The 57,762-nt window shown below is 38.2% G+C and overlaps 1 protein-coding gene, 1 long non-coding RNA gene and 1 other non-coding gene across 5 annotated transcripts; 2 read left to right on the forward strand and 1 right to left on the reverse strand.

The window, feature by feature from the left end:
* Positions 1-6,251: 6,251 nt before the first annotated feature.
* Positions 6,252-19,101, reverse strand: ARMCX5 (armadillo repeat containing X-linked 5). Of its 3 annotated transcripts, none has more exons than XM_077146521.1 (4): positions 18,941-19,101; positions 18,777-18,837; positions 14,832-16,766; positions 6,252-13,130 (listed from the first exon to the last, which is right to left on the reverse strand). In XM_077146521.1, exons 3-4 carry the CDS (start codon positions 16,602-16,604, stop codon positions 13,101-13,103), a joined length of 1,803 nt encoding a protein of 600 aa, XP_077002636.1. In that variant the 5' UTR covers positions 16,605-16,766; positions 18,777-18,837; positions 18,941-19,101; the 3' UTR covers positions 6,252-13,100. The 3 variants fall into 3 exon arrangements, with proteins under 3 accessions (XP_077002636.1, XP_077002635.1, XP_077002634.1); XM_077146520.1 differs by lacking the exon at positions 6,252-13,130 and adding an exon at positions 17,111-17,178 and having other exon boundaries at positions 14,427-16,766; XM_077146519.1 differs by lacking the exon at positions 6,252-13,130 and having other exon boundaries at positions 14,427-16,766.
* Positions 19,102-19,295: 194 nt separating this feature from the next.
* Positions 19,296-39,200, forward strand: LOC143671083 (uncharacterized). Its single transcript, XR_013169482.1, has 4 exons — positions 19,296-19,681; positions 36,880-37,187; positions 38,456-38,555; positions 38,866-39,200. It is a non-coding gene; the product is annotated as an uncharacterized LOC143671083 (long non-coding RNA).
* LOC143672293 (U6 spliceosomal RNA) lies at positions 27,294-27,399 on the forward strand. Its single transcript, XR_013169761.1, has one exon. It is a non-coding gene; the product is annotated as a U6 spliceosomal RNA (small nuclear RNA).
* Positions 39,201-57,762: the final 18,562 nt, after the last annotated feature.

Below are 57,762 nucleotides of genomic sequence, written 5' to 3' on the forward strand. Positions count from 1 at the left end.
TGGCCAAACCCAATGATCAATTCTCAATTCTCATCTTAATCTATTGGCAGACTGACCATATAATTTATCATCCAAATAAGGACACTTATGAGAGTGAAAAAGGGTGTGGGTTATAATTATTCCAGTACAACAGGCATACAGTGGGGCTGTCCTGGGAAAATAGGGACATTTGGACACCCTACCCAATAGCATTGTCTGACAGATTTTATCATTCTCTCTTCCTTGAAATATGTTCTTCACTTAGGTTCCAGGATACTACAGCTCCTGATTTTTTTTTGTTCCTATCTTACTGGTTATTCCTTACCATAACTTCTTAGTTTTCTTTTTTATATTTCTGAGTTATTCTCATCTTCTTTATCTTGGCATTGAAATACCCCAGTGCTCAGAATTTGGACTTCTTCCCTTACTACATACAGTATGCCTATCCCTCAGTGTTTTTATCCAGCCTCATGGTTTTAAATACCAACTATACCCTGATGACTCCTACTTTCTATCTTCAGTCTGGACGGCTCCTAAAACACATATATCTAACTTTCTACTTGTATCTCCATCTGCATGTCTAAAAGGCAAGTCAAACTCAATACATGCAATATGAGCTCCTGATCTTTGCCCTAAAACCTGCCCTTTCCAGTCCTATCACAGTAGATGGCACACAGTTATTCAGAATCAGAATAATCTTTTACTCCTCTTTTTACCTTACTTTATACTCAATTCATCCACAACATCTGCTGAATCTACCTTCAAATTATATCTTCCAGGAAGTGGAGAGCAGGGGTCAGAAAGAAAGAGGAGGGAGCTTCAGGACTCACTCTTCCTCCAAAATAGCTAATGGAGAGGCAGCAACTGTGGGAAACAACTGACCTGGGACTCTGGAGGCCAGGGGAACACTGTACAACATCCAGGGAAGATCAAGAGGAAAAAGCTGAGACCCTGCAATAAAGTACTATGAGTAGCTTGCTGTATGGCAGCTGCTGGCACCCATTCCCCTCTCTCAAGGTCACCTATACTACCTGACTTTAAAGCATATTACAAACTTCAGTGGTCAAAATAGTATGATATTGGCATAATGGTAGATATATCGACCAACTGAATTAAACTCAGAGTTCAGAAACAGACCCTCCCATCTATGGCCAATTGATATTTGACAAGGCTGCCAAGTCCACTCAACTGGGACAGAACAGTTTATTCAACAAATGGTGCTGGAAGAATTGGATGTCCATATGAAAAAGAATGAAAGAGGGCCCCTATCTCATACCTTATACATAAATTAACTTGAAATGGATCAAAGACTTAAATATAGGAAGCAGGACCATAAAACTCTTAGAAGAAAATGTAGGGAAGCATCTTCAAGATCCGGTAGTAGGCAGTGGCTTCTTAGACTTTACACCCAAAGCACAAGTAATGAAAAAAGAAATAGATAAATGGGACATCATCAAAATTAAAAACTTTTGTGCATTGAAGTACTTTACAGGAAAGTGAAAAATCAACATTCTCAATAGGAGAAAATATTTGTAATCCACATATCTGATAAAGCCTAACTATCTAGAATATATAAAGAAATCCTACAACTCAACAATAAATAGACAAACAACCCAATTAAAAAATGGGCAATATACTTGAATAGATATTTTTCCAAAGAGGAAATACAAATGGCCAAAAAGCACATGAAAAAATGCTGACCATCACTAGCTATTAGGAAAGTGGAAATCAAAACCACAATGAGATATCATTTCACATCTACTAGAATGGCCATTAATAAACAAACAGAAAATGACAAGTGTTGAAGAGCATGTAAAGAAATAGGAACATTCATTCACTGCTGACAGGGTTAAAAAATGGTACAGCCACTGTGGAAGACAGTCTGTTGGTTCCTCAGGAAGCTAAGAATAGAATTGCTATATGATCCAGCAATCCTGCTGCTAGGTATATACCCACAAGAAATAAAAGCAGGGACTTAGACATTTGCAGACCAATGTACATAGTGGCATTATTCGTAATTGCCAAAAGATGGAAGCAACCCAAGTGTCCGTCAACAATGAATGGATAAACAAAATGTGATGTATATATATATACACACACACACACACACACAGTGGAATATTATTCAGTTGTAGGAAAGAATGAAGTCCTGATGCATGTGACAACAGGGTTGAATCTTGAGGACATTATGTTGAGTGAAATAAACCCAACTCAAAAGGACAAATATTGTATGATCTCACTGATATGCACTAAATAAAATAGGCAAACTCATAGAATCACTATCTAGAATATAAGTTATGAAAGGATAGCATGGGAATACAGATTGGGGAGCTGATGCTTAATTTGTGCCGAATTCCTATTTAGGTCAATTGTAAATGTTTGAAAATGGATGTGGAGATGGTAGCACATTATTGTGAGTGTAATTAACACTGCTGAACTAGGTTTGTGAATGTGGTTGAAGGGACGTTTTGGGTCATGTATGTTACTAGAAGGTAAGGTAGAAGATAAACATGGGATTGTATAACACAGTGAACCCTGTTATAGACAATGGGCTGTGATTAATAGTTCAAATATAAGAATGTACTTTCATGAATTATAACAAATGTACAACACTAAGGTGTTAATAATAAGTTGGTAAATGGAAAAATACACCAATGTAAACTATGAACTATAGTTAATGGTGATATTTTAATATTCTTTTATCAACTGCAACAAAGGAACTACATTAATGCAAAGTGTCAAGAATGGGGGATATATGGGAGTACTATATTTTTTACATGACATTTCTGTAAAGCTTCTCTAATTAAAAAAAAACTCCCTGGTACATGGTAGTTCCCTGGGTGCACAGGTAGTTCAGTGTTTAGAATGCCTGCTTTTCATGTGGGAGACCCAGGTTTGATTCCCGGACCATGCACCCAAAAATAAAAAATAAAAAAAGAGAAAAAAACCTCACTATTCTAAGTAAAGAAACCAGACACAAAGTACTATATACGCTATGATTCCATTTATATAAAGTGAAAATATAAATAAATCTATAGACACATAATTAGATTAGCAGTTTTCTAGGGCTGGGGAAGGATGAAGGCATCGAGACGTGCCTGATAAGGGGTATGGGATTTTTTTTTTTGGAGTAATGAAATTGTTCTAAAATTGATTGCGGTGATGAATGTACAGCTCTGTGATTATACTAAAGACCACTGACAGTACACTTTGGATGGACTGTATGGTATGTGAATATAACTCAATAAAACTGCTTTAAAAATATATATATAATATTCCAAACTTGATCACTTACCACTTTTTGCACAGATAACACCCCTCCCATCTCCTCCCTGGCACAGTGAGGTGTTGAGCCAGCCTCTGTTCTCAGTGTGGTTACCTGGCTCTGTTCCAAAGGAAGAAGAGTAAACCTAATGTACTGGGATGACTATATGTCTATCAGGTGGCAGATGAAGAACTGAATGACACTAATCTTTGGCTTATTCTTCTAGAATTTGCTCTGTAAACAGAAGCAGCTTGTGGACAGTTAAAAGTGTATAAGAAACAATTACATCAAAGCAGCTCGGGACAAAGGATTATTGGCTTTAAGGCATACAACAAATCACCCCAGAGGGGGGAAAGTCTATTTCAGAGGGAGTAGAGGGAGCATTTGGATTCCTGTAAAAGGGGGTATTCTTAAGGCCATAAGCACAACCACAGGACAAAACACAGGCTCAGAAAAGACAGAGAAGACCCCACACTATGGGGCCGATCTACTTGATAGGAGGGCTAATTTCTGAAGGAGAGCACCATCCAATTTGCAAAGACTGTGAAAGGTGTTTTTTGTATTAGTTTGTTTTTGTTAGTTCTTGGCACTCAAGGAAATCTCTTCATATCACTAGCTGGAGACAAATTTAAGGAACATACAGGTCAGGGACTAAATCCCAGAATTGACACATTAAAATATTAAAATATACAGTATAAAACAAAAGATTATAAGACAAACAGGAAATGATGGCCCATCCAATAGAACAAGATACACCTTTAAAAATCAGCAATGAAGAAGACTAGACTTTGGAATACTGCACAAAGACTTTAAAAAATGATCTTTGATATTCTCAAGGAGATAAAGGAAAACACTGAAAAAGAACTAAAGGAAATCATGAAAACTATGAATGAACAATATAGGAATCTCAATATAGAGATAGAAATTTTAAAAAGGAATCCAAAAGAAATACTTGAAGACCACAATAATTGATACAAAAAATTCCCGAGAGGGTTTCAACAGCAGATTAGAACTGGCAAAAGAAAGAATCAATACACTTGAAGACAAGGCAATTAAAATAACTCAGGCAGAGAAGAAGAAAAAAATGAATGAAAAAAAGTGAACAGAGCCTAAAAGATATGTGGGAGATCATCAAATGCACCAATATGTGGGTCCCAGAAGGAAGAGAAAGAGAGAAAGGGGCAGAGGGAATATTCGAAGAAACAAGGACAGAAAACTTCACAAATTTAATGAAAGACATGAATATACACATTCAAGAATCCCAGTGAACACCAAACAGGATAAATTCAAAGAGAATCACAACAGTCACACTGTAGTCAAAATGTCAAATGTCAAGGACAAGGAGAAAATTCTGAAAGCTCCAAGAGAAAATCAACATGTTATATACAAGGGAGCCCAAATAAGATTAAGTACTGATTTCTAATCAGAAACCATGGAGGCAATAAGGCAGTAGGATGAAATACTTAAAGTGCTTAAAGAAAATAATTGCCAACTGTTGGGGATTGAATCATGTCCCCCATAAAAGCCATGTTCAGGTACCAACCCCTAGTTCTGTGGGTTTGAACCCATTTGTATATAAGACCTTTGAAGATGTTATTAGTTAAGGTGTGCCCAAACTTAATGAGGGTGGGCCTTAAGCCAACATGGGTGAAGTCCTTATAAGTAAAGAAAATTGGATGCAGAAGAAGACACAAGAGAAGTAACAAGCTAGAAGTCTATGGAACCCAGAAGAGAAAGGAGATGATGCCATCATGTGCCTTGCCATGTAATGGAAGAACCAAGGAACTCCAAAGATTGCCCCCAGCTAGAACATACTGACCCTGGGACGAAGCAAGCCTTATGGTTCCTGAAACCACAAGTCAATAAATTCCTGCTGTTAAGCCAACCAATTGCATGGTATTTCTCTTAGCAGCTTAGAAACTAAAATGCCAATCAAGAATTTTATATCCAGTGAGACAGTGTTTCAAAATGAGGGAGAGAATAAGACATTCCCAGATAAATAAAAGTGAAGGAGTTCATCAGCATTAGACCTACCCTACAAGGAATGCTAAAAGGAGTTCTTCAGACTGAAAGGAAAGGAAATTAGACAGTGGATCAAAGTAGCATAAAGAAATAAAGATATCTGATAAAGTTGACCAGAAAAAGAAAATATTTAAAAAGAAAGAAAAAGAAAAGAAAGAAATCAAGAGTGTGAGAAAAAAAAAAACTAACAAATAAACATCCACACAAAAGGAAAAAAAAAAGGTGCACTACCTCTCCAAGTTTCTACTGGTGCTCATCGGAAGCTGGAAATTGCTGCTATTGAAGCCAAAACTGAGGTTAGCATCTGTTCTGGTTTCCCCAGACCAAAACCACAAAAAAAGACAAAGAAAGAAAACCAACCAAAAAAGGGCATAGAGTCCTTATATCATAGTTGATGCCGTTGTGAGGGCCAAAGCCACTGCCATCAAGACAGCTGAAATCAAGGATATCATCAGCCCTGGTCCCTCAAGCATCTGCCAGATCAATAAACATATGTACAACAACAACAACATCAGTAAAAAAAAAGAAAAGTAAAGAAAGTAAGCCAGCCAAAGAATCCTGGAAGATACTGGTGGGAGGCCAGAACTCTTGCTGCTGAAACAGTGAAACTGAGGCTAGTATCTACGCTGTTATCTCAGAGATTCACCAGATCAGAAAACATACAAAAAAGGAAAGAAAACCAATTTCCAAAAAGGTTACTCAATTTTCAAGTCCAGGTAGATGTTGTTTTGAGACCATAAACCATTAAGGTTTATCAGGTCAAAACTGAGGCCAGTATCTGCATTGGCTCCTTAGGGATCCACGAGTCCAAGACACATATACACACAGAAGCAAACTAGCACAGATAGATGAAAAAAGTCTCACTGGCTGTCTAGGTCCAGGTGGACACTGATGGGAAGCCCAAAGCTTCTCCTTTCCAGAGAGTAGACACTAAGGCCAACATTAGTGTTGGTCCAGGGATCCACCAGACCAAGAAACACACCAGACCAAAAAAAAAAAAAAAAACATACATGAAAGGAAAAAAAAAAGAGGAAAAGATACACTGGCTCTATATGTCACAGTGTATCCTGGTGGGAAGCAGAAAACCAATGCTACCCAAGACGCCGAAGCCAAGGCCAGACTCTGCCCTGGGTCTTTAGGGATACCAGGACCAACCTGGACTACATTCCCAAACTTTTAGAGGATAAGGTTTCTTCTGCCCACCCTGGCCCAAGCCAGTTACCCTTGAAATTCAGGTTTCCACAACTGTGACCATTTCCACAGCTTCCCTGACAGAGTTAAGGAATGGGGACTGGTTACGGGTTTGTGCTCACCCTCACTTACAAAAGTTGAATTGGTGCCAGCCTCTCCCTTCAAATCTTACTTCCCTGTTTGTTCCAATATCCAGTCAGGTTCCAGGTTTACTACCTAGTTAACTTCCATCTCCTTTTCAGCTTAATCATTTTTCTAGTGGAGGGAGTGATCTGTAAAGCTTCCTACTCCGTCTTCTGTGTCTGCACTCAAATCAATACCCATTTTTTAAATTACTAACTCCAACTAATTAGCAATCATTGACTATTTGGTATTATGTATTTGGCTAATGTTTTCTCTTTAATGTCTATTTCAATTGCCTCTCAGCCATAGTTTGTCTTCATATTGGAAGAAATATGACATACCTTCATCTGGTGTCTTAGGTTCCTAGGGCTTCCATAAAAAATATCACAAATTAGATGACTTAAAACAACAGAAATTTATTGAATCACACCTCTAGAGGCTAGAGGTTAGAAATCAAGGTGTTGGAAGGGCCACGCTCCCTCTGAAGCCTGCGGGGATGAATCTGTTCCATGTGTCCTTCCTGGTTTCTAGCAGTGGCCAGCAATCCTTCACATGCTTTGACTTCTACCGTAACTCCGGTCTCTGCCTCTGTGTTTACATGGCCTTCTCCCCAGGGTCTGTCTGGGTCTCTTCTCTCTATTTAGTATGACACCAGTCATATTAGATCAAGGGCCCACCTACCCTAGTATAACCCCACCTCAACATGCCTAATTCCATCTGTAATGACCCTTTATCAAAATAAAGTAACATTCTCAGGAACTGGGGATTAGGACTTCAGCATAGATTTGGGTGGAACACAGTTCAGTCTATAACATCTGGCTACTCATGAGTTACCTAAACTCATGGGCTACTTAAACTTTGCGGCTAAGTTCTTAACTTTGTACAGGAATGTAGGTATAATATCATATTGATGACATCCTCCAAGGATATTGGTTTGACACACTCCTTAAGTCCAACTTGTTCTTTTTGAGTTCTGGAGGCAAAATATTCTTCATTTATAAATTTTACTTAAACCCATTTATACTGTTATTGTGAACTGGCCCATCACAAATGGATTCCCTCCATGAAAGGCTCTAAATTCTATAAAAATTAAAATCAATAGACATACCCACTAGGGCTATCAGAGGCTCTGTATTAACTGCAGTTTCTAGCTTCTATCAATTGATGCTTAACATCAGTATGCATCCTCAGGGAGCCAATACCACCTATACATCTGTAACTCTTTGATAAATCTGACCCTAGCCTTCTTACAAGCAAACAATCCCCAGTTGCAGAGGTTCCACTTTCAAATATAGCCAGGCAATCCCAGAGTAGTGTGCCCCTGCCCCATCTCTGCACATTTCACACAGAAACCACAAAAAAGGCACTTTTTCAATCTCATTCACTCTCTCTGCCTTGTGGTCGACCTTCTGATTTTCCTGTGTGGGCCTGCAAGGCATGCTGCCCTTTCCCCAGGAAACTGTGAGTATAATACATCTTTTAAATTCTAATAAAAAGTTTAAAGAAAAAAGAAGGGACTTTGCTGGTATGATTAAGTTAAGGATCTTGAAATAGGAAGATTCTCCTGGATTATCCAGATGGGCACAATGTAACCACAACAGTCCTTATAAGAGGGAGACAAGGAGGTGAAAAACAGAAGTAGGAGTGGGACAACAAAGCATGGGTGGGAGTAATGTGAGGAAGGGACCACAAGCAAAGGAGCATAGGCAAAGGAAAAAGGCAAGGAAACAAACTCTCCTCTTGGAGACCCCAGGAGGAACCAGTCTTGCTGACCGCCTTGATTTTAGCCTAGTGAGATTAACTATGGACTAATGACATCCAGAACTTTAAAGTGATAAGTTCCTGTTGTTTTAAGCAACGAAGTTTGGGGTGATTAGGCATAGCTTAAATAGGTAACTAATACAAGTTGTCACTTGTTTTCAGCAGTAGTGAGGGACACTAGAACGTTAGGGCAGTGAAGATTTTTTTTTTAGTCAAGGTATGGTCCAAGACAATCAGGGTGGAACTTAATCTATATCATGGGAGTCTTCAAGAGAAAAACTTCGGATACAGGAAATCAGAGAAAGTCACGGGGGAGCCAGAAGCCAGAAGACGGGGGAAAATGGCAGAGCTGAGAGAAGAAAAGATCACCATGTGACAGGAGGCAGAGATGTGCAAGCCAAGAAACCTCCAGCATCGTGGCAAGCTAGTACCAGAACTCTACAGACTTGGGAGAGAAAGTATTGCCTTGCTGGCATCTTGATTTTGGACTTCCAACCTTTCAAACCATGAACTAATTCCCGTTGTAAAACCAAACCATTATGTGGTATTTGTCATAGCAGCCTGACAAACTAAGATAGGGGGTTATTTTGAATTTACGAAATAGTGCCAAGGTGAATTTTTAAAGGTTAAAGACATCAATTTTGTTTACTGTTCAGAGAGGAAAAAGAGAACTCACAAGTATTAATTTTTTGAGAATAGTGGCAGATAGAAACAGAGTGGGTGAAAAAAACTCATCAAAGTGGCTACAAGATTATGATTACTATTTTAATATATTCCCTCTTGTTTGAGTATTTTGAGGAGTAGCAACAACCCTTTTTTACACGTAACCTGCTTAGATCCTCTATCCAGAAAAAAAGGTATTTTGTAATTTTTTTTTAATTACTGGAAATTACAAATGGTATTATAAAAGTTTCTTAAGAGATGCTATATCTTTTAGCAGCTTTTTAATAGCAAACTTCAAAAGCATTTCCCAAATATCCATTTCATGGGATTCCTCCCTGCAAGGTTTAATTATGATGGACTATTTCCAACTGACATATAAATATGGTGCTTGTTAGAAAGAGTCTATGACAGTGGTAAAATTACAAAGGCCTCCACTTTCTTTGACTACCACCAGAATCTCGGCTTCATTTATATCTTTTACAATATATCCTCCTACAAAAAAATAAAGGGTCTCACAATCAAATTGAACGGACTATGTAGTTCTTGCTATAATTCCTTAGGGACAAATGCAATCTGTCAAAATTCTAATGGTCTTTTATCATTTGCAGAAATGGAAAAGCAGATCCTCAAATTCATATGGAATTACAAGGGGACACAAACAGTCAAAACAATCTTTAAAAGGAAGAACAAAGTTAGAAGACTCATACTTCATGATTTCAAAACTTACTACAAATACTACAGTAAGAAAATGTGTAGTAGTGGCATAAGTATACACATATAAATCAGTGGAATACAACTGAGAATCCAGAAGTAAATACATACATCTATGGTCAATTAATTTTCAAAAAGGGTGCCAAGACCATTCAATGGGGAAAGACAGTCTCTTCAACAATTGGAAAAGAACGACAAACTTCACCGGCAAAGAATGAAGTAGGACCTCTATTTTACAAAAATGAACTCAAAATGAATAAAACACCTAAATGAAAGAGCTAAAACTATAAAACCCATAGAAGAAAACATAATGGCAAATAATTATGATCTTGGATTTGGCAATGAATTCTTAGATGTGACACCAAAAGCATGTGTAACAAAATAAAAAATTAGATAAATTGGACTTCATCAACAACTCTCCCACAAAGAAAACTACAGGCTCAGATGCTTCCATAGTATATTCTGCAAAACATAAATAAAACCAATCCTACACAAGTTCTTTCAGAAAACAGTGGCGATAACACTTCCCAACTCTGCAGATTTGATCTGGCAGCAAAAAAGAAATAGCAAATTGAAGACAGATTTGAGATTATTCAGTTGGAGGAACATAAAGAGTAAAGAAAAGAATGAAGAAAAGTAAACAGAGTCTGACAGACCTGTGGGCACTGTCTGTCAAGCATACCAACACAATTATTAAGGGAGGCCCAGAAGGAGAAGAGAAAGAGTAAAAAGCAGATAGAATATCTGCAGAAACAATGGCTGAAAATGTCCCAAATTTGATGAAAAACATGAATATACACATCCAAGAAAGTCAATAAACTCCAAGTAGTAATCCAACCCCAACCACGTTATAATCAAACTAGACAAAAAGATAATCTTGAAAGCAGCAGAGACAAATGACTCTTCAGAAACCATGAAGGCCAGAAGATCATGGGATGGCATACTTAAAATGCTAAAGAGAAAAATATCATCAACAAAAAATTTTGTATCTGGCAAAACTATCTTTCAAAATTGAAGGAGAAATTAAACAGATAATCAAAATCAGAGGCAGCCTGTCGTAAGTAGACCTGCCCAACAAGATATGCTAAAGGAGAGTCTTTCTTCCAGGCTGAAATAAAAGGAAACTAGGAAGCAGCTCAACCCCATACAAAGAAATAAAAAACTGTAAAGGTAGCCACATAGGTAAATATAAAAACAAACATTGTTGCAGTTTTGGTTTGTTACTCTTCTTTATTTTCTATATATGATTTAAAAGACAAATGCATAAACAATAATTATAAACCCAGGTAAATGGGCATAAAATGTATAAAGGTACAATTTGTGATAGTAACAATTTAAAGGGGTGGAAAGGACCTGTAGAGGAGCAGAGTTTTAAATACTATTAAAAATATGTTGGTATTAATTCAACCTTGATTGTTATAAAGTTGTAAATTGTAATCCCTGGGATAACCGCTAAAAAATAATAAAAAGGAAAAGGAAAGTAAATAAGAAGAGACTCAAAACAGTACACTAGAGGAACCACCAAATTGTTTTGCACAGTGGCTGCACCATTGTACATTCCCTCCTAGCAATGTACATCCTTGCCTATATTTGTTATTTCTCATTTTTTTCATTATAGCCAATCTAATGGATGTACAGTGGTATCTTATTGTGGTTTTAATTTGCATTTCCCTAATGACTAATGATCTTGAGTACCTTTTCATGGGCTTGTGGCCATTTGTATATCTTTAAATAAATGTCTATTCAAGTCCTTTGCCCATTTTTCAATTGGATTATTCACCTTTTTATTGAATGGTAAGAGTTCTTTTTATATTCTGGATACTAGACCATTACCATATATATTATCTGAAAATGTTTCCCCCTATTCTGTGAGTTGTCATTTCACTTTCTTGATGGTATCATTTGCAGCATGCTGCTATTTTTAAAGGATAACTGAATAAGCCTAAAATGTTTGCTCTGGGAAATACTGAAGGCACAGAATTATTATTCATTAATCTTCAAATCCTGTTATTAATCTAATGGAGCTAACACTTAAGTTCCTGAGGATATTCATGTCATTGATTTATTGTACTCTTGCAGTTATTAGATAGATTCAGCTTTTGGGACAAAGATGCCAGAACAAAACTACTTCAGGTAATAAGCTCAACCAAATTTGATTTGTTGCTTCAATCATAATGTAAATATATCTGAATATTTCTAGTTATTACTGGTCAATGAAAGAGATATTTTATAGTCCCTGTAGGAAAGAAGCTAACTCCATTTTTTCTCACTCTTGACTTTTTCTTTGGAAAACAGCCTTCTCACAGAAGGCTATGTTCTACCTTGCTTCTCTATGCCCTAAATTTGCAAGGGTAGGTTGGACTAGGTCTCCACTTTGTAACTGGGTATGCTAGTATGTCATATTTTGGGATTTATTTTTAGAAAGCTTACTTACAGAAAGATCTGAGTCGGATTCTCCTGTGTCAAATTTATGAATGACTAAAGATATGTTGCTCTCTCATCTGCTTTACTGCTTTTACTTGGTTTATTAAGAACTTGGGTAGGAGAAGAGGATTAATATTTCTCGGGCCCCTCAATCCCCAACACATGTAATATTTTGATATATTTGGGTTTCAAAAAATCACACATTACAAATAAGTAAAGCTAAAGGCCTCTTTGGCCACAATCCTCAATCTCAGTCTCCATCCTAGAGGTAACCAATATTGTCAGTTACCAGAACTTTTCTATACATTACTTACCAATATATAGTCCACTGTGGCTTGAGTGCAGGCCATGAGCAAGATATAATGGGAAAAGTGAAAAGGTGCTGAAGAGTACAAGAAGCTGGAAAGCCTTCCTAGGGTATCTTGTGATACTTTATAGATAAGCACCCATTGAATGTTGTCTTTTAAAATTGAGAATGAAGTAAAGGGTCATTGGGGGTTAACAGTCCAGCTATACTGTAGGAAGATAACTTACTTGCTTTAATTCATGACAGGAAAGATAAAGAATCCACACTGACTTCTATCCTCAGGCAGCAGTAACATTTTAAAACATCTGAATCAGTCATAATACTACATGGGTCTGCTCAAATTATTTTGCCACAAAGAAGAAACAAGAGGGAAGATATATAATGAGGTTTTGACTCAAGCACACCCCTGAAGGAATATAGGCGACAATCCTGCCTTTCACAAGTCTCACCAAAGAAGAGACCATCAACGTCTTGCTTGGACGCAAACACGTACACACACACCCCTCACTCACCCTTCTCTTTAGCTGAGGTTTGAAAATTCCATACCCATGAAATTATTAAGTATCTGCTCCACAGGGCATTTGAGACACAGAATGATTCCAAAGAGTCTGGGTCAGATTATATTGTGAAGATCCCCAACTCTGAGAGCAGTACTCACAGCTGGAATTCCAGGCTAGGGGAGTTCTGTGAATTAAAAAAAACACACAAGTTTAAAGAGCTTTGAAAATCATCTCAGTTAAAGCTGCACATTGCTAAAACTCGTCCTGCTTTTTTAATAACCTTAAAACACAAGTGTGGCTGATTAACCTTCGTTTTCACTCCCAGATGTATAAAAGATGAATTCAGACCTGGCCTTAATAGGAATTAAACTGGGGACAGCTGTTAAAACAAAGTATACATGACAACATGTTAAGATTTTCAGTTTAGTCCTTCCTCCAAATACTTAGAGGACAATGAAACATCAGTAGAAAGACTAGGATTTGTATACTGATTCTAATATTACCCAATTTGGGGCAGTGAAGTAAAGAGAATTGAAATAGCCAAAGAGGCATGGGTTGGAGTGATAGGTAACTTCCAGAACACAATCTATATTCTGCCATTCCATTCCACAAGACCCTATCCAGAACCTAGCTTTTTAAGTGTAAACAGAAGAAGCTGAGGTAAAATAGACAACATGGCTTCACCGCTATAAACTGTGCAAACAGAGATGATAGTGGGATTAGGGAAATTAATTTCTTCCTAACTACACTCTCCTAAAGTACTTTGGTATCCTATAGCTGTATCATAGAATTGAACCCCAGCCAAGAAGGATCAGCACAAACAAGGTGTTGCCACCAAGGATAGGAGCAAAAAAACAAAATCCAAAGCACTGACCAGCAAACGAAAAGAAAGATGAGAGTAAACAGTCCCCATAATGGAACAGTTAATACTATCTATCCATATAGCAGTTTCTCTAGGGGGTCCCCAGAAAGACTCTCCTTTGAGGCTCAGGTCTATGGAGGGAAGTAGACTCAGATGAAGGTACAAACCTGGTGCCCCTGGATGAGGAGAGAGCTGTCAAGGACAGAGTGGGGCTGGATCTGTTCAGAACCACATTTCCTGGGCAGTTGTCTATGGCTTTGCTGAATGGAGGTGAGAACCAGGAATGGTCTTGGAAGTGAAAAAGCTTCACTGTATCCTCTATGTGAAAGGCAAAATCAAAATTTCTGGGACCCAGACCAGAATGAAAACACCTATATTCCCTTCCTCCTGGGTCTGAGACTTCATGTCTTTCCCCATAGCTGCCCAGATCAAGCTTCATTTCTCACTTGGAGTCCTGTTAGCTAGGACCTGCAGTCCACCTGGTAGCATGGTCCTGTCTTCCTGTGTACACAGTGACTCAACTCATTGAAGATGTTGAAATTAAAGCACCTATCAATGTGAAGTTGTTTTGTGTGTGCCCCCATACAGACACACAGTCACAATACTCTTTGTGTTGTTTGTGCTTTATGCCTCTGACTAGGCTGTCAACTGAAGAACTAAGACAGTATTTTCATCAGTTTTATCATACAACTTTATTAACAATGTATAAATGAAGAGTCAATACACTTATGTCAATATAAAGCACAGAAGTGTAGCTTATTCAGGAGGAAGAGATTCATTATCAGATCCAATTGCAGAAATACTAAAAATATCTCAAATTACATGCCACAATAAAAATCAACAAATGTCCAAGTCCTCAAGATCATTTGGTATACATAAAATTGTCCCTTCAATTAATGCAGATAACATAAATATTGAATTATAATGTACATTGATTTCACAACATCAAAATTTTTTCAAAGCTTTGTAAGAACATATAGCTATTCAGAGTTTGAGAATTAATCTTATAACTTTATCTCTCACCTCGGGATCATTGTGCTCTGCTAAGTCTTCGAGTTTCTGACGAAACTGTTTTGCTTCCTGGAATATGGAAATAAGTTCAGATTTAGTGAACTGTTCCTTGGTAAAGAGCTTCACCTTCTTTTTGAACTGGAAATTTATATTCTCAAATATTGCAACAATATTAAGAATATTGGCCTTTGACTCATTCTTGTTAAAGGGTGCAATCAGTGATGCTAGTGCTTCAGCACTGATAAATTCTCTTGTATTGGCTTGATTTTTAGACAAGCACATAAACACTTTTAAAACATAAAACTTGGTTTTGACACTTCCCTTATTTAACAAGGTAAGGAAATCTGGAATATAATTGGCAATCATGTGGTGATCATCAAATTTCACACTCAGGTGTCCTAATAATTTTAGTCCAGCCAGTTGCACAGGGGAGTTCAAGGGATAAGAGATTGTGTCCTTACAAACTTGATTTATGGATGCCTCTCTACTTTTTAGTTCTTCAGAAGACTCAGAGCTGTCATCCACCGTATTTAAAGCTCTAGGGTGTTCTTTAACATTGGGATTATTGATCAAGTTTTCAATTATAACAGTGATACCTACATCATGAATTATATCTTGGGTAAATGGATAAGCAGGACTGATGCCCATTATCATTGTAGCAATTTCATGAATGAAAGGATCCTTAGTTAACTTAAGTAGGGAAACAAGTTTATCAAACTCTTTAGGATCCAAACTAAAGTTACGTAGTTTGCAGCGGCAGGATTTTGGATTGGGCCCATACTTTTCCCTATACCTAACTTGCTTTTTGATGTCAGCTAAGGTCTGGAAGTAAGGCCCATTATAGGGTGGGATCTTGGTCAGAGGCCGAATACCCAAAGGAGTTTCAATCAAGGTATCAACCAGAGTCCAGTTCCCTTCTGGAGGCAAGGATCTCACCCCTCCCTCAACTGGGACAAGAACACTGTATCTGGCCCTTGACCATACCGCTGCTTTTTGCTTTATAGTAAGTTCAGGTTTGGGTGCGGGTTTGGGCTTTTCTTGGATCTTAGGTGGGGGCTTATAAACTTGAAAAGTAGTCTCTTCTTCAGGCCAGAACCATGACCCTACACTAGGTTCTTCTCCAGTCCAGAACCAGGAGCAGACATTTTCTTCATTCTCATCACCAGACTTGATCCCAGTACCAGCTTTGTCCCCAGCCCTGGGCTTGATGCCAGCTTCTTCCCTTATCTGAGGTGTAGGCCCAATACTAGACTTATTGTCAGCCTTAGCACAGGACCTGATATTGACCTCACTGCCAGCACTAGCCTTGATTTCAGACTTGGTCTTTGCACTGATCCTGGACTCAGGCAGGGCCTTTGACTTACTTTTGGGCACTAGATCATGTTCTGCCAGGCTTTTTGACTTGGTCTTAGCCACAACTCTGGACTTAGTAATAGCTTCCACCTTGCTCACTTTCCTTGTCACAGCCAAGGCATCAGTGTGAGACAGTGTTTGTGTCTTGGCTCCTGCTCCATCCCCAGTCTTGGCCTGAGTCACTAATCCTGTTTTGGGTTCTGCCACAGCCAATGCCTTGGCCTGGGATTTACCCTTGGCTCTGGTTTTGGCAGGGTCCTTGAATCCAGCTTTCAAGTCAGCCCCAGCCCCTCCTCTAGGCCTTGCCCTGGCCCTGGAGTCAGTCATAGTCCAAGTTAAAGACAAGGCCACATTATGTACCCCCACTTCAATCTCAGCCTTGACTGAAAATCTGTCCCAGGATGGTGTTTTCATACAGAGTCCACCAGTCATTCATCTCCCTTTCCAATCACAGGTTCTGCCAATGCTATAGACAACGTGCAGAGGACGCTCACTCAGAGTAAGGAAGGATAGCTGTAGGTCTGCACGAAATCCTGTAGAGGTTGGTAGTCTTCAGCTACACGAAGTCCACCAGATCTTTTGTTGAAGGCAGACCTAAAGGCAGAGGAAGGAAATGGGGATTTGAGTCTCTTCCAATTTTGTCTTCCTATGCAGATTAGCACAGAGAGACAGGAGAGTATGCAGATTCAATGCTAGGTGGGAGAAGTTGATAATTAGTAAACTCTCTCTCCCTCCTCATTTCACCTACTCCTTATACCACCAGGTGGTACCAAACTCCTTTCCAGGTACCAAATAGGAATAGGAAGGGTAGGAAAACTAGATGGGAATCAGATAAACTGAGGAATCTTCTGACTGGATCTTGATCCCTGCTAGATCCAAGCAGATTAGATTACCTCATCACACAGGTCTATCCAGATAATCCCCTCACTCATACTGACCTGCACTGATCAGGAGTAAGTTTTTCCTCCTTTCCTTGCTTCCAGTGGCAACAAGGGTTACAGCAGACCTACAGACAGACCAATGGACAAATACACAGAGGAAAGAGGAAACAGAAACGGAGTATTTGATAGACAGACCTTGGTCCCTGATCCCTATACCTGCCTTTCCAGATGCAGTTTGTCCAGCATTTCCCTCCTTCTGGTTCCCTTCCCTCACTGCTCTGCTTTAGGGCTGCTCCTTAACCACCAAATCCTCTTCAGGGTCAGCCATGGTAGTTCCCTAGCTCAGAACTGGTGAAGCATGAAGCATGAGAGCAGAGAAAGTAAGGCATGGGAAAGGCAGGTCTTAGCATTCAGTACCCCCAAAGTTTACCAAGCCTCCCTCCTAAATCATCAGGGCAGGGGCAGGGGGCAGACAGGAGTATCGTAAAGCTGGTAAATGGAAGAGATGGAATTCTTTCGTCTTAGTCCCCTGTGACCCTCTACCCTAACACAACCCTAATGGGTACAGAGCAAATTTTTCCTCTCATTATTTCCTAGTTTAAAGTTAGGTTACCACTTATAGTGCTTCACAACAATTGGGAGTTCCTTAGACCTAGGAACAGACTTACCCACAGCAATACACAAACACAGAGATACACAAATGGAAACACTGGAGATCATGAAGATTGTGTCCTTGGTAGAGAGAGTAGCATCTAGGATTGCTTTTTGGATACTGGTGTCTGTTGGTCAAACATTTTCTACCTCCCTTTCTTCCTTCACCCCCAAATTTCTAAAGTCCCTTGCTCTAATCCCAAAGTCTGATAACTCCCCTGCAGAACAACACAAACACCCCTTCTCACCAGGAAGTGGTGGTGTTAGTTAGGGAGGATGCCCAGACCACACTATGGAATTCAACTGGGAAAACATTGTGTTATTTCCAAATTCCTATGTTTCCTTCCCCTCCCCGCCTGTCATTTGCTGCAACATAATGGGAATGAAAAGAGGTTTGGAAGCTAACAGAAAAGCTTTGGAGGATCCCCCTAAATACCTATCTGCTCTGGTCTCAGCCATCTACCATTTCCACTCTTCAAAAGATTCGGAAGCCTGCCCACCCTACAGAAACCACGGCACTTTTTTCTTCTCTTCTGCCTTTGAGGTCTGCTGCTCCCTACAGATCTTTACACGAACGTGGAGTATGGTAGACTTAGGAAGAGACCCACACATATAGATGCTTGTACACATATCCCACGACCAACTGAAAACCCAGTGGGACAGAGTTATCAATGGTCACACCAGTAACTGGGACATGAGACCTTTTCGAATCCAGAGCCATGCGTATCAAACATTTACAATCTCCTTTTACATTCTTTCATTCTCAGTACTCCCCAATATTCTCCCACGTAGTAGCGGCAGCCCCTCCTCCTCAAATACAGGCCACCATTTCCCCACTAGAAGCCACTACTACACCTTCCTACCTTACAAAACTTGGTTGGAGAGGGGCGAGTGTTTGGAAATCAAACTAGCAAGAGGAGGATTATTTTTAATTTATCGTTGTGTACTGCTCCAATTACCCCCGTCGCCCTCTTCTCCCTCTCACTGCCCGCTTCAATGACCAGGCCACGCATCCCGTTGGTCCCTGAAACTCACATTCACACCCCAGGGCGATGCTCGCCTTCTCACTGACCTGCTCAGCTTAGACCAGAGACAATTTTCGCGTTTCCTTGCCTCAAAGGGTGCCGTGTGCCCTTCAAAAAAAGGAACCGGCAGTCAGGTGGATATAACGGCAGGAGACAATGGCGGCGACTGTGTTTGGAAGATGACAGGCACCTGAGTCTCAGGGCTAAGTACCTGCTTTAGCAGATTAAAGGCCGTGATTAGCAAACAGTCGTCACTTTTTAGTATTCCCTTCTCTTTTCCGCTGCCCGGGCTCCTCATGGACACGCAAGTAGTCACTAATTAACATCTACCTTCCCTCTGCAGATCTGCATTTACTGCGAACCCAAATACCGGAATCCGCAGGGGGGAGGAGCTAGTTTAAGGAGATCCGGCTGCCTAGAGGCGGAGTGATATCAAGCTTTGCAGAGTCTAGCTTCGTACTGTATGGGGAAGCTTCCTTCTGCCCGAGCTGATTTTTTTCTGGTACTGGAATGGCAGGGGTGGAATCCGGCTATAAGGAAAGCAGCGCTGGACAGAAAGCAGCGGCTCCCTGCACTAAGCCAACAATTCTTTTTCTGAACTGAAATGTACAGGGATTTCAGGCGGTGGTACTTGTAATTCAGTGCCTGCCTGAAAAGGTCGGATACCGGCTCCAAAGCTGGGAGGTAGGAATGTTGGCAGAGGCTGAAGACTGAGAGGGTAAATGCTAAATCCATCCTAAAGCTGTGTGTGCGCTCTATGAAAAGCCCCTCCCAGCCCTCCATTTTCTACACAAAGCGGGCGGGGTTCTGGCGGCGGCGTCTGGAAAGGTGGTCTGGACTGATTTGCGGATCAGTATCAAACACCTTAATCTTTTCTTGTTTCTCTCTTCTGAGCCTTCCGCCTTATTGCCCACCGTATTTCTTCTGCTGGAACAGTAGAAAGTGACGTGAGGTAAGGATATGGGGAATCCGAGAGAAAGTGAAGCTATTTTAATACCAAACGTGTCCTGTTCCTTTATCGTACCACCCCTCCCAATGCCCATTGGATTAAAAAAATCTAATATGCCAAGGCATGAGTTTAGGTATGGGGAAAACAGCTCTATACTCATGGAAGAGGATTAATACCAAAATACCGTTGTACCCGTGAAATCCCTCTCCTGGCTTGCTTTCCTTATTTGCCTCTCCAAATGGAGGGCGAAGTGAAACAGGAAAGCAGCGCTAAAGTGAGAACCGATTAATACCAAAATACTCCTTTATTGACCCCTTCTGGGCCTGTCCTACCATATTTCCTCCAAAATAGTTAAATGGAGGCGGAGGGGGTGTCAGGAAAGGAGGCTGAGGTGATTTAAGCACAAGTCACCCACCCTGCAGGTTCTGGGAGTGGTCACTCCCTTGTTCTCTCATTGCTTCAGTAAGACAGGAAGAGGAGAAAGGGAGGTACACCTGCTCTTTTTCCTTGTTTCTCTGTGTGTTTTCTTAAATTATCGTAAGTCTTATGCTAACAAATTTACAAACCTGTGCTGATGTTCTATCTCCACCAAAATCCTTATGAGTTTGCAAAAAGCATCATGATCAACCACACATTATTCAGTGGCTATACAATTTTATATGGTTTTGAATAGCCAAGGCAACCCTAAATTAAAACTTAGTTCAACTTAAAATAGTAAAGAATTTAAAAGCAAAATTTAACTTGCTACTATAGCTTGTCACACTGACTTTTGAACACATCCAAATTTACAGATTATCTATAAAATGTGAGAAGTATTCCACATCTTTATTTGGTATTATATATAAACCACACCAAAATGCCTTTTGTTCATTAAAAGACAACATTTCAGATACAGAGAATTTTAATTAGATTGACACAGTTAAGATAAAAAAATAATAAAGTGGACATAGCTACCTTATGTTCAACACCTGCCTTTAAATATACTGATGAACGATGAACACCAATTGAAACCCAGGTTAATCTTGCTATGTCCTGAGACAATGAAGGGGTTTCCCCAGAATTAAATCTAATTGTAAAACCAATCTCCTATAGGTTATGAGTTGGCATTCACCATCTTTGCAAAAAGTTGAACACTATTAATTCACCCTAACCACAAGCGCAATTATATCTTTAGAAGGGGAAAATAGTAATAGCACTTGCTGAACCAGAATTATTTTCAAAATTCAAAAAGCTTGATCATATTCATTTAGCTATAAACTGATCTTATTTAACTCAGGACTGTCCAAAAAAAATCTTATCAGCCATTCATGATCTGAATTCTGATGTATGAGATCAGTTTAAATATGGTACATGTAAAAAAGTTACAAGACATCGCTGTTTTATTAATAAAGAATGCAGTAGCCAACTACTCATTAGTAGCTCTTTTGAGATAAGCTATCAAATCTGCCATTTCTGCCTTCTTAGTGCCAGCAAAGATCGTTTTTGTTCCAGGGATATACTTCTTGGTATTCTCCAAATATTCCATCAGTATCCTCTTTCCAAGTGATGCCTTTGTACTTGTTGGCATCTGTATAAGAGAATCCAGATGGCTGGCCTGTCTTCTGACCAAATAGACCATGCAAATTTGGCCCCATCTTGTGTTTGCCTCTCTTTTTATGGTGTGGCATTGGGTACACTTCTGAACAAAGATCGTCTTGCCCTTCTCAGCATCACCCGTTTTTAATTCGCTCTGTTGTCGCACATGACAGGAAGGACCCTGGCTCACAAGCCAGAAGTCCCACTCTCTCTACATCCTCTTAAGTAAACTTTCCCCACTCCCCACTGACCCCTTCCAGCAGAAGGCAGACCTAGGCCTAGGAAACAAACCACTCTGCACCAACTTCATTCTTTCTGCCTCACTGTCTTTTTCTCATCATCTGAAGTGGTAACACCTTGGCATTACAGGCTCTCCAGAATTGCCTCCCTGTCACAACCAGGATCAGATCATGCAATCCTCCCTCTCTGTTGCCCAACAGCCAAGAGTCAGGTACCAGATAGGGTGTGTCCTGGCTCCTTTTCCACTGTTCTCTCTGTCAAGAAAGGCGACCACTACCCACACACTTCCTGAAGGCAGATGCTAGCTGCTTGCCTTGACTCCTTCCTTTTCTCTCTTCTCTGTCTAATGAATGCACATGCTCTTTTTCCATGTTTATATACAATTTTGATTATCTGTTCCAAGCAGTAGGGGAAGGAAGGGAGCGTAGGTTAAACAGACTGTAAGTTCTGTGAGACAGGCCAGGGCCCCTTCTTTAGCCTCGTCCACCACTGTATCTTCAATGTCAGGCACATAGCAGACAAGTAGTCGTCATTAGTTGAAGGAGCTGAGAGGCCATTGAATAATGAGAACTTTTATACTATTGGTTACAGATCATTGCCAATCAGTGTGTCTTTATCTTTGATGTGTGTAACCCCAGTGCTTAGAACAGAGTCTGCCACATAGGAACTGCTGTATCTATGACTTTTCAATGGAGGAAGGAATAGAAGAATGAAGGATGGATTTTTTAAAAATATATTGAGGAAAGAAGCCCAGGGTGTCTTAATTGCTCATATTGTATATTTTTTTAATTTTTTAATCTTATTTTTTTAAATACCAAAAAACACAAAGCAAATGCGAACATTCCTATTTTGATCATTCCTTTCTACATATATAATCAGTAATTCACAATATCATCACATAGTTGCATATTCATCATTTCTTGGAACATTTGCATCTATTCAGAAAAAGAAATAAAGTGAAAACAGAAAAAAATTTATTTTTGAAGATACATATAATTTGGATTTCATATTAGTGTTTTTCTTTTTCTGTCTTCTATTCACTGTTTTTGTTCCCTTAGAGAAATTGTAGGTTTACAGAAAAATCATGAGTAAAATACAAAATTCTCATATACCACCCTATTATTGACACCTTGAATTAGTATGGTACATTTGTTATAATTCATAAAAGAATATTTTCATAATTGCACTATTAACTATAGTCTCTCATTTACAATAGGATTCGTTATTTGTGTTTTACAGTCCCAAGTTTTCTTTATTTTTTGTAATTTGTACTCTAGGAGCAATACAGCCTAAAATTCCTCCCTTTTAACCGCATTCACATAAATAATTCAATGCTGTTAAGTACATTCACAATGTAATTCACTACTATCCATTACCAAAACTTTACAATCAACCAAAATAAAAACTCTGTACAAATAAAGCATTAACTCCCCTTTCCCTAGCCCCACCCAGGCCCCTGGTAACCCATATTCTAGATTCTGATTCTATGAGTTTTCTTATTATCATTGTTTCATATAATATATAATATATTGTTTCATATAATATAAATATACAATATTTGTTCTTTTTTATGTCTGGCTTATTTAACTGATGTCTTCAAGGTTCATCCGTGTTGTTGCATGTATCAGAACTTCATTTCTTTTAATGGTTGGATAATATTCCATTGTCTGTATATACCATACTTGATTATCCTTTCATCAGTTGATGGACACTTGGGTTGCTTCCACGTTTTGGCAATTGTGGATTATGGTGTCATAAATATTGGTATGCAAATATTTCTTTTGAGTCCCTCCTTTCATATCTTTTGGGTATATACCTAGATGTAAGATTGCTGGGATATATGTTAACTCGATACCTAAGTTTCTGAGAAAGTGGCTAACTGTTTTCCACAGCAGCCCCACCACTTTACATTCCCACTAAAAACAAATGAGCGTTCCTATTTCTTCACATTATCTCCAACACTTGTAACTTTCTGAGTTTTTAATAAGAGCCACTCTAGTGGGTGTGAAATGGTATCACATTATGGTTTTGACTTACATTTCCCTAATAGCTAATGACTTAATGAAATTGAGCATCATTTCATGTGTTTTTTGGCCATTTGTTTATCCTCTTTGGAGAGATGTCTATTCAATTTTTTTTGCACATTATTTAAATGATTTGTTTGTCTTTTTATTATTGAATTGCAGAATTTCTTTATGTATTCTAGATAGTAAACCCTTAGCGGATATGTGTATTCCAAATATTTTCTCCCATTGAGAAGATCCTCTTTTCACTTTCATGTTAAAGTCCTTTGATGCACGAAAGTTTAAATTTTGAGTAGGTCCTATTTATCTATTTTTTCTTTTGTTGCTTGTACTTTGGATGTCAAGTCTAAGAAACCATTGCCTAACACAAGGTCCTGAAGATGCTTCCCCACATTTTTTTCAAGGAGTTGTATAGTCCTGATACTTAAATTTAGGTCTTTGATCCATTTTGAGTTAATTTTTATATGATGTGAATAGAAATAGGAACGCTCATTTGTTTTTGGTGGGAATGTAAAGTGGTGGGGCCGCTGTGGAAAACAGTTAGCCACTTTCTCAGAAACTTAGGTATCGAGTTAACATATGTCCCAGCAATCTTACATCTAGGTATATACCCAAAAGATTTGAAAGGAGGGACTCAAAAGAAATATTTGCATACCAATATTCATGACACCATAATCCACAATTGCCAAAACGTGGAAGCAACCCAATGATTTTTTTTTGCATATGGATATCCAGTTCTCCCAGCACAATTTCTTGCAGAGACTGTTCTTTCCTAATTAAATGGACTTGGAGCCTTGTCAAATATCAATTGTCCATAGATTTAAGGGTCTATTTCTGAACTTTCAATTCAACTCCATTGGTCTATATTTCTATCCTTGTGCCAGTACAGTGCTGCTTTACCACTGTGGCTTTGTAATAAGCTTTGGATTAGGCTTATAATTTAAAATTTTCTTCTTTTTCAATATTTTTTTTGTTGTTTGGGTCCTCTTACCCTTCCAACAAATTAATGATTGGATTTTCCATTTCTGAAAAGAAGACTGTTAGAATTTTGACTGGGATTGCATTGAACATGTAAATCATTTTGGGTAGAATTCAGATCTTAAGAATATTTAGTCTTTTTTTTATTTAGCTCTTCTTTCAAATCTTTTACCGAAGTTTTATAGTTTTCTGTGTATAAATACTTTAAATCTTGGTTACATTTATTCCTAGATATTTGATTTTTTTATTTCCTATTATAAATGAATTTTTTCTAGATTTCCTCCCCAGATTGCTCATCACTAGTGTTTAGAAATACTTCTGATTTTTGCAGGTTGATCTTGTAACCTGCCAGTTCATTGAATTTGTTTATGAGCTCTAACAGCTTTGTTGTAGTTTTTTTCAGGACTTTTTATGCATAGGATCATGTCATTTGCAAATAGTGAAAGTTTCACTTGTTCCTTTCCTATTTAGATGCCTTTTAGCCCTTATTCTTGCCTACTTGCTCTGGCTGCAACTTCCAGAACAATGTTGAATAACAGTGACGACAGGAGGCATCCTTGTCTTTTTTCCAGATCTTATAGAGAAAGCTTTTTGTCTTTTACCAATGAGTATGATGTTAGCTGTTGGTTTTTCATATATGCCCTTTATCATGCCCTCTATTCCTATTATTCTGAGTGTTTTTATCAGTAAAGAATGCTGGATTTTGTCAAATAGCTTTTCTGCCCCTTTTCCTATTTCCTCTCCTCTGGGACTCTCATGACATATATGTCAGTATGCTTCATGCTGCCACTCAAGTCCCTGATATACTGCTCAATTTTTTTCTATTCTTTTCTGTACCTGTTCTTCTGACTGTTATTTTGATTGTCCTATCTTCTAGTTCACTGATTCTTTCTTCTGCCTGTTCAAATCTGCTGTTGTGTTCCTCTAGTGTATTTTTAATCTCTACTACTGTGCCTTTCATCCCCAAAATCTGTCATATTTCTTTTTAAACTTTCTAATTCTTCTTTTTTGCTCATAAATTACTTCTTAACATCCTTTATTCTATTCCACTATTAATTTGTTTCTATCCATATTTTCCTTCATCTCTTTGAATTGATTTAGGAAATTTGTTTGAATTTCTTTGATTAGTTTTTCCAAAGTCTGTGTCTCCTCTGAAGCTTTAATTTGTTCCCTTGGCTGAGCCATATCTTCCTTTTTCTTAGTATGACTTGAAATTTTCTGCTGATGTCTGAGCATGCTAACTCTGAAGGTAAGTTTCTCTCCCTTGCTTAGGATTTTTTTTTTTTCTTGGCATGGGCAGTCTCCAGGAATTGAACTTGCCTAAGATTTTATTGTAGATTTTCTGTGTGTTAAGGCTCTTCTTTGACCTTGATCCAGCTCTTTCTGGACCTTTAGAGTAGCCTGTGTTTAACTGTTCAGATTTTCTGAGACCTTCGGCAGCTGATTCTTGCCCTGGTTATGCAGTGCAACTTTTAAGATAGCCCTTTTATTAGTACAACTGTTTCACCCCCAGGGATAATCTTCCCTTCTCCTGTTCCTTCTCTAGGAATTCAAATCTGTTCTGTTTGTTTTTGTGAAGAATTTTCTCCCCAGTTCCTACGATTTGTTTAAATTTTCTCCCTCACTCAGTGCCCCCACTTGGCATTTTTCAGTTCTGGGAGGCCTACTATAGAGCAGTTCAATTTTCCCTCTTTTTTATGCTTAAGGCTTTTCTGCTACCTATTACTTTCCCATTTCATTTATTCTGCCCCTAGGAATGAGATGGGTTCAATGTTTAAAAAGATCTGCTTTTTTCTTTCATTTAGATGATCCCACAATCATAGTTTGTGTTGAGCGTGTACAGCTCTTGCCAACAGTTCTGCTGAGAATTCTTATTTCCTCGGGCCCTTTTGTATGCATGAGCTCACTATGGGTCTCTGCAGATTTGGGTCCTTGTGCTTGGATAGGCATGGCTTTCTAACTCCCTGCAGTCAATAGCTGTATGCTTTGAATCATTGGCAGGATGTCCCCAGGCTGTACTGCCTCTGTGTGACTTTTAAGCTGCAAAGGTCCAAGTGAGGAAGAGGGATCCAAACTGGCAGGTCTGGATCTTAGATCTCCTACTCTTTTTTATGCCTTTTTTTTTCATTTTCTTCAATTCAGCATTTGTGGAGTCCTTCTCTAGTCACTATTATCTTTCAGAGTTCCAAGAACTGGGATTTGTCCTTGTATTCATTGTTTCTGAGGGGAGACTTTTCCAGGGAATCTCTTATGTCATCATATTGATGACATTGCTCTTCTATTAATTTTTCAAACTATAATCAGTTCCATAATATATGTCCAACCTCTATGAATTCATAAAGAAAAACAACAAAGACCAACAAACCAATAAAAATAGGAAAGTATATTAACAGACTGTTCATAAAAGACATAGCAATTATTCTTAGATATAAGTCAATCTAAATCTCACTGATTACAGAATTCTAAATTATAGGGACTTTTTTCATTTCTCATATGGACACAGAACAAAAAGTTTTATAACACATTGTATTAGAGAAAAGCTGGCATTTTAATATATTTTTAGTGGGAGTGTAAATTGGTACACCTTCTGTGAAGGCTATTTTGCAATATTGATCAAAATATAAATACACTTAGCCATTGATCCAGAAATTTCACTTTAAGAATCTATTTAAAGTAATATATGCATATTGGAAAATGCTGTGGTTGAGGATAGTCACTGCAGAATTGTTTGTAATAGAAAAAGTTTGGAAAGAATCTAAATATGCGTCAACAGGGTACTGGTTAAAAAAAGTATTGTGGTGCTCACTTCAACAGCATATATATTAAAATTGGAATGATACATAGAACATTAGCATGGCCCTGTACAAGGATGATGCACAAATTATTGAAGAATTCCATATTTTCATGAACAGACATTTGCACACTGATGTCCATAGTGGCACTATTCACAGTTGCCAAAAATAGAAACAATTCAAGGATCCATCAACTGATGAATGGATAAACAAAATGTGGTATATACATATGATGGAATATTATTCAGCGGTAAAAAGGAATTAAGTCCTGAGTTATGCGATAGCATGGATGAACCTTGAGGAGTTAAATAAATCAGACACAAAAGGACAAATAGTGTATGATCTCACTGACATGAACTAATTATACTATGTAAACTCATAAACATAGAATCTAGATGGTAGGTTACCAGGAAATAGAATGAGGCTAGAGAATAGAGAGCTGTTGCTTACGATGTGCAGAATTTTTAAATAGATTGAATTTTTTTTGTTGTTGGTTTTGTATATGTATTTTTTTATTACAGACACAAAGAACCTGAATGGTCTCTTAAATAAAGGAGGAAGGAGTGGCAAAGGGAATAAGGTTTTAACATCTTATTTTTTATAGCACTTCATGCAAGGGCTGACCTAAGATAGTTTCCTTAGCACCGAGATTATTTATTGACTACGACATAAAGGCATCTAATCAAATCAGCCCCAATGTAAGGACAGTTTTGCAGATAAAAGGACCACCTTGTCTAAGCAATGCTTTATAATGGTTTGTAAGTAAAATTGGGTAATGAACATTTTAAAGCTGCTGGGTGAATTGCTGGATATGATGTTTTGCTTTTTTACACAGACATCTGGATCCAAGAGGTAAGCAACAAGATGTTATAACAAAGAACTTCTAAAGAATCAAATGATCTGTGAATTAAAGTCCTACATTGACATACATCACTTTGGGAGCATTTGGTTGAGTACCATATGTTCTAGTTTGCTAGCTACTGGAATGCAATACACCAGAGATGGATTGGCTTTCAATAAAAGGGGGTTTATTTAATTAATGTATAGTTCTTCCGAGGAAAGGCAGCTAACTTCAACGGAGCTTCTTTCTTACGTAGGAAGGCACAGGGTGATCTCTGCTGGCCTTCTCCCCAGGCCTCTGGGTTCCAACAACTTTCCCCAGGGTGATTCCTTTCTACGTCTCCAAAGGCCTGGGCTGAGCTGCGGGTTCTGAGATGAGGTATTCTGAGCTGCTTGGGCTGTGCTACGTTGAGGTCTCATTTAAGCACCAGCCAATTAAATCAAACATCATTCACTGCAGCAGGCACGCCTCCTAGCCACCTGCAGATGTAATGAGCAACAGATGAAGTTCGCATACCATTGGCTCCTGTCCACAGCAACAGACCTAGGCACCTTCACCTGGCCTAGTTGACACTTGAACCTAATTACCACATGTCCACCCCTTGTCAACTTGGCAGCTATATATATCACCTTAAACGATATTAAAGTGGCACAAATTCTCTTCTGGCTGTGGACCTATGAATCCCAAAACAAGTTTTCTGGTGCCAATATGCCAAGGAGGGACAGTCACAGGACCCATAGGGCGAAATTGGAAGGAAAACCTGCTGGGCAAACACCATTGGATTTCAAAGTCTGAAAACCATTTATCCTTCGGCTTTGGAAAGTGGCAGTCCTTCCCTTTCCAAGGGCCTATGCGGTGGCCTGCCTCTTTCCAAATCAACCTCAGGGGACATTGAGGAGACCACTTTTTTTCTTGGCTCTACCTTCTCCAAGCATCAGGGCCACACCTGGGCTCTCTGCCATTTCTCAGGCACACACTCAACCCCTCCATGTGGTGGCAGCCAGGCTCTCCCCAGTCCCCAAGGAGTGTGCTATACCTTCTCAAAGGCCTGAGGCGGCACAACTCTTCCACTGCAATGAGATGGAAAACTCACCCCCTCCATGTATATGGGTGGGTCCACTCTCCTGGCACGTGGCTTCTTGGCTTCAGACCTGAACTTCCGTGGTTCTCACTCTGAAAACTCCCATTTGTCCCTTTTGTGTCCCTCTTTGTCCAGATTGGCAGTGGTTCCATTTATACCAGCAGTCTCTTCAAGCACTCCAGGGTGTCTCCATCATACTCTTCACAGTTCCTTCAAAATCTTTCCCTTATTCGTCCAATAAACTGGTCCAGTATGACTAGTATTTGCAAACTGCAGCAGCACTCCACTTCTCAGGTACAAAATCTGTTTGCTAGCTGCTGGAATGCAACACACTAGAGAGAGATTGGCTTTCAATAAAAAAAGGGCTTATTTAGTTAACGTATAGTTCTTCAGAGGAAAGGCAGCTAACTTTCAACTGAGGTTCTTTCTTACGTGGGAAGGCACAGGGCGATCTCTGCTGGACTTCTTCCCAGGCCTCTGAGTTCCAAAAACTTTCCCTGGGGTGATTGCTTTCTCCATCTCCAAAGACTTGGGCTGAGCTGTGAGTGCTGAGCTGCTTGGACTGTGCTATGTTCCACTCTCTCATTTAAGCACCAGCCAATTAAATCAAACATCATTCATTGCAGCAGGCATGCCTCCTAGCCAACTGCAGATGTAATAAGCAACAGATGAGGTTTACATACCATTGGCTCATGTCCACAGCAACAGAACTAGGCACCTTCACCTGGCCAAGTTGACAACTGAACCTAACTACCACACCGTATTATTTTAATTATCTTAACAGTGAGTTAGATATCCATAGCCTATCACAACTTATTAGAGAAGTTATTGTTTTACAGAAAAAAATCATGCATTAAATATAGGATCCCTTACACCACCAATACCTTGCATTAGTGTGAAACATTTGCTACAACTGACAATAGCAATTTTATTTTTAATTTTTTTATTTTTTTTAAATACCAAAAAAACACCAAACACAAACATTCTTAACTTTTGATCATTCCATTCTACATATATAATCAGTAATTCACAATATCATCACGTAATTGCATATTCATCATCATGATCATTTCTTGGAACATTTGCATCTATTCAGAAAAAGAAATAAAAAGAAAACAGAAAAAAATTCATATATACCATACCACTTACCCCTCCCTTTCATTGATCACTAGCATTTCAAACTAAATTTATTTTAACATTTGTTCCCCTTATTATTTATTTTTATTCCATATGTTCTACTCGTCTGTTGACAAGGTAGATAAAAGGAACATCAGACACAAGGTTTTCACAATCACACAGTCACATTGTGAAATCCATATCATTATACAATCATCTTCAAGAAACATGGAATAGGAAATTTTTATAACAGTACTAATTAATAATTGTGCATGGATTAACTTAGGGTTCATTGACACCACATATATTTTATGGATTCAATGAAATTAAATTAGAATTATACCAAACTGTAACAAAAAGCTACCATCCAGCTTGGAATAATAATGCTTTCATATTTTATTTTTTAACCTAATGGTATAAGACTTTTGATCAAATAAGCATTTTTTACTTTATTAATTTAAATAAACATAAATTAGCTTTGATGCTATCAACCTTGATCAATCATTCCTTTTTGTTTTAACTTTCTTTATTGTATAATATAATGTATATACAAAGCAAAGAAATGAAAAAGCAATGGTTTTTAAAGCACTGTTCAACAAGTGGTTACAGGACAGAGCCAAGAATTTGTCATGGGCTACCATACGATCCTCTCATATTTTTCCTTCTAGCTGCTCCACAATGTAGGGGGCTAGAGGGCTTAAATATTTTTTTTATCATCACAATCAACATTTTTCCTTTTTTTGTGTGAAAAATAACATATATACCCAAAAGCTATAAATTTCAAAGCACAGCACCACAATTAACTGTAGAATATATTTCAGAGTTTGACATGCAATAAAATTCCACAATTTTAGGTTTTGCTTCTAGCTGCTCTAAAATATGGAAACTAAAAGAGATATTAATTTAATGATTCAGCATTCATATTTATTTGTTAAATCCTATCTTCACTATATAAGTCGAACATCACCTTTGATTTTTCCATCCCTCTCTTTAGGGTTGTTTGGGCTATGGTGATTCTAAATTTTTGATATTAGAAGGGTCTGTCACTAATATGGGGTAGGGAGATGGAACTATCTGATGTTCTGGAGAGGCTGGGCTAGGTTTCAGGACTTACCTGGACCAGGGACCCATCTGGAGGTTACAGGTTTCTGGCAAGTTACTCTAGTGCCTGGAACCCTTATGGAATCTTATAAATTGCCCTAGGTGTTCTTTAGAATTGGCTGGAATGGTCTTGGTTGGGGGTTGGCAGGTTATGATAGGTAACAGGGTCTACCTGAAGCTTGCATAAGAGCAACCTCCAGAGTAGCCTCTCAACTTTATTTGGACTCTCCCTGCCACTGATACTTTATTGATTACACTTCTTTTCCCCCTTTTGGTCTGGATAGAATTGTTCATCCCACATAGCCAGGTCTGGATTCATCCCTGGTAGTCCTATCCCACATTGCCAGGGAGACTTTCACCCCTGGATGTGATGTCCCATGTAGTAGGAAGGGCAATAATTCCAGTTGCAGAGTTGGGCTTAGAGAGGGTGAGGCCATATCTGAGCAACAAAAGAGGTCCTCCAGAAGTAACTCTTAGGCATGCCTATAAGTAGTCTAAGCTTCTCTGCTACCTACATAAGCTTCACAAGAGTAAGCCTCATGATCGAGGGCATGGCCTATTGATTTAGGTGTCCCTAAAGTTGGACACAGTATCAGGGGATCCCTGATGGTAAGATTTAATAGTTCCGTATTCTTTCTCCCCTCCCTCAGGGGAGTTTGCCAATACTTTTTGATTACCTGGTTAATGTACTCAAGGATGTTTCCAGGCATTACAATAATCTATACAGGATTAAAGGACGTTTTACTTATTCTGTGCTCCCTGTGTTTCAGTTGTTCAAATGAGCTATACAGATAGGTTAAATTAGATTATGCACTACAGACAATTTCAGTTCCAGATCAAATAAAATTTTCTTCTATTGGTCTCAAAAAGTATGTTGTGGTTCTAAAATATAGACACTGTTTTTCTTATGCCTATGTTCTGAATTACATTAACCCAAACCTGTTCGGCTTCATTCTTATCTCTACAAATCAGGTTATATATATAAAACATCCTCTCAAAATCCAGAAATATCAATCACCACTCTGGACTTAATGTGTCTGCTCTAAAAGCTTACAATCTAGGCCCCTGTTTTCTTATAAGCACTTTCTAAAGTTGACTATACCATTGTTGTTCTTTTGTTTCTGGCTTATTTTGTCTCACCAAATGTCCACATGTTCATTCACATTGTTGCATGCCTCACAACATTGTTCCTTTTTGTAGCAGAACAACTTTTGTTCATAAGTATACACCATCGTTTGCCATTCTACTTCTCTGTCAGTGCATTGTGCAGCTGCCTGCATTCATCAGGCATCATGTATAGGGCCCAAAGTCCACAGTCCATCAACATTCTCAATTTTAGATAATTTCATTGCTCCCAAGGGAAAGAAAACCAATAAAATTACCCTTAATAAATAGGAAATCTAATCCCCCTCTTAAATCTTCTCCCTCACCCCATTATTTACCTCTGCTGTTGCTGTGGTAGTGCTGATGGTTTCCTTATGAACATAGCTCGTATTATGCAATAACAGTTTCCCCCCCTGTACCCTGGACTTAAACATGCTTTACACAAGAATCATATCTTTGAAGTAATTCTTTCAAGAACTAATTCATATTACTAGTGTGAATTAGTGGGACACATGGGTCTATACAACCCCTTTCAATCTTGTTTATCTTCAAAATATATTCAAAGAAATCATAAAACTCAACAACAAAAAACCCAAAAAACCCAATTATAAAATGGGCTAAAGATATGAATAGACATTTTTCTGAAAAGCAAATACAGATGGCTCAAAAGCACATGAAGAGATGCTCATTTTCATTGGCTATAAGGGAATTGCAGATCAAGACCACAATGAGATACTACCTCACACCTATAAGAATGGCTACTATTAAACAAACAGGAAACTATAAATGTTGGAGAGGATGTGGAGAAACTGGGACACTTATGCACTGCTGGTGGGAATGTGTAATGGTGCAGTCACTATGGAACACTGGTCGTTCCTTATGAAACTAAATAACGAGTTTCCCTATAAACCAGCAATAGCACTAACTGGTATAAACCCAGAAGAGCTGAAAGCAACAACACAGACATTTGCACACTGATGTTCATAGCAGCATTATTCACAGTCGCTAAAAGATGGAAACAAACCAAATGCCCCTCAACAGATGAGTGGATCATCAAAATGTGGTATATACATACGATGGAATATTATGCAGCAGTAAGACAAAATGACGTCCTGAAGCACATAACAAGATGGATGAGCCTTGAGGATATAATGTTGAGCGAAATTAGCCAGATATGAAAGGATACACACTGTATGATTCCACTTTTATGACCAGCATACAGGTATAATCAGAGGCTTATAATACAAAATATACGGGACTTAGAGATGCACAGAAACTAGAGATGGGTGAACTGTTAGCTAATGTGGTCAAACTCCACTGTAAGGGAATAGATAGGAGTGAAGGTGATTCTCTAGTGGGTCTAGAAGTAATATTACCATTTTTTTACTGTTTTTATATTGTGGTTATCTAACAAATATCATGACATTTTCCATTTTAGCCATTTTAAGTTACAATTCTGTGATATTGATTACATTCACAGTGATGTGCAACAATTACCTCTATTTCCAGTTTTTTCATTACCCTGAATGTAAACTCTGTACTAATTAGTCAATAAGTACCAATTTCCCCCATACTCATCCCCTCACTTGTCACCTCTAATCTACTTTTATCTCTATGAATTTGCCTTTTCTAGATTTTTCATGTAAGTGGAATCTACAATAATTGTGCTTTTCTGTCTGGCTTATTTCAGTTAGAATAATATTTTCAAGGTTCATTCATGTTATATCATGTATCAGAATATCATTCCTTTTTATGGCTGATTAACACTCTATTGTATGTATATACTACATACTCTTTATCCATTCATTTTTTGAGGGACACTTTGGTTATTGTGAATATGCTTCTGTGACATTGGTGTACAATTATCTGTTTAGGTCTTGGTTTACAATTCTTTGGGGTATAAACCTAAGAGTGGAATTTCCAGGTCATATATGGTAATCTTATGTTTAAATTATTGAGGAATCATGAAACTATTTTCCATAGCTGCTGCACTATTTTACATTATCACCAGCAATGAACAAGGTTTCCAGTTTCTCCTCATCCTCTCTAATATTTGTTATTTCCCACTACTTTGATTCCAGTCTTCCTAGTAGTTGTGAAGTGGTTCCTCACTGTGGTTTTGAATTGCATTTACTTAATGCTGAGCATGATTTCAAGTGACTATTGGCCATCTGTATTTCTTCATTGGAGAAATGCCTATGCAAGTCCTTCATCCATTTTAAAAGTGGGTTGCTTGTATTTTTGTTGAGTTGCAGGAATGAAAAATCCTTACCAGAAAAATGATTTGCAAATATTTTCTCCCATTAAGTCAGTTGTCTTTTCACTCTCTTGAGTGTGTTCTTTGATGCACAAAAGCTTTTAATTTTGATGAAATCTAATTTATCTATCTTTTCCTTGGATTGTATATGCCTTTGGTGTTATATATAAGAAGCCGTTGTCAAGTGAAAGGACAAGAAAATTTGCCTCTATAATTTTTCTAGAGTTTTATAAATTAAGCTCTTAAATTGAGGTCTTTGATTCATTTAGTGATATTTTTGTTTATGGTATAAGGTAAGCATACAATTTCATTCTTTTAAAAATATTTTATTGATAAAACAACATACAAACATTCTTAGCAAACAAAAATTCCATACATGGTGTACAATTAATGGCTCACAATATCATCACATAGTTGTGTATTCATCACTATGATCATTTTTTGAACATTTCCATCCGTCCAGAAAAAGAAATTAAAAAAATCTCATATATACCATACCCCTTACCCCTCCCTCTCATTGACCACTATTTATTTTAACCTTTGTCCCCCCTTATTTGTTTATTTTTATTCATATTTTTTACTCATCTGTTCATACCCTAGATAAAAGGAGCATCAGACACAAGGTTTTCACAATCACATGGTCACATTGTAAAAGCTATATCATTATACAATCATCTTCAAGGAAAAAAGCTACTAGAGTACAGCTCTATAGTTTCAGGTACTTCCTCTAGCCACTCCAATACACCACAAACTAAAAAGGGATATCTATATAATGCATAAAAACAACCTGCAGGATAACCTCTCAGCTCTGTTTGAAATCTGTCAGTGACTGACACTCTGTTTTGTCTCATTCTCTCATCCTCCTTGTGGTCAAGAAGGTTTTCTCAATCCCTTGATGCTGGGTCCTGGCTCATCCTGGGATTTCTTTCCATGTTGCCAGGGGATTTACACCCCCTGGGAGTCATGTCCCACATGGCGGGGAGGGCAATGAGTTCACTTGCCATGTCGTCTTAGAGAAAGGCCACATCTGAGCAACAAAAGAGGCTCTCTGGGGGTGATACTTAGGCCTAATTTTAAGTATGCTTAGCCTATCCTTTGCAGTAATAAGTTTCATATGGGCAAACCCCAAGATTGAGGGCTCAGCCTATTGATTAGGTTGTCCCCACTGCTTGTGAGAATATCAGAAATTCTCCTAATGGGGAAGTTGAAAATTTCCCCCCTTCTCCCCATTCTGTTAAGGGGGCTTTGCAAATACTTCTTTATTCACTGTCCAAATCTCTCTGGGATTTATCGGGGCATCACACTAATCTGGAAAAACCAACAAAATATCATGCCCTATTCAAGGTTCCATGTACTTATGGTGTTCAGCTAAACTGAGCACATAAGTTAAATTAGGAAATACACTACCCATAATATAAGTTTTGCACCAAATAAAAATCTCTCCCTTTAGTCTTACACAGAAATTGAAGTTTTAAAATATGGATGATATCATCCTTTACCCAGTCTTCTGCTATATCTTAGTCCTATCCAGGTCAGCTTCATTCATATCTCTACTGAATGTCTGATCACTTTTTAAACTTTTTAAACAGTTCCTGTATGGAGTACTGCTTACTCTTATAGCTTCAGGGCTCTAACTCTGAGCAATTTCATTCTTTTACATTGGGATATCCAGTTGACCTGGAAACATTTGATGAAGAGACTTCTTTCCCCATCAAATTGTCTTGGCACCCTTGTAGAAAGTCAATTGGCCATAGATGTGAGAGTTTATTTCTGGAGTCTTGATTCTCTGCCATTGATCTGTAAATCTATCCCTATGCAAGTATCACGTTGTTTAAATGTAAGTTTTGAAGCAGGAAGTATGAGTCTTCCAACTTTGTTCTTATTCTTTTTTGTCAATATTGTTATGGCTATTCTGTGTCCTTTGATAGTTCATGTGGATTTTTAGGATGGGTTTTTCAATTCTGCAAAAACACCACTGGAATTTTGATACAGATTTGTGCCACTTTGAAGCTATCATGTACCCCCAGAAAAGCCCTGTCCTTTAATCCTAACTCAATGTTGCTGGATGGGATCTTTCTGATTGTATCCACAGAGATGTGACCCACCCAGTTGTTGGTGGTAACTTTTGATTAGATGGTTTCCATGGAGATGTGTCTTCACCCATTTAAGGTGGGGTTGCTTACTGGAGCCCTTTAAGAGGAAACCGTTTCAGAAAAAGCTTTAGAGCAACCAGAACCAACAGAGTCCACACAGCCAGAAACGTTTGGAAATGAAGAAGGAAAATGCCTCCGGGGAAACTTCATGAAACAAGAAGCTGGAAGAAAAAGGTAGCAGATGTCGCCCTGTGCCCTCCCAGCTGAGAGAGAAACTCTGAACTTCATTGGCCTTATTTGAGTGAAGGTAAACTCTTGTTGGTGCTTTAATTTGGACGTTTTCCCAGCCTTAGTACTGTACACTTGCAACATAATAAATTCCTCTTTGTAAAAGCCATTCCAGTTCTAGTATATAACATTCTGGCAGCTTCCATACTAGAACAAGATTGCATTGAAACTCATTGTCACTTTAAGTAGCATAGTCATTATAACAATATTAAGTACTCAACTTCATGAATGCAGAAGATTTTACATTTATTTAGGTATTCTTTTATTTATTTCAGCAATGCTTGACAGTTTTCAGTGTACAAGAAATGTGCTTCCTTGGTTAAATTTATGTTATTTATTATTTTTGATGCAGTTGTAAATGGAATTATTTTCTTAATTTTATATCCATATTGTTCATTGGTAGTGTAAAGAGATGCAACTGAGTTTTTAAAACAGCTTTATTCACAGGCCACATGGTACATCCTAAGTGTACAATCACTGGCTCCTGGTATAATAATTTAGTTATGGATTCACCACCACAATTAATATGAGAAAATTCTCAGTTCTTGTGAAGATAATCCCATATCCTTTATATCCCCCTATTATTGACATTTGGCTTTTTATAGTGCCTTTGTTACAATTAATGAAAGAATACTATGATGTAACTGATAACTATAGACCTCAGTTTGCATTAATTCTATTTTTTTCCATATACCATGCTATTATTAACACCTTGAAATAGTGATGTACATTTATTCTACTTTATGTTAGAACTTACTTATATTTGTACAATTAACTATCATCACCATCTGTTCTAGTTTACAAGCTGCTGGAATGCGCTATACCAGAAACAGAATGACTTTTAAAAGGGGAAATTTATTTAGAAGCAATAAGTTTTGTCAATTGTTTTGGCAATCCTCATTGGTTGTTTTTGTTGATATTCTTCATTTGTTTTTGTTCCCAGTTTCATTTATTTCTGCTCTAATCCTTGTTATTTCTTTCCTTGTCTTTGCTTCAGAGTTAGTTTCAAGTTCCTCCATATATGCAGTTATGTCTTTGATTTTAGCTCTTTCTTCTTTTTTAGTATAGGTGTTTATGGCATTAAATTTCCCTCTCTGCCTTTGCCATACCATAGGTTTAATCTGTTTTGTCCTCGTTTTTACTTGCCTCAAGATATCTAATTTCTCTTGCAATTTCTTCTTTGACCCACTGGTTGTTCAAGAGTGTGTTATTTAGCCTCCAAAAATTTTTTAATTTTCCAGTTCTCTGCCTGTCACTGATTTCCAACTTCATTCTCTTTTTTCACAGAAAGTGCTTTATATAATTTGAATCTTTTAAAATTTATTGAGACTTGATTTGTGATCCAACATGTGGTCTGTCTGGAGAATGATCCATGAGAACTTGAGAGGTATGTATATCCTTCTGTTTTGGGGTGCAATATTCTGTTAATGTCTAAGTCTAGTTCATTTATCATACTATTGAAAATCTCCATTTCCTTATTGATCCTTTGACTAGATGTTTTATCCATTGAAGAGAATGTTGTATTGAAATCTCCAAGTATAAAGTATATAAAGTAAAGTTGTCTATTTTTCTCTATAGTTTTGCCAGTGAATGTATTTTGGGGCATCCTGGCTAGGTGCATAAATATTTTTTATCTTTATTTCTTGGTGGATTGCTCAATTTATTAATCTAATACCCATATTTGTCTCTTTTAACAGTTTTACATTTAAAGTCTACTTTGTCTGATAATATAGCTACCCCACTCTTCTCTGGTTGCTGTTTGCATGGGATATCTTTTACCAACCCTACACTTTCAAGGTGTTTGCATGCATTGGTCTAAGGTGAGTGTCTTGTAGATAGCATATAGATAGACGCTATTTTTTAAAAATCCATTCTATGGCTTTTATTGCAAAATTTAATCCATTAAAATTCAATGTTATTACCATAAAGGCAGTACTTCTTCAACTACTTTATTTTTTGGATTTTATATGTCATGTCTTATTTTTTCTCTCTCTTTTCACTTTTTTAGTTTGCTTTACTGATATTCTTCACTTCTACACTATTGTCTCTCTTTCTCATGTATTTCCCTACTGGCCTGTAGAAATCCCTTTACTATTTCTTATATAGCAGGTCTCTTTTTAAGGAACTCTCACAGTGTATGTTTGTCTGGAAATTTTTTTTATTTTTATTCTTTCTTGTCTGGAAATATTTTAAACTCTCCCTCATTTTTGAAGGACAGTTTTTCTGGATAAAGAATTCTTGGCTGGCAGTTTTGTTCTTTCAATACCTTAAATATATCATAACAGTGCCTTCTCATGTCTAGGGTTTCTTCTGAGAAATCTTCCCTTAAACTTATCAAAATTTCCTTGTATGTGATGTGTTGGTTTTCACTTGCTGCATTCAGAATTCTCTCTTTCTCTTTAGGATTTAAATATATCTATATATTTTATTGAGAAAAACCTCACATACATACAATCCATTCACAGGATACAACCAATGGCTCACAATATCATCACATAGTTACATATATGTTAATGTAGTCATTACCATAATAATTTTTAAGAACATTTGCTATACTCCAGAGCAATAAATAAAAAGAAAAAAGATAAAACCATACATCCCATACCCTTCCTTCTTACTGACCACTAATAGCTCAACCTACCTATTTTTTTTACCCCTTATCCCCCAAATTATATACTTATTTTTTTACTCATCTGTGCATACCCAGGATAAAAGGAGCATCAAACACAAGATTTTCACAATCATAGTCACAGTGTAAAAGCTAAATAGTTATTCAATCATCTTCAAGAATCAGGGCTATTGGAACACAGCTCAACAGTTTCAGGTACTTCCCTCCAGCCACTCTAAATGCACCATAAACTGAAAAGGGATATCTATATACTGCATAAGAATAACATCCGGGATAATGTCTTGACTGCTTGAAATATCTCAGCCACTGAAACTTTATTTTGTCTCATGTCTCTCTTCCCCCTTTTTGGTCAAGAAGGCTTTCTCAATCCCATGATGCTGGGTCCTGACCTATCCTAGAAGTCCTGACCCACATTGCCAGGGAGAGTTACACCCCTGTGAGTCAAATCCCACATAGGGGGGAGGGCAGTGAATTCACCTGCCAAGTTGGCTTAGAGAGAGAGGCCACATCTGAGCAACAAAAGAGGTTCCCTGGGAGTGACTCTTAGGCATAATTATCAGTAGGCTTGACTTCTCCTTTGCAGGGATAGGTTTCATAGTGTCACACCCCAAGATCAAGGGCTCAGCCTATTGAATTGGTTGTCCCCACTGCTTGCAAGAATATCAGGAATTCCCCAGATGGGGAAATTGACTATTTCCTGCTTTCTCTCCAGTCCCCCAAGGGGACATTGCAAATACTTTTTTCTTCTCTGCCCAAATTACTCTGGAATATATCAGGGCATCACACTAACCTGTACAAATCAACACGGTCTCATGCCCTATTCAAGTTTTCATGTAATTATAGTGTTCACATAATCTGACTATAAAAGTTACATTAGATAATGTACTACTCAGAATATGAATTTTGCACCAAACAAACGTCTGTCCCTTTTGGTCTCACACAGAAGTTGACGTTTTAAAATATGGACCATATCATCCTTTACCCAGTATTCTGATTTACTTTAGGCCTATCCAGATCAGCTTCATTTCTGTCTCTGGACAAAGTTTGATCACATTTTCAGCTTTCTTTAACAGCTGCTGTTATGGGGTAATGCTGATTTTCATAGCTTCATAGCTCTAACACTGACTCTCAAGTGTTACATAAATACCTGGAGTTTCAGGGAATGGCCAGATTATGCACAAATAGCTCAGTATCTCAGAATTTAGCAATTACAGTTACAGCTCCAGAATATATGTGACTACTCTAAGAGCTTACAATCTAGAACCCTTTATAATAGGCCCCAAACTGATAACCCATGCTCTCAACTTCAGTTCTCCAAGTTTGTATATTATAGTTAGTCCATATGAGTGAGGCATGAAAATACTTATCCTTTTGTTTCCGATATTTCATTCAACATAATGTCCCAAAGTTTCATTCACCTAGTTGCATGTCTTACAACTTCATTCTTTCTTGCAGCCACTCAGTAGTCCATTGTATGTATACACATGTATACACCACAGTTCTCCCTTCCATTCCTCAGTCGTTGTACACTTAGGCCACCTCCATCCCACGCAAATCTTCAAAAATTGCCACCATAAAAAATCAAGGTGCAAATGTCTATGCATGTCTCTACTCTCAGTTCCTCCAGTTGTATAGTTAGTGATAGAATTGCAAGATCATATGGTAACCTCAACTCTAGCCCCCTGTGGAACCACCACACTGCTCTTCAGAGGGGCTGTACCTCTCACTTTCCCTATTAAGAGTGAATAGGTACATCTCCTTCTCCACATTTTCTTTAGCACTTGTTTCTCTCTGTTCATTCTTAAAAAGTTTTATTCACACATCATACAATCGAGCCTAAGTAAATAGTCATGGCTTTGCCACCATAATCTATTTGAGAACATTTACTTTTCATATGCAAAAAATCCATACACCTCCCCAATATTCCCCACTTGTTGGCATTTAGTTTTGGCATAATGCCTTTGTTAAATTCAGTAGAAGCATATTACAATCTTACTGTTGACTGTAAACCCTAGCTTGCATTGATTATACTTTTTCCTGTATATCATTCCATTTTCAACACCTTGCAATGCTGATATTCATTTGTTCTCCCTCATGAAAGAACATTTTTATACTTGTGCATTTAATGAACATTGTGGTCCATTCTAGGCATTCCTAAGTTATACCATCTCAGTCTTTTTCCTCTATCTTTCCTTCTGGTTACATACATGCCCCAAGTCCTTCTCCCTAAATCATATTCACATTCAGCTTCATTCAGTGTACTTATATTATTGTGCTTACATCAGATAGTATCATGCTATCCATTTCTGAATTTTACAATCAGTCCTGTTGCACAATCTGTATTCCTTCAGCACCAAATGCCCAACCTCTACCCTATTTCTATCTCCTGATAACCTATGTTTTTAACTTCAACTCTCAAAGCTCACTCATTAATGTTACTTCATATTAATGAGACCATACAGTATTTGTCCTTTTGTTTCTGGCTAATTTCTCTCAGCATAATGCCCTCAAGTTTCATCCATGCTGTTATATGCTTCATGACTTCATTCTGTCTTACAGCTGTATAATATTCCATCATATTTATATACCACAGCTTGTTTAGCCACTCTTCCATTTATGGACATTTGGGCTGTTTCCATCTCTTGGAAATTGTAAATAATGCTGTTATAAACCTTGGTGTGCAAATGTCCGTTTGTGTCCTTGCCTTCAGTTCCTCTGAATATATAACTAGTAATGGGATTGCTGGATCATATGGCAATTCTATGCTTAGCTTCCTGAGAAACTGCTAAACTGCCTTCAAGAACAATTACACCAATTTACATTTCCATCATCAGTGGATAAGTTGCCTCTTTCTCCACATCCTCTTTAGGCTTGTCATTTTCTTTTTTGATAATGGCCATTCTACTGGGTGTGAGATGACATCTCACTGTGATATTGATTTGCATTTCTCTAATAGCCAGTGAAGTTGAGCATCACTTTATATGCCTTTTAGCCATTTATAGTTCCTTTTCTAAGAAGTGTCTGTTCATATCTTTTGCCAATTTTTAAATTGAGTTTTTTTATCTTTTTGTTGTTGAGAGGTAGAATCTCTTTTTATATTCTGAATATTAAATCTTTATCTGATATGTGGTTTCCAAATATTGTCTCCCATTGTGTAGGCTGACTTTTACTTTCCTGACAGAGTTCTTTGATGCACAAAAGTGTTTAATTTTGAGGAGAATGCATTTATCTATTTCTTTTTTCAATGCTCATACTTTAAGTTTAAGGTTTTAGAAGATATTTCCCAACATTTTCTTCTATGGTCTTAGCTCTACTGTTAGGTCTTTGATCCATTTTGAGTTAATTTTTGTTTAGAGTGTGAGAGATGGCTCCTCTTTCATTCTTTTTCATATGTATAACCAGTTCTCAAAGCACCATTTATTCTAGAGGCTGCTCTCTCATAGTTGGGTTGGTCTGACCACCTTATCAAAGATCACTTGTCCATAGATGAGAGGGGATTATTTCGGAACACTCAATTCAATGCCATTGGTCAGTATATCTATCTTTATGCCAGTACCATGTTGTTTTGACCAATGTAGCTTTGTAATATGCTTTTAAGTCAGGTAGTATAGACCTCCCACTTCATTTTTCTTTCTCAAGATTTTTAAAGGTATTTTGGGCACCCTGCACTTCTTAATGAATTTGGTTATTTGTTTCTCTATTTCTTATAAAGCAGTTGTTGGAATTTTAATTGGTGTTGCATTGAATTTATAAAGTAATTTGGGTAGAAGTAACATCTTAACTGTATTTTGTTTTCCGATCTATGAACATGGTATGCCTTTACATTTATTTAGGGCTTCCATGATTTCTTTTTAGCAATTTCTTATAGTTTTCTATGTATAGGTCTTTTGAATCCTTAGATAAATTTATCCCTAAATATCTGATTTTTTTGGTTTCTATTATATATGTTTTTTTTTCTTGATTTCCTACTCAGATTGCTCATTACTAGTTACAGAAACACTACTTTTATTTGGGTGTTGATCTGTACCCTGCCACTCTGCTGTACTCATTTTTTAGCTCTAGTAGCTTTGCTGTAGATTTTTCAGGATTTTCAACATATAATATCATGTCATCTGCAAACAGTGAGAGTTTAGTTGTTCCTTTCCAATTTATATGCCTTTATTCTTTTTCTTTTTGGGTTGCTCTGGCTAGAACTATAATGAATAACAGTGGTGACAGTAAGCATCCTTGTCTTCTTCCTGATCTTAGAGGGAAAGCGTTCAGTCTTTCCCCATTGAAGATGATGTCAGCTATGGGCTTTTCATATATTTTATTTGTTGTGTTGAGGAAGTTCCCTTCTATTCCTATCCTTTGAAGTTGAATTTTGTCAAATGCCTTTTCTGCATCAATTGAGAGGAACATGAGTTTTTTCCACTTTGGTTTATTAATATGGTGTATTACATTAATTGATTTTCTTGTGTTAAAAAAGCTTTCATACCTGGAATAAATCCCACTTGGTCATGTGTATAATACTTTGGATGTGCTCCTGGATTTGATTTGCAAGGTTTTATTGAGTATTTTTCAATCAATATTCATTAAAGTGATTGGTCTATAATTTTCTTTGTAGTATCTTTCTCTGACTTTGGTATTAGGGTGATATTGGCTTCAAAGAATGTTAGGTAGCTTCCTTTTTTTGAAGATCTAGAACAGGACTGGTACTAATTCTTTGCTGAATGCTTGGTCGAATTCATATATGATGCCATCTGGTCCTGGACTTTTCTTTCTTGGTAACTATTGATAACTGCTTCAATCTCTTTACTTGTAATTGGTTTGTTGAGGTCATCTATTGTCTTGGTTGTTGTTTCAGTTTGAAAGGATTTATGTAACCTAGAAAAGCAATGGTTTAATCCTAATCCAATCTTCTGGGAGCAACCATTTTCTTAATCCTTATTCAATAATGTAGGTTGGAAACTTGATTAGCTTATCTCCATGGAGATGTGACTCACCCAATTGTGGGTATGAACTTTTGAGTAGAGGAAGATGTGACTCCACCTATTCCAGGTAGATCTTGATTAATTTACTGGGCTCCTTTAAAAGAGGATTTTGGAAAAGGCTTGAGATTCTGAGAGAGACAGAGCCCATGCAATCAGACACCTTTGGAGATGAAGAAGGAAAATGCCCCTGGGGAGCATCATGAAACAAGAAGCTGGAAGAGAAAGCCAGCAGATGCTACCATATTAACCATGTGGCTTTCCAGTTGAGAGAGAAATCTTAAATGTCATCGGCCTTCTTGAACCAAGGTATCTTTCCCTGGATGTCTCAGATTGGACATTTCTATAGCCTTGCTTTAGTTGGGACATTTTCATGGCCTTAGAACTGTGGACTTGTAGCTTAATAAATTCCCCATTTTAAAAGCAATTCTGTTTCTGGTATATCACATTCCAGCAGCTAGCAAACTAGAACATATTTTGGTACCAGAGAAGTAGGGTGCTGCTGCAATCTGCAAATACCAAACATGTTGGAATAACTTCTTAAGTGGATAAGGGGAAGATTCTGGAACAGTTGTGAGAAGCTTGATAGAGAAGGCCTATAATAGTTTGAAGAGACTATTGGTAGAAATGTGAACTCTAAAGATGCTTCTGATAAGGCCTTAAACAGAAATGAGGCATGTGTTATTGTAAACTGGAAGGAAGGCAATCCTTGTTTTAAAATGGCAGATAAGCTGGCTAAGTTAACTAATGGCTTTGGCTGGAAGGTAGATTTTAAAACCCATGAACTTGGGTATTAAGCAGAAGAGGTTTCCAAATTAAATGTGGAAATGCAGCCTGGTTTCTCCTTGCAGCTTATAGTGAAATGTGACAGGAAAGAGATAAGCTGAGAACTGAACTCTTGGGTACAAAGAAATCAGAAATTGATGGTCTGGAAAATTCTGGGCTTCCTGGAAGGGAGACCCTAGAGAATAGTACCATATGTGAGGATTTAGCCAAATGTGGAGCCAGTCAGCCATTTCAGAAAAAGCCAACATTGGAAAAGGAATTATCCAAGAAGGATTTGTAGAGACTCCTGCTGTCTGATGGGCACAATCCTTGCTTACTATATAGAAAGCCAACAAGAGTGTTGTGGAACCTGTATAAACAGAGTTGCTGCCAGTCTGGTCTGGGGGTCTCAGAAAAGGGACAATGTGAAGGTAAAATAACTTCAGAGGCAGAACTATGGAAGCTAAAGTCTAAAGTCAAGAAACCTCAGGCCAGGAGAGTGGATCCAGCCAAGTACCTGGAGAGGGTGAGTTTGCCCCAAAGGGAGAAGATGGGCCTTCCACTTCATTGTAGCAGAATAATTCTTCTGCCTCTGGCCTTGGAAAGGGTGCAGCTCATTCCTTGAGGATAGTGGAGAGCCTGGGTGTCACCACATGGAGGGGTTGAGCGTGTACCCTGGAGATGACAGAAAGCCTGGGTGTGGCCCTGATGCTTGGAGAGGATGGAGCTGAGAGAAAGGTGGTCTCCCCAATGTTCCACCAGGTTGCATACAGAGAGAGATTGGCCATTGCATAGGCCCTTGGAAAGGGTAGGACTGCCACTTTCTAAAGCCCCGAAAAGAAATGACTCTCAGATTTTGAAATCAAATGGAGTTTGCTCTTCAGGTTTCTGAAACTGCTTGGGTCTGGTAACCCCTGTGTTCCTTCCAATTTCTCCCTATGAAAAGAGGAGTATTTATCCTATGACTGTCCCTCCTTTGTATGTTGGCAGCAGATAACTTGTTCAGAGTTTTACAAGTCCAGAGCCAGAGGAGAATTTTGCCTTAGGACAGGCATACTTGTAGCTGACTTTGATGAGACTTTGTACTGGTTTTAATCTTCTATTGTATTTGTATTGTTACTGAAATGGTTTAAGATTTCTGATATTGTGATAGAGTGAATGTATTTTATAGATGGGAAAAACATGTCTTTTTTTTTTAGGGTCCAGAGGTTGGAATATGCTGGTTTGAAAGGATTTATATGACCAGAAAAGCCTTGCTTAATCCTAATCCAATTTTGTGGAAGCGACCAGTTCTCTTAATCTCTATTCAGTAATTAAAGTTGGAAACTTGATAAGGTTATCTCCACAGAGATGTGACTCACCCAATTGTAGGTATGAACTTTTGAGTAGAAGGAGCTGTGATTCCACCCATTCCAGGTAGGTTTTGATTACTTTACTGGGATCCTTTAAAAGAGGAAGCATTTTGGAAAAGTTTGAGATTCTGAGAGAGACAGAGCCTGTGCAGCCAAGACACCTTTGGAGGTCAAGAAGGAAAACACCTCCGGGGGAGCTTCATGAAACAAGAAGCCATAAGTGAAAGGTAACACATGTTCACCATGTGCCTTTCCAGTTGAGAGAGAAATCCTGAACATCATCGGCCTTCTTGAACCAAGTTATCTTTCACTGGATGCCTTAGATCGGACATTTCTATAGTCTTGCTTTAGTTGGGACATTTTCATGGCCTTCAAACTGTGGACTTGCAACTTAATAAATTCCCTCTTTAAAAGCTGTTCTGTTTCTAGTATATTGGATTCCAGAAGCTATCAAAGTAGAAAAGTTGTTCATGCCTTTTTAGTAAGTTCTCCATTTCATTGATGTTGTCCAGTTTATTAACATAGTTGTTCATAGTATTCTCTCATTAGCTCCTCTATTTCTGTGGGGTCAGTGGTTATGTCCCCTCTTCCGTTTCTGGTTTTATTTGCATCTTCTTGTTTTTAGTCAGTCTAGCTAAGGGTCCATCAATTTTATCAGTTTAATCAAAGAACCAACTTCTGGATTTGTTGACTTTCTCTATTGATTTCATATCCTCAATTTCATTTATTTCTGCTCTAATCTTCATTATTTCTTTCCTTTTGTTTCCTTTGGAGTCAGTTTGCTGTTTTTTCTCTAGTTCTTCCAAGTGAACAGTTAATTCCTCAATTTATGCTCTTTCTTCTTTTATAACAGGCATTTAAGGCCATAAATTTCTCTCTCAGCACCACCTTTGCTGCATCTTATAAATTTTGATGTGCTGTCTTTTCATTTTCATTTACCTCGAGATATTTACTGATTTCTCTTGTAATTTTTTCCTTGACCTACTAGTTGTTTAAGAGTGTGTTGTTTAGCCTCCATATGTTTGTGAATTATCTGGCTCTCTGCCTGTTATTGATTTCCAACTTCATTCCACTATGATCTGAGAATGTGTTTTGTATGATTTCAATCATTTTAAATTTATTGAAACTTGCTTTGCAAACCAGCACATGTTCTATTCTTGAGAATGATCCATGAGCACTTGACAAAAAAGTGTATTCTGCTGTTGTGTAGTATAATATTCTCTAAATGTCTTTAAAGTCTAGTTCATTTATCATATTATTCAAAATCTCTGTTTCTTTATTGATCACCTGTCTAGATGTTCTATCCATTGATGAAAGCAGGGAATTGAAGTCCCCATCTGTTATGCTCGCAGTATCTACTTCTCCCTTCAGTGTTGTCAGTGTTTGCCTCATGTATTTTTGAGCACTCTGGCTTGGTGTATAAATATTTATGATTATGTCTTCTTGTCTAATTGTTCCCTTGATTAAAACATAGTGTCCTTCTTTGCATCTTTTCATTATTTTACATTTGAAGCCTAATTTGCTGCATATTAGTACAGCTACGCCTCTTCTTTTCTGATTGTTGTTTCTTTGAAGTATCTTTTTATAAATTTTCACTATCAACCTATTTTTGTCCTGGAGTCTAAAAAGAGACAGCAAATAGATGGGTTTTTAAATCTATTCTGCTGTCTATATCTTTTTTATTATGAAATGTAACATATATACAAAAGAGCAATAAATCTCCAAGTACATTTTAACAAGCACTTATAGAACAGATTTTAAAATTGGAATGGGTTACAGTTCCATGATTTTTCATTTTTCTTCTAGCTGCTCCAAGATACAGGAGACCAACAGAAATACCAATATAATGATTCAGCAGTCATACTCATTTGTTAAATCCTATTTTCTCTGTTATACCCCTCCTTCTCTTTAAATAACATATATCCATAAAATAATAAATTTCAAAGTACATCACAAAAATTAGATGTAGAGCAGAGTTCAGATTTTGGTATGGGTTACATTCCACAATTTTAATTTTTTCTTTCTAGCTTCTCAGAGGTACTGGAGGCTAAAAGAAATATCAGTGTAATGATTCAGCACTCATACTCATTTGTTAAACCTGACCTCTGTATAACTCCAGCATCACCTTTGATCTTTCTCCCACTCTTTAGGGATACTGGACTATTCCAATTCTAACACTTTCATGTTGGAAGGGGCTGTTGATAGTATGGGATGGGATGGAACTAGTTGATTTTCTGCAAGGGCTGGTGGCCCTTCTGCATTTAAGGACTTATCTGGGCCAGGGACCCATCTGGAGGTTGTAGGTTTTGTAGAGTTACCCTACTGCATAATTCTTTGTAGAATCTTCTATAATGCCCTATGTATTTCGTGAGATTAGTTTTAGTTGGAGTTTGGCAAGTTATGATAGGTAGCAATGTCTAACATGCTTGCATAAGAGTGACATCCAGTGTAACCTCTCTATTCTATTTGAATTCTCTCAGACACTAGCACCTTAATTGTTACTCTTCTTTTCCCACTTTTGGTCAGGATAACTTTGTTGATCCCACAGTGCCAAGGCCAGGCTCATCCTTGGAGGTCATCTCCCATGCCACCAGGAAGATATTCATCCCTGGGTGTCATATCCCATGTAGGAGGGAGGGCAATGATTTCACTTGGAGAGTTGGGCTTAGAGTGAGGCCACATCTGAGCAACAAACCAGGTCCTCCAGGATTAACTCCTAGCATACCTATAGGTAGGCTTAGCTTCTCCACTACATACTTAAGCCTCACAAGAGCAAGCCTCAAGACCAAGGGCTTGGCCTATTGATTTGGTTGTCCCCTAATATTTGACAAAGTGTCAGTGATTTCCCCAGTGCTACAGTTTACTAGCTCCATATATTTTCTCCCATTCCTCAGGGGAATTTGCCTATACTTTTTTATTATCTGGTTAATATATTCTAGGATATATCCCAACATTGCATTAAACTATACAGGATTAAAGGCCCTCATTCTTATTCAGTTGTTTAAATGAGCTATCTAGACAGGTTGAGTTAGATTATGTGCTCCAGAAAATTTAGGTTCTGGAAAAATAAAATTTTATTCCTTTGGTCTCAAAGAGTAGGTGAGGTACTAAAATATAGACAATATCTTCCTTATCCTGTGTTCTGAATTACCTTAATGCCCTTAATTACCTTATCTCTAAATATCAGGTTATACATATATAAAACAGTCTCAAAATCCAGGAACAATAATTACCACTTTGGACTAAATGTGTCTGTTATAAGAGCTTATAATCTAGACCCCTGTTTTCTTATAAGCATTTTCTAAAGAAGACCATACAATCATTGCTCTTTTGTTTCTGGCTTATTTTGCCTCACCAAATATCCCACAGGTTCATGTATAATGTTGCATGCCTCACAACTTCATTCCTTTTTGTAGCAGAACAATATTTGATCATATGTATACACCATCATTTACCAGTCTACTTCTCTGTCAGTGCATCCTTCAGCTACCTACATTTATTAGGCATTATGTGTAATGCCCAAGGCCACAGTCCATCAACACTCTCAGTTTTAGATAATTTCATTCGTCCCAAGTGAAAGATAACTAATAAAAACACCCTCACCAAATAGGAACTGTAAACTTCCCCTAACTCTTGTCACTCCTCCCATTATTTACCCCTGGTGTTGCTGTGGTTCTGCTGGTGTTTTCCTGTTAAACATGGCAAATAGCATGCAACAGCCATTTCCCCCCTATACTCTGAACTTGAACACTCTTGAAGTTTACTCTACAATAATCATACCTTTGAAGTAATTCATAAAACAACTTATTTATATTTGTAATGTTAATCAGTAGGACACATAGGTCAATACAACCCCTTTCAATCTTGTTCACCTTTAATATGCTAATATTACTTATAGACCCATTAGTGAACCGCCTTCACTTTTAACTTTTCCCTTACATTTGAGTTCCACCTCATTAGCTCACCATTCACCCATCTCTAGATTCTATGTACCTCTAAGTCCCCTATATTCTGTACTATAAGCCTTTGATTTTTCCTTTACCATGGTCATAAAAGTGGAGTCATACAGTATCTATCCTTTGGTGTCTGGCTTATTTCACTCAGCATTATGTCCTCAAGGCTCTTCCATATTGTCATGTACTTTAGGACATCAATTCATCTTACTGCTGCATAATATTCCATCATATGTATATATCACATTTTGTTAATCGACTCATCTGTTGATGGGCACTTGGATTGTTTCCATCTTTTGGCGATTGTGAATAATGCTGCTAAGAACATCGGTGTGCAAATGTCTGTTTGCTTCACTGCTTTCAGCTCTTCTGAGTATATACTAAGTAGTGGTATTGACGAGTCATAGGGCAACTCGATATTTAGTTTCCTAAGGAACTGCCAAACTGTCCTCCATAGGGGCTGTACCATTATATATTTCCACCAGCAATGCATAAGTGTCCCAATTTCTCTGCATCCTCTCCAACATTTGTAGCTTCTTATTTGTCTAATAACAGCCATTCTTATAGGTGTGAGGTATTATCTCATTGGAGTCTTGATCTGCATTTCCCTTATAGCTAATGAGAATGAGCATTTCTTTATGCGCTTTTGAGCCATCTGTATTTGCTCTTGAAAAAATGCCTATTTATATAATTAGCCCATTTTATAATTGAGTTGTTTGTTGTTTTGTTGTTGAGTTGTATGATTTCTTTAAGTATGCAGGATATCAAACATCTGTTCAATGTATGATTTCCAAATATTTTCTCCCATTGGGTTGGCTGCCTCTTCACCTTTTTGACAAGGTCTTTTGAGGTGCTGAAGCATTTGATTTTGAGGAGTTCCCATTTATTTGGTGCTTGTGCTTTGGGTAAAGTTTAGGAAGCTACCTCCTATTACTAGGTCTCGAACATGTTTCCCTACATTTTCTTCTAGGAGCTTTATGGTATTAGTTCTTATATTTAGGTGTTTGGTACATTTTTATTTAATTTTTTATAGGGTGTAAGGTAAAGGTCCTCTTTCATTCTTTTGGCTATTGATAGCCAGTTCTCCCATGCCCATTTATTGAAAAGACTATTTTGTCCCAATTCACTGGATTTTGGGGCCTTGTCAAAAATCAGTTGACCACAGATTTGGTGGTCTATTTCTGCACTCTCAATTTTGTTCCATTGGTCAATGCTTCTGTCTTTGTGCCAGTACCATGTTGTTTTGACAACTGTGGCTTTATAATAAGTTTTAAAATCAGGAAGTGATAATCTTCCCATTTTGTTCTTCTGTTTTTTGGATACATTCATCTACTCAGGGTCTCTTTCCCTTCCAGATGAATTTGGTTACTAACTTTCTCAAATCTTCAAAGTTGATTGTTGGAATTTTGATTGGTACTTCATTGAATCTGTAGATCAATTTGCGTAGAATTGACATCTTAACTGTAATTAACCTTCCTGTCCATGAGCAGTGATGTCTTTCCACTTACTTCAATCTTCTTTGATTTCTTTTAGCAATGTTATATAGTTTTCTGTGTACAAGTCCTTTCCATCCCTAGTTAAGTTCACTCCTGGTGTTTGATTCTTTTAGTTGCTATTCTGCATGGATCTTTTCCTTAACTAACTCCTCAGCTAGTCATTGCTTGTGTATAGAAATGTTATTGATTTTTTCACATTAATTTTATATCCAGCCACCTTGCTGAATTTGTTTATTAGCTCAAGAAACTTTGTTGTATATTTCTCAGGATTTTCCAAGATTAATATCCTGTCATCTGCAAATAATGAATGTTTTACTTCCTCCTTTCCAATTTGGATGCCTTTTATTTCTTTTTGGTGTTATTGATATCCAGTTACACTCCATTGTGGTCAGAGAAAGTGTTTTGAATCATTTCAATGTTTTAAGTTTGTGAAGACCTGATTTGTGCCCCAGAATATGATTTATTTTGGAGAATGTTCCATGAGCACTAGAGAAGAATGTATATCCTGGTGTTTTCGGGTGTGGTGACCTATATATGTCTGCTAGATCTAATTTATTTATCAAATTGTTTAACTTCTCTATTTCCTTGTTGATCCTCTGCCTGTTTCTTCTATCTACAGACAAGAGTGGTTATTGAAGTCTCCTATTATTATTGTTGAAACATCTATTGCTCCCTTCAGTTTTGCCACTATCTTTCTCATGTGCTTTGGCGCTCCTTGATTGTTGGCATAAACATTTATGATTGTTATTTCTTCTTGGTAAATTGTCCCTTTTATTAATATAAAGTGTCCTTCTTTGTTTCTTATATCTTTGCATTTAAAGTCTATTTTATCTAATATTAGCAGAGCTACTCCTGCTTTCTTTTGGTTACACTTGCATAGAACATCTTTTTCCATCTTTTCACTTTCAATCTATTTGTATCCTTTTGCTAAGATGAGTATATTTCTTCATCCATTTTGGCAATCTGTATCTTTTAATTGGTAAATTTAGTCCATTAACATTCAGAGTTATTACCTAGAAGGCCTTTTTGAATCTACTGTCTTATCCTTTGGATTTTATTTGTGAGATCTATGTATTCTTTTCCCTTTTTCTCTTTTTTTATCATTTAAGTTTCCCTTACTGGTACTCTTCAATTCTGTGCCCTCCTCCAGACCTCCCTGCCCTGTCATTTTTTTTTTCAACTGGCAGAGCTCCCTTTAGTATTTCTTGTGGGGATGGTCTCTTGTTGACAAATTTTTTCAGGATTTGTTTGTTTGTGAAAATTTTAATCTCTCCCTCAGTTTTGAAGGACAGTCTGGCTGGGTACAGAATTCTTGGCTGGAAGTCTTTGTCTTTCAGGATCTTATGTCGGGTCCAAGGCTCAAGGATCAGTCATTTCAGTCTAGTGGCAAATTGAAAGAAAGCATGAAGAGCCACCAGTAGAGTGTTCATTCTTTATTTGTTCCCTTTGCTTTGCAACCTTACATAGCAGTGGGCCTTATGTACTAAATTACACAAAAGTGGCATTTTGCAAAAGGTGTCTTATGTGGAGTATATGGTTGCCTAGATATGTGCTATATCACTGTTATATAACAGATGCTGAATCATGGTTATATAAACTATGCAGAATCATTCTTCCCAGGAACTTCAGACCCAGAAGCACTTATGACAGCCATCTTAGCAGGCTGTTTACATTTAAAAATATTCTGGGCCCCACACTCTACCCCTTAAATGTCCTGTGTTCTAGGGGACATCTTAATCCACAGGGCAGCTCCTTGGGCCCATAAACCATAACAATAAAGTGAGCAACAAAAATAACTAAAAATCTAGCTAAGCAAACTAAGGTGACTATTACCCATCACTGAGTCCCTCTCATGGATGCCCACCAGAACCACAAAGGATCCTGTGAGAGGGTGCAGATAGCCTTTACCTCTTCTTCCATTACCTGTAAAGCACCCTCAACAGAATCTTGATTGTTGGGGACATATACATAACATTCAACATGTAAAACTGCACAGGTTCTTTCTTGAGCAGCTGTTAAATGGTTTAAGGTTGTTCTATTCTGTAAAACAACCCTTCTCATTTGGGTAGTTTCATCCATCACTAGGGTTGAAGCTTGTCTTGTTTGATTAAAGGCATGAGCTGTATGCTCAGGTAGGGCCTCAGTTTCTAATTCTTCTTTAATGGTTCCAGCTCCTGGGAGAAAGAGGGCTAAAGGATAAAACCACCAAGCAGCTCATTTCTCATGGTATCAATGGTGATATACCATATCCCAATTGTGGAGTGTTTCTGGAAGGGTGGTGAGAATTTGCCCTTTTATATAGGGTCATCCCTGCATGTACTGTCCTGTCAAATTAGTGGGTAGGTAGGGCCATCCAGATCATCTACAAACCCATGTATACTCTTTAGGAAGCCCAATCTGTTGGCTTTATCCCTACATAGGTGTGGCCATCCCACCATTTTCTGGGGACTGTGTGTATTATGGTAATATCACAAAAGACTTGGGGGTCCACCCAGCTACTTGCTGCAAATCTCCCTGATGCTGTTCAATACACCATGGTGCCTTTTCTCTCAAATCTATATGTTCAGCCATAAGCCATCTCCACCTGTCTTGGATGGCATATCCAAAGGTGGGTGGGTAGAATTGTCCATGTCATGTTGGAGCAAAGCTTCAACTTCTCACTGTACTTCTTCCCAGCTGGGGAGCAGCAATTAGTTCACTCTAGCCAAGTCCAGTTGTTTTCAGTAGCTGGTGCTATCTGCCACTTGAGCCCTTCAGCTGCATCCACTGGAAGTTCAGTACACATCCAGCAATGAGAGACATTGTGGACCCTTGCATAGGTGTGGGCCCATGCTACCAGGTTGTTGGCTACAATCAACCTGGTCAAAGAGATAACAAAACTTTAGAAACAATTAGAGGCAAATCTCATCCCTCAGGAAGAATGCAAGCCACCTGCTCATTCTGCAAAAGAATAGTGGCAGCCAGGAGTTTTGCCCCAGGCTGGAGTACCAAACCAGGTCCCCTTTGGCCATATGAGCATGATCAGAATGACATTCTATAGGCATAAGAGTATAGGCCAGAAATGCAAAACATATATTCCTTGAAGCAAAGAGCCTTTCCCATCACTGGGTAAAGACACACATATGGGAGCTGGCCACCTCAGGATCCAAGTTTGTACCTGCAAACCTCAGGTTATTCCATCTCTCCAACGCAAAAGACCTACTGCCCAGTAAGGGGTTCTGGTTTGTATTTTCCATGGCCATGTCCATTCATCCAGAGTTCCTGGTCATAAAACACAGGAAGCAGATAATAACACCCTCCTTCCCACACGTGGAGTTTTTCTAACACATCACCTTCTTCCACTTGTATATGCAAGGGCAATGCACATCCCTTGGTCATTAAGTCTAAAGGAGAATAGCAGGTATGCCAAGGCTCTTTGTTCAATAAGTGAACAGCAGTAGCCAGCCTGATGGCCCACCCCTTCAATGTTGTCTCTTCTGGAGCTAAAACCTGAAGCTTTTCTTTCAAGAGGTCATTGTACTTTTCCATCATTTCCACAGCTTGCAGTTGGTATGGGACATATAGAAACCATTGTATATCCTGACCTTTGGCCCAATCTTGAACCATGAACCCATTAAAATGGGAGCTTCTGTCACTTGCAGTTTTTAAGGGTCTTCCAAAATGGGCACTTAACATTTCCAAAACTCGGACGGTACTGCAGCATGCAGAGGAGAGGTGACTTTGTTAAGCTCACAATAATCAACAGTCATTCTCCATGTACCATCACTTTTGGATGGGCCCTACTGGAGAATTATAATGGCTGTGGGCCATTCCTATAATCCCTGTTTTTTCCAGCTGTAGCATTGTCTTCCCAATTTCCTCACGTTCCCCAGGCAACCAGTATTGTCACACCTTGACAACTCTGGAGCTCAGGTTGGCACACTGGGTGATGATGTGGATGACCCACAAGCACTGATTTCACTACCCAAACCCATAATTGAAATTCTGCTTGGGTTGTTCGCAAAGTTAGTCCTTGTAAAATGTCCATGCCCAATGTATATTCTGGAATAGCAGAGATGTACGTCGTATATGCTCAGGGCAGCAAACAACCAATGTCGATTACTACTGTGGCCTGTCTCACTTGAACAGTATGCCTTCCTTCCATCAATGCGGGTCAGAGGACCATTAAATCTGTCTGTGTTCCCATACAGCAATGTGCATTCTGCTTCTGTGTCCACTAGGGCTAGAACATGCTATACATTATAGGGGGACCAGTATATTGAGAGTTCTACATGTGGCCTTCAGTTCCCTGTTCCCCTGCCACCTGGGCTCCTCAGCCAGCCTGTCAGTCAAGCAGGTTCAAGTGATCTCCACTGCTTAAGCACAAGACATCATGCAAGCATAATGAGTGACTTTCAGTTTGCTTTTTCCCTTTTAGTTTGGTTAATCATTGCTCATGGGACAAGTCTACAAAGCCAATAATATACTTCACTGGGTTGTTGATCAATTTCCTCTGGATCCACCTCTGTGGCTATCAAGGCTACCCACATTTGCAACCAGGATACTTTGGGGCAGCCAGTTTTGCTACCCACTCTGCATTCATGGGGTGCTTTCCTTTCAGGCGGTGGCCCTCTTCCCTGTTTTACCAGGCACACCCCCTTCTTCCGTTTGAGTACCTCCACACCCCCCAACTGTGACACAGAAGTTGTTACATGTGCACATGGTCCACATAGGGAGCCAGAATTATAGCCAAAGTGCCAGAGGTCCCAGGAAGGGGACATGGCCAAAATCGTATCTTTCATGTGAGTGACAAATGGCTCATCATCAGGGGTTTTAAGCTGGTTTTGTAACATCATTTTTCACATCCCCATTTCCTGGATGATTTGGACTAAATATACGTAGTACATTTACTTACAGTCTCTGGAAGTTCTCCCAGGTTCTGCCAGACCTGTCTGGCCAGACTCATCAGCCAGTTGATCAATGAATCATTACCTTGCACTATCTGTTGGCTGCTTTGTATGTGCTGTCACAAGGATGGGTGCATAGTTATGGAGCCTAGTTGTACCAACTCAGTCTCTGAGAGCTCCAGGCTGTTGGCCCCATCGTCCCACAGATATAACAGCCATGCTGGGAGTGTCTCACTGGGCTTTTGCTGTACCTGTTTCACGAGATCTCAAAGTCCCTTTGGAGTATATGCTGTATATGTTGTCTGTCTGTGGACTTGTGGGCACCCATTGGTCTACCCCCTGGAGCCAAGGGCTAGTCATATTCAACCTGTTGCTTTACTATGGGGTGGGCATGGAGTAAGAGAGAGGAGTACTTTCCCAGGAAGGTGCAGATTTGCCTCTGGCTCCCACTTTTCCAGATGACCCTGGCACTGCCACTTCCTCTTCCAGGCCTCAAATCTGGGATTCTAGTTGATCCTGTTTCTACTGTAGCTTTAGAACATG

This window comes from Tamandua tetradactyla, chromosome X (assembly GCF_023851605.1).
Source record: "Tamandua tetradactyla isolate mTamTet1 chromosome X, mTamTet1.pri, whole genome shotgun sequence".
Lineage (NCBI taxonomy): Eukaryota > Metazoa > Chordata > Mammalia > Pilosa > Myrmecophagidae > Tamandua > Tamandua tetradactyla.

Excerpts from the sequence above, each read along its gene's own strand:
- ARMCX5 (XM_077146519.1), bottom strand. The coding sequence starts at position 16,604 with ATGACTGGTGGACTCTGTATGAAAACACCATCCTGGGACAGATTTTCA.